Raw genomic sequence first — 72,089 nt, 5'->3', positions numbered from 1 at the left:
CCATAAGGCAAAGAATAGGAACCCATATGTAACATGAAAAGGCAGTTGTCACCAGCAGAAGGGCAGCATCTTTGGGGAAAAAAAAGCCTGGTGGTAAGAATAAGAAGCAAAAGCAGTTCTACCGTTGACAGGTATGTCATTATAGATAATATTATATTGCCATTAGGATACTTTAAAAGACATGAGAGCTTTGATACATTTGGGGTCAGAAGATTTTTGTAAAGTAACTTTTGAGACTTTTCAAGTGTGGAACGGTTTATGGATGTAATAGAATAAAGAAATAACATATCACCTTGAAATGATTTTGTTTTTCAGAACTTGGGCTTGCAGTTAAAAAAATGACTGTGCAATTCAAAACTTCAGGGAAAACTTAAACATTTTTCTCACAATATGTAATAAAGTACATGACACAGAAAAACTATATGATAACAGAAATGTACAGATGAGGGTTGGTATGTATGAGCTGTACTAGAAATATATGATAGAAAATTATAGTATATTTGAATAACAGAATAGTAAACAGAAGAAGAACAATGCTTAGGTACTGGGGTCAGCCGAAGTTGTGCTTTTATTGTAGGGATGAAATATATTTGGTTCAGAAATGTATAAACAGAAGATGTGGGCAATGTGGGGAGCAAGATCTTACTGTTAGAAACCATAGACCATTTTGTAGGAAACATAACAAATCTGACTATTGGTGGTGTGAATGTCATGTGCTGCAAAAAAAGCAGGTATATGAACAAGAAACTGAGAGGAAAGAAAGACAATATGTAAAAAAATAATATTCAAGAAGATGTACATGAGGAAGAAAGTGAAAAAATATAACTCAAGGTGAATAAAAGAACAAGTGGAACAACTAATGGTAAAAGAGATTCAGATAGAAACAGAAAATAAGTAGGGGGGGTTAGCAAGTGAATAAGAGGAAGACAGTGACTCTGAAACAGGGGAAGAACAAGCACAGAAAATGAACTATATTGGATGGAGGGTGAGGAGGAAAAAAAGAAAAAATAACAGGAGGAAAAATATGCAAAAAAGAGAAAGAGGTGATACAGGCACTTTGGGACTCAACATAAAATAAGAAATGAAGTGAGATGTTTAATGGCTGCTGAGTGATATAAAAAAGATGACTGTATTATGTTTGCTGCATACAAGACGTGTTAAACAAAAAAAGAAAAAAAAAACTAAAGCTGATTGGGTAAAAAAAAAGATTATGTGGTTAGTAGGATATAACATGTCTTCTGTCAGGGGTGTTAATAAGATAAGATGAAGTAAAAAAAAAATTAAACGTAAAAATTGTGATACCAGGAAGGTGATAAAATGTGAGTAGAAGAAAAATGGAAACTGTGTGAGGCTAATGGTAATATATGTGTATACAAACAATTCAGAATTAAAAAAATATATATGTGATAGTAAGCATGCCAATAGTAATGACTGAGGACTTTAACTGTAAAGTAAGAAAAGAGAAAGGAAGAAATACAACAAGATGTTAAGGTGATAAAAGAAGTGATGCGATATGAAAATGTTGAAATAGAAAAAAAGCAGAGCTCAGACATACAAAGGGGGAATTTTTAAAACAGAGATAGATAATGTTATATATTCAGCTGATGTGAAGGATGCACAGATGGACTAGTAGTAGATTTCTGAGATCATAGGGCAAAATATGGGACATGTTAGCTGGTAATGAAGAAATAAAAGAGGGAAAAGAAATAAAATGGTAAATGGGATATGAGCAAAAAGAAGCATATGAAGGGGAAGGTGATAGACTACTATGGAAAAAGACACTTGTCAGAGTATTTTATAGAGATGGACACAGTGGTGGGTAATAAATCCAACAGGCACTGGAAGCAAGAGGTTCATACCACAAAAAAATGTTTATTGCACAAACCCACAAACAAATTGTACAGATAACCACTTTTGCCACAAATACTTACAGTCTTCATCAGCTAAATACAGAAAATGAAGCTACTATTTAAAAACTTGCAAGAAGTCATGTGACTTAGTCCAGCAAAAATTTTAAAGAAACATTAACCATTTTATACAAAATTACTTACATCTAAACCTTAAAAACATAACCTTCATAAATGTTAAATAAATAAATACAAGCAACTAAAACATCTAAAACACATCACTTAAAATATGTTTAAGTCTTAACAAACAGGAGATGGAACTCATACCATTGATGCCAAGAGCACTACCTGCATTTAATTTTAGTTGCCAGGCAACTAGGCAAGCTCTTTTTTCTCCAATAATAAAACCCAGAGACCACCCCTACTACTTTCAGTATGCTATTCAACTATAAAAAATTTAAAAACATGGTCAGGGTAAATATTATTATGTTTAGCCAGAGCATTTTTTTCATTATGTTTTTTTTTTTTATATCATTCAGATGTTCATAAATTCTGGCTTTTAGAATCCTGTTTTTCCTACACAGAAGCTTGGGCAGCTCTGGCATAATGCAATATAAACAACCCCTTTTGTTAGGCAGTTGAATTTACCTGGCATACAAGCCCTTCTCACATTAATAATAAAGCTTTCATCAACAGCAACTAGTTGGCAAATTTCACAATTACAACATCCAAACATTCCCTTTGTTTGTATGGAGGTGGGCATTTTAATACTTCGCTCTAAAAAAGATTTTAACAAGATACCTTTTCTAAAGACTATACTTGGTCATTCTCCCAACTTTTTGTTACCCCCTGTATATTCATTCAATACAGCCCAGTTCTTATTAAGTGTAGCTCTTATCGCACTACTGTCATTAGAAAAAGAAGTAATGAAACTAGTGGCATATGTTAACTTCGCAGGTGTAACTGTGTCTATACTGGAATCATGGACCACCTTCTCACCCTGGTTACCCTCAGCAGAAATGGGACCAAAATGCAAGGTTCTTTTCTGTATCTTTTTTTGTAATATATTATCAACAAAGTTCCCCTAGTAACCTCTTTTCAAGAGCATATCCCTTGATATTGTTACAGTCAGTAATATTTCTTCAAACAAGGTAACCATTCTTCCATTTACAAATTGTCCCTTTGCCACTGCTTTCTTTTGGTGAAGAGGATGTGTGCTAGAGTAATGAATAAAGTTGTTTGAGTAAGTAGCCTTTCTATAAATGCCAGAGGTATACATACATTTTTCATAGTCTTTAACTAATGAAATGTCAAGATAGTGAACAGAATCTGGCCCTATTTCCTATGTAAATTGCAAAAAAAATATGTTGTGTTATTCAAATATTGAATAAATTCTGTTATCGTAGCCTGGTTTATCTATCAGACTAAACACAAATCATCAAGGTACCTTGTATATAAATGCCAGTAATCCTTATATTTATGATTAAGTACAAAGCATTTTTCCCATTTTAACATAATGACATTTGCATATACTGAACCAAAGGCCGACCCCATGGCCATTCCTTTTTTCTGCAAAAAATATTGCAGGTAAAAAAAAAAAAATTATTATGCAAAACAGTTGAAAAAAGCTCAACATAAAGGTTCACCATGTCTTGGGCCACATCTGTTTCACTGTGCAAAAACTCAGCAAACCATTCAAGACCAATGCTGTGAGTAATGCATGTATACAGGTCTCTCACATCTACTGTATTCTCATAAAAACAGCTTCTCATCAAATTTCAGTTCATTACATTTTTCAAGAAAATCCCGAGAGTCCATACTTAAATGAGAAAATTTTTTTTTTTTCAAAACATCTTTTAAGTGAAAGTGAAGAAATGTTTGCCAGTGTAGATGTCACAGAGGACCTCCCATCAACAATAGGCCTCACTGGGGGGTCGGCGAGATCCTTGTGTATTTTTGGCAAACCAAAAATAGTACGGACCATGGAGAAATTTATATTCATCTGTAGAAATTGGTCCTTGCATAAGCATTTACAAATTCTTGCCAAAATAACATGAGTTTTGGAAATATATAACAATGTTGCCACATCAAATGAATGAAGGGGTATTTCTGTTTTATATAGAATAGATAGTAGGTTTATAGTGAACATATATATATTATAAACAATTATTTAGTAGTCTATTAATTCATAGATATATAACAGACTAATGACCACCGGGGCCTTTATAAGCCTAGTCATGCAACCAAACCCAATTGTGTCCCGATGCATCATGGGCATTTATTTGGAGGGGGTATGTTAGAAAGTTTCTGAGGTTACATGCTGGGTATGTTAGTTTGGGCATTACCGCTTTCCTCTGTCTATCAGAGACATTGGGGCCATACCTGGGGTGAATTTCCGATTTCCCATCCATTGCTCAAGGTTATCCTTAAATAGGGTTAGTGATGGACTTCACATGGATGGAGAGCCTGTTCCAGAGCATGAGGATCCTCTGAGATACATACCTGCCTCACCAACATGTCTTATTTATGTCACAAGCAAAATTTAAATTCTTAGATCTAGTGGTTGTGATGCTGTTCATTTTGTGGATGTACAAAAGGTCCATCAGAGCTGGATCTGAGGATGCCTTGTATGCCAGCCATAGATTGCCTGTCAGTAACTTGTAGGAGACTAAGTACAGAGATAGAGCTTTAAGGCAATCTGTATAGGACAATGTGTTTATATCCTGGATTCTCCAGGTAAGGAACCTTTGTGAGCATTCCAACTGTTGGTTATGTTTGGTCAGGTACAGCAAGAAGGGGCATTATAATTAACTAACTGTTGCATGGCTTGCCTGGGGTTACAGAGGTGATTTTTATTTCAAAGGAGACAGCTTTGTGGTCCAATCTCACCAGTGAGGATGTGACACTGTGGCATTGGGGGGGGGGCAGCACTTTCCCACATTGGTGAGTACCAGGTCCAATATGTCTGAACCTCTGGTGGGTGTACGCACTATCTGGTCAGGGGTATTTGTGATAATAAGGTCTAGGAATCATTGTGCCTGTAAGTATGAGGCAGTGTGTGTTTCCTAGTCTGTAGAGGTATACCTAAAGTCTCCAATGAATAAGGTATTTGGTTTAATGGTGAGTGTCTCCAGTAGGTCTAGGTATGAGTTATGGAATTCTAGGGACATAGATAGTGACCTATAGCTTGATAAGATATGGTATGGGACTTTGTCTATGATGATTTGTACGTGGATAAATTCCAGGGCATCGTCCTGTTTAATCAAACTGGTTATGCTTGTTGCTAAAATAGACTGAGACGACTCCACCTTTTTTTCTGTCTGTGTAGCTGGTGGTCTAAATGTGTGCCTTGTACTGCCAGAGTACTTTCTGTGGTTTTAAATAATGTCTTGGTAACAGAACAGATGTCTGAGCTTACAGCATGTGAAGTTTTTTTGTTTAGGCTCCTAGCATTGAGCAGTAACACATTTAGGTTTCTTTAGATTTTATTTGCTATGTTAGTAGGTTTGACAATTTGGAATTGCCTAAAATGGCTCTAAAGATGGAGATAAAGTTTCAGCCAGTATTTGGAAGCTTAGCGGAGACAGGTGCAGACCTTCCTTTGCAAAGTACCATGGCCTGTTACCCATGTCCTCTCATGTTGACAAATATTGAATCCCCCTGGAAAGACACCAAAAATCTAGTCAATTATTGAAGTTAATCATCTTTTGTTCATATTGTGGAATCATCCTTGGTGATGGTAGAATGCTGTACAATGCAAGGCACATACCTGCCTGAGACATGTTTTCAGAGGGATCAACAATGTCTATCTTCATATAGTCCAGGGAAGTATGTCTCAGGGCATTAATGCCCACATGGACTATGATAGAGTCATACTGCTACCTGTGGTGTAGTGACTTGTGTGCATGCATAACTTGGTGGATCCTGGTTCCAGATAAGCGACTAACTGTTATTTTTTTCTTATTCAGTCTGGTGTCCCCTATGACAAGAGTCCTGGGTAATGTGTTTGCTTGCTGCATGGGCTTTGCTCTTGGGGCTCCATTGGGTGTAGGTGTATGTGTATTTGTTGCTTTTGGTGAGTGCTTTAGAGATTGCTGAGGATAAGAATTGCCATTTATATGCTTAGGAGGTCTTTGAGGTTTGGAAAGGTAGTATCTTTAGTGCCTCAGCATAAGTTTCTTGGTGTGTGGTGGGTATTATGTAAAAATAATTATATTATAATCTTATACAACAGCTGCAAATAGTACCATGGATTATGTCACAAAATGACTTCTAAATGTCTAATGTTTGCTTTTATTATTAACTGTTATTTTTTTCTTATTCAGTCTGGTGTCCCCTATGACAAGAGTCCTGGGTAATGTGTTTGCTTGCTGTATGGGCTTTGCTCTTGGAGCTCCATTGGGTGTAGGTGTATGTGTATTTGTTGCTTTTGGTGAGTGCTTTAGAGATTGCTGAGGATAAGAATTGCCATTTATATGCTTAGGAGGTCTTTGAGGTTTGGAAAGGTAGTATCTTTAGTGCCTCAGCATAAGTTTCTTGGTGTGTGGTGAGTATTATGTAAAAATAATTATATTATAATCTTATACAACAGCTGCAAATAGTACCATGGATTATGTCACAAAATGACTTCTAAATGTCTAATGTTTGCTTTTTTCTGACTTTTGATGTTACAAACAGTAAAAATATTCTGGCAAAAAAATTATGGGAGGAAAGAAAGCCAAAAAGAGGAAATATGAAACTTACAGGGAGAAAAGTCCAAAAAAGATGGAATAGGTAGTTAGCAAAATAAGTCATTCTAAGGGGATCCAGTATCTGTCTGCCTGGAATGGCATGATTAACAGACCTCGATGCTTTGCCAGAGATGTCCTGCATCTGTCACCCCTGGGCTTCCAGATACTGGCCAAGGCTCTTGCCACCCCTATAGTGCCTTTTTTAGGCGGTGTTCCAAAGAACAAATTACCACCATAACAGCTACAAACAAATGCAATCTGAGGGTCAGGTCATGCTGCTCAATGCTAGAAGTCTAAATCTGAAAATGCATTTGCTTGAAGCACTCCTTAAAATGGAGAATATTGACATTTGTGCTGTAACAGAGACTTGGTTCAAGGCAGCAGAAAGCACCCCTGCACTACCAGGCTATAACTCATTCCACATCTTTCGGCCCCATAACTTGGACCGAAGCTCCAAAGGCAGTGGTGTTTCCATATTCATAAAGGATGCGCACACCTCCAGACTGGTAGCCCAACATAACACATCAGAGATACTTCAGGTACAGCTAACATTGGGTAAGACAGCGATTCAGGTCGTAGCCTGCTATAGGTTCCCAACAATGTCCAAAGACTCACACTCCACATTCCTAAGCACATTGGAGATTATTAGGGTCCAACCTAACACTCATACTGGGTGACTTCATCTACCCCTCCATTAACTGGGAAAACTACTCATGTACCAATACACTTGCCCAATGTTTCCTGGAATTCATTAATTCAAATGCCCTGGACCAGCTCATTCTTACCCCCACTAGAGGTAGCAGCATTCTTGACCTGGTCATTACTAACATGGGTGACCATTGCTCTACACCAGTAGTTAACTCCTCTTTGGTAAGATCTGACCACAAACTAATCATCCTGGAAATCCAACCCCCCCCCATGAAAAACGTCTCCAAAGCTAACTAACTTTGGGCTTCTAAAAATAGAATTGGCTAACTTCATGGCACCCATGCAAATGGAGAATAGTTGCATGGCTGCTGAATCATATACCAATGCACTGTACAAACATGTACACAAATGCATGGATTTCGCCATACCCAATCGAACCAAGATGCTCTCCTCCAAAAAAGGAAGCCAATCTGGTGGTCCCCTGCCATAAACAAACTCTACAACAGAAGGAGGAAACTAATGCAGAATAAGGTGAAATCCCAAGAATGGAAAAACCCCCTTATCAGCATCAACAAAAAGTTGAGATCCCTCATCAAATCCCCTAAAGCTAGCTATGAAAACAGAACTGCAGCAGATAGTAAAGACAACCACAAGGCCTTCTATACTTATGTAAAGAATCTCCATGGCAATACCCAGATTTGCTCTGAGCTACTGCACAATGGTACCGCCTATACCGAGCCAACAGATATTGCCAATATACTGGCCGACAGATTCAGTGCCAACTTTACCCCTCCCCCTCCCAAAGAACCAGTCACAATACCAGTAGATTGCCAGGCACCCAGTATTACTGCTGCACAGGTTAAAACAGCACTGTCCAAGGCCAAGAATACAGCTTCTATGGGACCTGACAATATCCCTGACCATGTTCTACATGAACTACAGAATGAACTGGCACCTCACCTGTGTGCCCTGTTCAATCACAGCCTCACCTCAGGCTTTGTCCCTACCGAATAGTGCATTGCTGAAGTCATCCCTCTTCACAAAGAAGGAGTGATTACAGACCCAGGCCCCATTAGCCTGACAAGCCTGATATGCAAAGCTGTGGAATGCATCATCATGGACCTAACAAACAGGGATATAGGGAATCTGGATCCCACACAGTTTGGTTTTGTGAAGGGTAGATCATGTCTGCTCAACTTGGTCGACTTCTTTGAGTCAGTCCCCAGAGCTGTTGATGAAGGCAAGGTGGATCATACAGCCTACCTTGATCTGGCCAAGGCATTTGATACCATTTCCCATTCAGGAATCATAGAAAAACTCACTAAGCTAGGCATTAACCCCTATATCACTAGGTGGGTTGCAAACAGAGCACCTCACTGGCCCTCTTCAAGAGAAACCTTGATGAGTGGATGGGAAATAGAAAATTCACCCCGGGATCACTCCAGTGGCTCTACTCGACAGTGGCACTGGGAACTAAGGTTGGGAGTCATGATGCCAGGGTAATCCTATGGGCTAGGCTTGTAAGTGCTCCAGAGCCATTAGCCTAGTACACACCTATGAACCTATGTTAAAGTTTTGACAGAAATTTATGACGAAAAAAGGCTTTTAAATATTTCTATTCAGAGATTTAAGAAAATTATTAGACATACAGCAGAAAAAATGATCCAGAAAGAACACTAGAACCTTAAGATGACAGGGTAATTGTCCCTGCAAGACTTTCCCTGAAATGCTTATGAAGTTCTAACACTGCTAGTTGAAATTTAAAAAAGTCACAAGAGGAACATAACATTATGAAGAAAGGAAAAATGCAAATCTGATTCCTCTTCACATGGGTAGAAACAAGGCAATGTCTGGAAGTTATGGATTTGTCAGTTTGATCTCAGTCACAGCAAACTCCTGGAATCACCTCTGAAGGAAATTTTAGTACATTTGGAAGCCTGTGAGGGATGATTATACCACACAATTTAAGTCAGGCCTTTATGAAGCTAGAATACAAGATTCAAAAAGGTGCATTTGCATACTCTGCTTGATCCTCAAAAGGAATTTCACATGGAACCACAGAAAAGCTAGTGAGCCAGTGAGGAAAACTAAGTCAGTCATAGGGTTGGAACACTGGTGAAATATTAGCTAGGGAACAGTCTCTCAAAATAATTTGGATTTCAGTTTGGTGGAATGATAGAGACCACAGGGACACTGGAGGTCCAGTCCTTGTAGGAGGACTGACAGGAATGCATTTTCCTTTTCAGTGAGTGGTGTGATAGACTTGACACATTAGAATGAGTGCAAAAGGATAGGTTGGCAAGACTTAAATTCTGTGCAAACAATGCAAAATAATTCATAATTCATAAGTTAATCACATCTCCCCCACAAACAAAAAGAGAGAAAAAGGTTCAAAACTAGAATGGAAGTAATAAACAGCCCAAATTATATCAAATGTCAAAATATGCAGTTGGTTTATGAGTGCCATCTCTGTTCCCAGAGCATTCTGTATTTCTTTTCTATTCCTTATGCAATGCAGTCACTTATCTTTCTCTTGTAGGAATTCTTATCTGGACCATGTTAATGAGATCTTCTGCTCAGCACCATAAGAAAAGAAAAACATTCTGTGTCCTCATTTCCTGTAGCTTCACACTGATGGCACATAACAATTGTGTCTGTGAGACTTTTATTGTAGAACAGACAAATAATCATTACTGCAATCCCAGTTCTTTCCTACCCACGTTCATTATCCAGACTTTCACATTACAGATGCAAAAGAAATGTCTGCATTCAGTGAAAGATGAAAAACCTAATCTTTCCAACCCTAACATGCCCTGTGAGATCATTAAATACTGTAGCAAGATCATCTCCTGATGTGTCAGTTCTACTCTGAGTTTTCACGACATCCCTGCTATCAGTCGGAGTCCTGGACAACCTTCACAGTGGCTGCTTAAATGAATATTGAAAATACTCTCAAACCCAGAGTGACTCATCTCAGGTACTGATCATGGCCATCCCCACCCTATGTACAGTACTCCTTCCTGGCTAGAGAAAGGAGCATTTCTCCAAGGAAGCAGGTCAGCTAGGGATACCAAACAGAAAACAGGCAGGCACAAAATGCCACAAATCTATGCCAATGTACCTTAGACCTAGTTCTTCCTAGAGGATAATTTCTCATGGTAGCCACTGCAATCCTTCTAGCAATTTTAACAGCCAAACCATTTCCTGTGTTACCTGAGACATGTGAGATGCTGTGAAGAAGCTTCTTTTGCCAGGTAATCTATCAGTAGTAAATTCTAGTCTGAAATTATATTTGATACCAGCATACATCTGCTAAGAGGATCACTAATATTGTGAGAAATTCAGGCTGCTGTTCCTTGTAAGCATCGATTCCAGCTAGTACTGCAGGGGTAATTCCCTTCAAGGTGCCTTTCCTTCCACAATTAGTGGATTCACATTTGGTTCAAATCAAGAACTGTTTCTAAGACAGAAACCACGCAGATCATATTTTGGATTATCTGTCTTTACTGCCAAGTCATTGGTGGAACTGAGATTCCTTGGTCAGCATGCTGAAAGATGACACATCATAGGTATAACAACATCCCACAACCAATAGAGATAATATTTACTTGTTGCCATAGCATTGTACATTTTGAATGGTGGCTTCCGCATCTGGTTCAACTTTTAGTGATATTGCCTTCAAAGCATGTACTGATGTGACAGTTATGAAGCACCAGCTTTCAGTGTCTCCTGCTCTACCCCCTCTAGTAGTATGAAGTACTGATGTCACAGCAGACTTTCCAAAAAGCACAGTTATACTTTTTGGGTCAGAGTCTGGTATCCATACTAAAACTAAGGAACCTGAGGTCTTTCCTTTAAAGAAAATTATTCATTTGTGCCCCTTTGACTTTTTCCTGAAGACATCTTTTTGGGAAGGAAGCCTGTAGTACAATTAGGGCTTCTTTTGTGCATTGGTTTAATGGGCAATTATCCTTCAGAACTATCACTAATTCCTCCTTCTGGTACTGCAGGATACCAAAGGAAGAGTCAAAAGACAGGGTTTGCAGCCATGATCATGAAAAGGGCAATAGATATTGCTAGGAGATTATCAGTATTTTCACAACTCCTCCCCACTGGCTGGCAAGCACAATGGAATGCCTACCCACACCGAGCTCAGGAGAGGTGCATATTTCTATGTGATAGCAGGGTGCAAGCAGTCTTTGGCTGGAATGAAGTTTGAGCCCCAGCCTTTCTCCAAGTGTGCTTCTGCATTAGGAGAGAACTTCCTCCTCCACCCCACTGACCCCAGAGAATGGCGAAGCCAACATTATTCAAGTCACTCCAACCATCCTTCTGTAGATGGCTTCTGCAGCACACAGGCTGCTCAATAAAACCTAAGCTATGACACATTAAAAATCATTAATACTGTGCTCTGTGGAGCTAAATCATTAATACTATGCTCTTTGGAGCTAGCCAAATGATTAGTGGTTCTTTTGACTGGCCTTGTCATCTCATCTCTGCCATTATTTCAGCAGTATTTGATTCCTGTCGGTGAAAAGGTGGAAGTCCGAGTCACTATCTTCCCATTGGGAACATTGCTATGGGGTAAAATCTGTCCAGCCAAGAAGTGCACCAGCTCTACGCTCTCTGTTTATAATAGGCCATACAGGGCATCTTGCCTATTTAGACTGGAAAATACGTTTTGCAATTATGCGAAATGTAGACTCTTATTAATTCTACTACTTACTATCAAAAAGTGTGCAGTATCTGGCATTCCTTACTCCTGACTATAATTTAACATTTTCACTAGTAATGCAAACATTTTACTATTATGTCTCTTAGTTGCTACCATCCTGTGGCTTTGGTCCAAGCTTCCAAGGAATAGAAGTTTCTTGAAAAAATGTTTCGACCAGTTTGCATGAAAAAGCTGCATGTGAATTGCAAGTTTAGCAGCACCTACACTGCAGTTGTGACTGATTCTACTACTTTACTATGAACTCCACGAAGATCTCAGACAGAGTTGAAGACCATTTAGAAGGCAGGTCCTCTTTGGCTAAGGCCTTTAACCTTATTGATAAACTTTATCAGTAACATAATGTTTCGTTTATAACTGAGCTCCACACTCCAAATGAGACCCCCCCTGGTAACTGCAGACGTGTTGCTAGAAGTGGTGTCACTATCTCCAGTACAAAACTGTCAGGTACCAGGTTGCTCTGGACTTCCAAGTGCACATTAATTCAAACATATGATCTTATCCACCAACCAGCCCCTTCCCCCACACACACATACACACAATCATTACTGTGGCCTTTCTACAATAACTTAGGCAAAAGGCATGAAATAAGGTATCTGCTTTCATGAGAAAGTCACCATAACATTAAATCATAACAAATCCCCATCAGAAATTGCAAAAGCGGTAACTACTTCCTTGCCTGGAAAAAAAAAACAAAAAAACAATGCAGATCTCACATTGGAATCTACTGACATAGGTATGCCTGTGGCTCCATTTTATATCCAGTGCGAGTGGTGCCTGTTCTCTTGATTTTTCTTTGACATTGTGTATAGCACATCAATAAAGTCAACATAGGGGATTTATACTGTGCAGCACTTTTCTGGATTCAGGCATCAAGTTCTTATTTTACTGGTGTTTCCTCATTATGGACATTATTTTAGTGATGGCTAAATTCATACAAGTATGCTGCTGTGGTGTATAAATAGCACCAAAAGACTCGTTCATAATGCCTACTCTTTTTCCAGTCCTGGCCCATGACAAATGCTCTCTCAAATAGATGCACAAATGCTTAAAGTGCCAGAATCTGTGACAAAGATCCCTCTTTACATACAACATTCTAAGAATTATGGAATAATTCCAACTATCCTGTCAGACACCAGCTCCTAATCAATTGATTTGCTGTACAAATAGGATAAGGTGAGCCATTCTGTTTAATCTAAAATCTGATCACATCACTCAAGTAGTTCCAAACGATTTTTTTTTTTGGGGGGGGGGGTTGCAGCTGTTGACCATCAAATCACTTCTTTAACTCCTCTCACCTGTTTGTTAGAAATATGGGTGAAGAGCATATGACAGTAGATCTATCATCCTGGTAAATCTCATGGGTTTTCTTTTGGTGAATCCATTACCCTCCCTCACATGCATGCCACAGTTGTCCAAGAGACAACACTAAATAAAACCATTGCAAGAAGTGTCACAAGCTTTCCCTGGTGACAACACACTCGTGGCTGAATAAAAGTGGCACTTTTTTAAATCTGGACAAAAAGCTTTTTTTCCCTTTTTTCATACTAGTAGTATAAACTGCATAGAAACAATTGCATCAAGTGTTCCAATTATAAGAACCCAATAAGCCTCCTCGCTAATCTAATAAAGGTTAATACTTAATTTTTTCTAAATACCTTACAGTGCTTTATTACATTATGGGCATTTGACAAAGAATGTGATTATATAAAGTGAATGTGTAGTTTAAAGCAGGATTATTTTAGAACTTCTAAATTCAGTATTTTATTTCTGCAAATGGAAGGGTTAACCACTGTATTCTATTAATAGCAGATATTGTCGAACTTTAAGCGTGTAGGCCTCATGCCTTGATTTAGGTTGTAAATTACATTTCGGTGTTAGAAAAGACCACTGCTTTAATTTTGTATTATATTTCCTTCCTTTTTTCTCTTGTCTTTCATGCTTGAATATATTATTCTTACTGGACCCATGCAACTGCTTTTGAAAAACTGGAAACAATTATTACGAATTGTAGATTATATTTGCATTGCATTCATCTGACACATTTATTTCAGAACATTTTGGTTTAGCTTTTCATTTTAAGCAATTTTTGTTGACAGAATTCTAAACATTTGTCCTTATTGCCACAGAAGAAAAGTTAAGCAACTTTCTCTCTGTTTAATAGAAAAAAACATTAAAGCACATGTTTTATATATATTCATTGTGCAGTTGGACACCATAGGTATTAAGGCAGGACCTACGGAGGGCCTTTTATTTATTTGTATTTGTTTTCCAGGGTAAAGTACTAATCTCCATGGACCTTCTTTTCAGAGTCAGCACAGAAGTGAGATGCCTGGTTAAGTGACTTGCTCAGAGTGACACATTTAGGCAATGGAAGCTGTGGGAATCAAACCTTGCACCATTGAACCACAGGAAATAGCTAATTAACAGCCCCTTAATCCTCTAAGCCAACTGCAAAAGTTGCCTTTGAAGTTGCATACAAACTCCTGCAACAGGACCAGTATAATTTATAATTATGATGAGATATCTAAATTTAACAATGCCATCACTTCAGCTGATCCAAGCATAGCAGCTAACTTCACTAAGGAGTTTTATGCCCATATCAACAAATGCATAGATTTAACAGTCCCAACTAGAGCCAAATACAATGAGAAATGTAAATGCAATCTCCTTGTGGTGAACTGACAAACTTTAGAACAAAGTAAAAAAACTTCTTAAACTGTACAGCAAGGTTAAAATTTCTCAGAATGTGGATAGTATAACACAAACAACTGAAAAATACTTTAAGGACTGGTTAGTTGAGGAACTACAAATTCTTCTTTAGCTATGTTAAAAAACTAAATGACACTCAACATTGCTCTCAGATTGTCCTTCATGGGACACCTCCAAAACTGACTCCATGATATAGCAAACTTCACACGCAAAACCCTTATTCATACACCATTCATCCCAGATTCCTTTATAACACCCACCATCACTAAGGAACATATTCTTTTTAAAAAAGAAAAAAACTCTCCTCCATGAGTCCTGACAACACACCTAGGTCAAATCGGCTTTCAATGAACCTCTCCTTAAATTATTTAATCTAAGCCTAGCTGCATACTATGTTCCCGAATCAGGATGCACTTGCAGTGGTGATGCCCCTTCACAAGGGTGGCTCCTACCATGCACACTGAAAATTACAGACCAGTCAGTCTTAAGAGTGTGATCTGCAAAGTCATACAGTGTATTATAACCAATATCTAATATTTTATTAGAATTAACCCCAACAATATGGCTTCATCAAAAGAAGGTCATGCCTGTTAAACCTTATTTTCTTTGAGGGTCACAGTCATGCTGTTCATACAACTTATCTAGCCAAAACATTCGATACTGTTACCTCATTTCAGAACTGCAGGGAGACTATCATTCGATACTGTTACCTCATTTCAGAATTGCAGGCAGACGATCATTCAATACTGTACCTCATTTCAGAACTGCAGGGAGACTATCATCCTTATGTGGTGAAATGAATATCCAACCATCTGAAGGACACTCATCGCATAATTTGTGTAACAAGCGCCTCATCAAGTTGTTCAAATGCAACCAGTAAAGATCCCTTGTTGTCTGTACTGGGTCTTTTCTTGTTTTTCATCTACTTCTCTAAACTCAAAAATAACCAGGATATCTTGAGCAATTTATGTAATGTTGGAGTGAATGACAGCTGATGTAAATAAAGGAAAAAAATGTGTATATAATGTATTAAAACAATGTTAGCAAGATTTGTCTTCTTTTTCTATTAATTTATGTATGCCTATATCTAAAGGAGTCTATATCACAATGTCAAACTTACAAAAGTGCCATGGTGGTGCAGCGGTTAGCGTTGCCACCTCACAGCAAGAGGTCCTCCGGTTTGATCCTTGGCAGGGGTGCCTTCTGTGCGGAGTCGATATGTCCTCCCTGTGGTCACGTGGGTTTCCTCCGGGTGCTCCAGTTTCCTCCCACATCCCAAAGACATGCTGTAGGTGGATTGGACACTCTAAATTGGCCCTAGGTGTGTGTGCGTGCCTTCTATAGAAGGTTGGGCACTGGGCTGGCAACTTGACACTGTAAAACTCCACTGCCGATCATGAGCAGACAGGTGATCTGCTGTGGCGACCCCTAAGAAGAAGAATATTGAACCCTTATGTCCGAAACCCAACAAAACAGTGATTTTCTTTCCCCAGGGAAAACACATTGCTGTTCCGTGACAAAAAAAAAAAAATTTAACCTTAAGCTTAAACTGAAGTGGGGGGCTTCACCCCACCACACCCCCCTATTTAAATATACCAACTCCAAGATCACACCACAGTGGAGGAATTAGCAAAGCCCCAAAAATGGCCAACTGACTTTTTTCCCTGGGAAAAAAAAGTTGATGTGCCGTAGCTTTACAATTTTCCACTTTTGGACTTTAGGGTTCGATATTACAATGTTCAAACTTGTTTTAGTTTGATGTTGTAATATACACCCTATCTAAAGTGATAATATAATCAAGGTCTTTGAAAAAATTACAAGGATATCTGGTTAGTCACATTTATAGACTGCAAACTGGATATAATTTTTAAAACTACCCTCAGATACAAGAACGAGTTTACCATAGTTCTTACCTGGTGTATCAATAATGGGCTTAAATTAAGTGACAAAAATGCAGTGTTGTTTCTTTTGGAAAAGAGAGATCACCCACATTATTCAATATATAGATTCCACACTCTTACTAAATGAAAAGTCAGGAATCTGGGCATTTGGGTGGATAGTTCTCTCTTCCTTTGATCACATGGCGACTGCTGTCAAAAGTATTATGTATAGAGCAAATGTTATCTTTCTCCATATTCATCATTGCTCATATCCATTACACAGTACTGCTCCTGTTGGTATATGCTTCACCCATCAAACTCAAAGTCCAAGAAGTCTCTAACTAAAAAGATCACCGGTCTTAAAAACTTTAGTTACCAGGAGAGACTGGAAATCCTGTCCCTGTATTCTGTGTCATAGGCTCCTGAGGGGTGCTCTGTGAATCACTTACCATTAGATATCCAACTGTCCTTGATCTCCTATATTTTCCTGTAAATAACAATGTTTTTAGTTGTATATATTACAACTGACAAATGATGTCAAGTTTGATTTCTGAGCAAGTCTATGCCATTATATTCTCATATATACATTGAGAATTTTTATATAGCTATTATATTCTTATGATGGCAACACTAAAAATACAGCACTCTAATATAGAAACTTGTGTACAGCTGGTCACTCTTAACTCTTTGCTAAAGGCTTCTTTCCTAGTTTTTGTGGGTTATGCCTTAGGGGTTTCTGCCTGCTAGAAACAATCTTCTACATATCTGCCATTTCATAGTTAACATGGTATTGCAAAGCTTCTCTTAAGATGGCCTGCAGCCAGGAACTGTTGATATTCTCTGTATTTTACTGATGACATGATTTTGTCAATGGTTTCTCACATCTTGTCTCCATTAAGGTCTACAATGGATTTCATCTGAGGAAGCCTTCCAATGTTTTCCAGCCTTGCAAACTTTTCACCTAACTGGAAGTGGCATCTCCTTTGATTTTACATGCAAGATCTTCCAGACAATAAATTAATCACTCCTTTGAAAGCTATAGGACTCATTTGAGTCAATTCAAGAACCCAAGAGTCCCTTGAACCTTTTGGGCTTAGAAACACATATAAACTCTGTAGAGGTGAAAGTCACAGTTGTTGACTTCAGCAACATCAGGTCATATGGCATTTAAATAGATTGGTAGGTAGTTCCTAAGCGTGCAGTCAAGGAGACCACTGGAGAATTTTGGAAAACGGGGTAGGCTCCTTAGAGTACTGCATTTCTAGGTAACTTATGCAGTATCTTGCATTGGAAAAATGAATGCTGAGGGAATCGAACCCCTGGACTTCAGCTGGCAGCTCATTACCAGCACATAACTTTAATCCCCTGCACTACCTGCCAGACTGATTACAGCTTTTGCACCTTGTTCAGGAAATACATCAGAAGTGGAAGAAGGTGTCAGATATGCAATGCATGTGTCCATGTGGATAATCATATCTCTGAATTGAGAAAAATACAGCATTCATATAGCTGGCATCTTTATCACAACTTTAAGGATTTCCCCAGGCAGATGCTGGAGTCTTTCTCACACGAAACCCTTTAAAAATATGATTTGCTGTGCTACTACAATCACAAGAGCAGATGATGTGCATTTTTCTCTTTTGGTATTTCTTTGCATATACACCTTACCCTCACAGCTAGCATCCATGGGCCCCATATTGGGAATCAGTTAGCTTCCACAAGTCCATAGTGGGAACCAGGTTTGAATACCAGAATCATTTTTTTTGTGGCACTGTGGTGGCCTAGAATAACTCGGTGTTCTATATGTAGTTGTATCAATTTGAAGTCCCAGTTCAGCTATGCTTCCTTTTTCCCACTTTGAGGCAGAGAGAACTTGGAGATTGGCTCCTAAGTTACAAGCTTGCTGAAAGAATAAAACATCTACATGGTATTAAAACCAGTTCTTATCCTATTAATAATACAGACTCTACTCACTTTCCTTTGTGAGAGGAAAGGTACCTGAGCAGTCACCTTCAGTTTAGTACTGCTAGATTTACACCTGTGTCCAGTAAAGTTTACTATAAATGTCCGTCTTTCAGCATCATTGTCCTTTTGTAACCTGTTGGATGGTAAATTTTCCACGCACATGTTAACGACTTCCACCTAATACCCCTTTTATCAGTAATGCCCATTCTCTCTAGAGGCTTTAAATTTTATAACCAAGAAACTTCCTCCTTTTTGGCTAGAGCTCATCTCTAGCCATCATATTTGTAGTCTGAAAGGCCCTCCTCAGCCATTATGTCTGCCATTTGGAAACAGCCGTATTGTGTGCTGTACAGAACCTCAGTCTCCTTGCAGGCCATTTCTTAAGATTGTACCCCGAGCTTTCCTTAGGAAGCTCTACTTTTTGTATTTTTGGCTCCTTTAGATAAAGCAGCAACACTAGTTTTACGATAAAAGGATTAAAAATCTCCAGGATTTTCTCTGTAGGTTAGGAGTTGAAGCCAGTAAAAATAAATTGCATATAGTAAACTTTCAGCCATCAGGAGGGTTACTGACTCACACTACTACTATCATTTGGTGTTCAGCTAGTCAGTGCAGTCCCTAATGTAATTTTAAAGCAAGTATTCACCTAGAATATGCATGTCTAAGAATCTAGCTTTTAAAGCTAGACCCACTAATACAAGATAAGGACTCGTCAGCACCAGCAACCAGAGCTCAGGAATGGGCTCAGATCACTTGCAAGGTCATCTTGAGGAAGAGGATGAAACAATCAATGCCCAGTTCTCCTATACCCTGGAAGGGTTCAGGGAAACTGCTGCCTATGTGATCTCTTGTGGAGACCAGTATCCTTAAAAGGTGGTCTACTTGGGAGTGGCAGCAGCACAATCACTGAATATGCCCCTCCCTTAATTTAGGAACTTTGAGAATCTACCATATACATGAAGGTTCCTGCTGCAAATTCTGCAGCTACTCATGGGATCCCTCACACCACAAGAACTCAGGCATAGCTTGAGAAGGAGATTTGAGAGATCCAGAGATGTGGGGGTAGAGTAATCTAGAAAAGGGAAGATTAACTCTTGGATCTGCATTACAGTTAGAACCTACTTCATCATGGTCGTGTTACAGAACTACCATGTCAAGCATTCCCTTAAATCTGTTCTTTTGTCCTTTCATTAATTCAGGTAATGTGGGAATGGAACAGTCTCTCTCAGAATTGCTCTCAAATTAAGACACTACTACAATGCATATTTTGGACCATTTCAAAATACATTTCTTTACATCTTCCTCCATTCAGCAATTGTAGTGACATAGGTGAATAAAGACCTGACTATGGCCCAGGAGACCAAGATCCATCAGTGGCATGGTCATCTGAGGCACTGGCAAGGGAGATGTACGTATACAGGTACACCTCATGGCCAATATCTGGAGGTGGTCAAAAGCTAGCAGGGGAAATGGCCAAGTCACCACACATTTGGAAAAATACATCCAAGGCAACCTGGGGCATAAAATATTCTCACACAGCAGCAATATGGCACTGCCCCCAAGGGCCCTCTCAGTCTCCTCACCAGGCAGGACCAAGGGTCTGAGAAAGTCAAGGAAAGGCTTGTCTAGAGTCAGTAGATGTACACTGAAGGAGACACTCTTCAGACAACTATTGGTCAGCTTTGGGGGGATACAAAAACAATTAGTCCATCCATTAGTTCCTGAAACTATATTTCTGGTCTTGTCAATTACTTTTCACCAGGCCTTGAGCTACAGAAAAAAAAATCTCATTGTCTGAACCTTTTTCAGCAGTTGCTTTTGAAGAGCAATAAAGAGGAGCATCTGGGTTAAACTAGAACCTGAGAACAGCTTACATGGACCCTAGGTAAAGTCATATTCCTAAAATAACCAGTACCTTAAAGTTACTTTCAATAAGAATTCTGGGTCAGTCTTAAATTTTACATTAATCCTTTATCTCATACAAGGTCAATTTTCAATAACCTCCAGAAGTTACAGTACAGGCATTAGGACTGCTCAGCTGCCAATACCCCCAGCCATCCTTTCCCCATGATGCAACCCTTATGGAGATCCCTCACTCCAAGAATTCAGGTATAGCTTGAGGAGGAGATGCAGCACTGCTGCGCACCACTCGTTAGGGACAAAATTTTTAATGCCATATGTCAGCTTCTGTACAAAGAAACATCCCCAACCTGGATAAAATGGATGATGTATTCTTGGGGTAAATTTTGAAACCCAAGTTAAGCTTGTTGACTTTGGCATATAGTTTTTAAAAAGCTTCCCTCTTCTTAAAAGGAAGCTATTCCTTTTCTTGTTTCCTGTATGGTAGGTCCTACGCCCACCATCCTAGCTCACTTTCATTTGCCAAGTGTACCATCCTGATCAATTTATAGATTCATAGATTTTATGGCCATTGTTTCTGAGCATTCTTGCCTTGCCAATACTGTCCCTTAAGCCATGCGTCCTTTCTCCAGGAGGGTCATACCACTCACAATCCTGGATTTAGTCTGTGGATACCCATCCAGTCATCTAGTTTATTTTTAAAGACACTCCACGCTGCTTAACATACAGAAGTCTATTCCAGAGGGTTTGTGAGAAACTAGGTTATGCACCTACCCCTCCACCATGTTTTATCTATGTTGGAGATTTACGTCCTTGGTTCTAGTATTGGTGGAGACATTGGACTTGCAGAGAAACAGGAGGTTCAGGACAATCAGGCCTTTAAGAGCCAGATTGCCTCTCAAAGTCTACTAGACTTTGAATAAAGGGAGAGTTTTCAGCATGTTTTGTTAGCTATGGGATTTCAGACCTATAATCCTTTTGGTTAGGAAAGAGAGGATCTAATTGTTTGACTTGTTTAGAGAACATACCTCTTAACTGTCCAGATTTTTGCCTCATATTTTTAGTCTGCTCCTCAAAAATTTTCTGGAAAATCACTGAGGACTGAAGTCATTAAATAATGACATACATTTGTTTCAGACTTCATATCCTACAGAAAATGCATGCTAACAACTCCTGTTATTTTAGCAACTTGCCAAGTTTAAAATAGCAATATTTAAAATCTGTCCCTATTTTTTGGACCTTTGTCCCTCTATTATATTAGGCTTTGTCAAAGTTTCTTGCTCTGAGGTTGAATGTTATATGAGTCGTCATTGTACTCAATTGGCCTGATCAGTGCGTATAGAGGAGTGATCACCTCCTTTAGAACTTGATGATAATCCATTAACAATTAGCTGGATTAAATAAAAAAGGATTTCCTGACAATCATTACACAATGATCAAGAACTCCTTTAGAACTTGATAATCCATTAACAATTAGCTGGATTAAATAAAAAAGGATTTCCTGACAATCATTACACAATGATCAAGAAACAGCTATCAACCCAGGTACTAACTCCAGTTTAGGTTTGTAGGGGCCTATTGTCTAGACAGTATAATGAGGGGAGAGATTGCTTACCATAAGTAATGACACTAACATTTATATCAAGCCCATCTTTAATACACCATGAGTTTACTAGGGAAACTCATTATGGAGGGTTCAGGTGTTATGGGATGATCCATCCACCCACCCCCCATTTGCAGTCAAATGCAAACTTTGTAAGTTAGAGGTCATGGCTATCTACTTGAAGATCTGAGAAGTAAATACCAAAAAGAGGGGTCCCAGCACAAATCCTGAGGGACACTGCTAGCCATGTTCATACTTTTGATTAGGCACATGCAACTTGCATAATATTGATTCTGTCTTTCATTTAGTTTTCTATCCATCTTACTACATATGGCCTTTTTTCAAAGCATTTAGCTTTCCAGGACGCTAGCATGGGAAATGGTGTCCATGGCCTTGGCAAGATCAAGATACGCTGCCTGCATTTCATGACCACCATCTACACCCTCGGTGACATTTTCAGACATATTTCTGAGTCTAAATAGACAGAACCTACTCTTCACAAAGCCAAATGGCTTGGGGTTAAGTTTTACAAGATTCTTGACAGCTTGAGGTCAGTTAAAATGTTCCATGGTTTGCAGATGAGGCTTGTAAGGGGATGGGTCTGTAGTTGTAGAAATCAGTTGTAAGATCACCCTTATGGAGAGGTGCCAACACTGCTGTGCACCACTCATCTAGGACAAAACCATGTGCACCACTCATCTAGGACAAAACCAGGAGCTATCTGTTAACCTCTTAGAGTAAGAGATTTGGATAAGGCCATACATACTGGAGAGACAAAGGGACACTTTTTAAATATTTTTCTAATCCACTTTCCAAGTTTGAGTCAGGTTTTGCATTACCATGAATTTTATAAAGGATATGAAGTCTAAAACTCAAATGTGGCATTATTTTCGACTTTAGTCCTCAATGATTTGTCAGGAAACCATTTTTAGAGAAACAGACCAAAACTATGAAACAAAGATCTGTACATTCTTTGAAAATCTGGACAGTTGAGAGATATGTCGCAGCCAGGTGTGGTGTCTGGACCTACAGAGGAAGTATTTTTGGTCTTTGTTGGAACTTTCAGTAAATGATTTTCAAAGATGTTTGGTAGAATAAGATATTTCAGGGACGAAGGTGGAACTAAATGTTTGCAAGGATATGGCAAGGTCATTTGGGGCAGTATAGGAAGCTCCAGTATGAATAAGCAGAGTAATTCCAACAGTTTTAGTTTATCATAGCTAAGTGTATTATTTTGGCTTCAGTAGCCAGCACATTCATGGCTCCTTTAAAAGATTGGTTTGAACTTGCTGAGTGCATCTATACAGCTCAGACCACGAAGATGGTTTTCAGATTTCCCCCATCATACTTTGTTCTGGAAGGTACTGTCAGCTCTATGCGTTTTTTCTGAATGGGTGTGGAATTCACAAAAATCAACCTCAAACCAAGAAAACACCAAAAATTCAAATTGTTTATATTTTAGGTCATGATTGTGCCAGGCCCCTATGGTATGTGGGACAAACTATTAGGAAGGTTAAAATTCACATTCTTGCACATCTAGGGGATATTAGAAGGGGTAATATGGACAGTCCTGTAGCTTCTCATTTTGTTAAAATGCATAGTGGCAATATTGATGGGTTTATTTTTAATGTTTTGGCTAGACCACATTTTTATGTAGGTAATTTCAAAACCAAATTAAGCAGAATGAAATATAGAATGATTTATAGCTATCATACATTACACCCAAGGGGAATGAACTTGGATAGTGGAATTATAGTCAGTGTTTTGCTCAATTTGTATTTAACAAATCATATTTATTGACATTTATATGAATGTTTTTATTAAATTTGTATTTTGTATCAATTATATTTAACTAGTATAGTTCTATTAGAGTATTTTGCATTATAAAATTGCATTCAATGGCACTTTGTATTTCTAATGGCCAATATCATTGGCTAATGATTTAATTGTTTTAGATATATAAAAAAGATGTTTTTGCATGATTAATTGTTCCACTGAAGGTGAATTGCCGAGGTACCAGGATGTGCTAATAAATGGCAAAAAAATTTCATCTTTTTGCTTGAATTTCCTTTGATTTGAATTTTTGGTGTTTTCTTGGGTGTGGAATTCCCTAGTAAAACATGTTGACTTTTGATAGCAGGTTTGTAGTCCTTAATTCAACTGGGTTTGCTGTAGGAGCCTTGAGAAGTTTAAAGGTCACAAATCTGAAGTCGACTGCAGTGGGGATAGAGGATTTGTAAAAATCAGCTCAAGAATGTCATGCTCTCTAGTAGGTTTACTTACCAACTTAAGGGAATTTTATAAAGTCTAAGAATTTTTGGAAATATCCTACATTTAAGGTATAGGTGTCAGTTTACAGAAGGGTAGTTAGACAAAAATAAGGGAGTGCCAATATGTAGATAGATTAAATCACTGAACTCTTGCATGTCATCAGGGACCAAACAGCAGTATTCTGGAACAAGCTGTTAGCTGTCAGGAGATTCAAACATTACCACCTGGCAAACATGAAGAAAGAAGAATTCATAAGTACTTTTCACTTTCAGGAGCAGTGTTTTCTTACATCGCTTGACAGAATCAGTCTTACTCCGCCCTCACAAAATGAGATTGAGGATGTAACCATTCAGTATGTACAAACTGTTTAGATCTCCTCTAGGATGATTTGTCCAAAGTGATTTAATGGATTCTGATAAGTGGGAGCTTTGTTAAAATTGCATCAGTATTACTGGAATCATCCATCCCTTGCTTCTTCTTTGGCCTCAGTTCTTCAGATTTGACTTCTCACTATAAGGAGAGCCATACAATCCCAGCCATAATTTGGCTGGAGACTAAATTCAGTTTGCTACCCACCATCTCAGGTGTTCACCCCATTCTCAAGTCAGCTTACTAGATCTTTCCGGGAAAATCTACTCTTCAACCAGTAGGCAGTCAGGCTTGGCTAGGTTTATTTATTGACATTTGTTAACCGGGTTAGTCCAACCGGGAGTGGGACCCATTTTCAGTGGAGACCCAAGGAAAAGAGCTCCAGGAAATGCAGCAGTTTACAATAGAGGTTATACAATCACTAAGTAGGTCTTTTACAAGCAGCGTTTACACAAATAGATAAGAGAAAAAAGTAATACAAGGTTGAATATGAACAAATTGGTTTCACAATATACATGTTAGACAAACCAAAGAAGATTAAAGGCAGTATTCCTGTATTATATTACAGGGTAGCAGTGTAGTTTCATATTTACATATATACATTAATGGTTTGTTTTGTCAGTGCAGGTATCAGAGATTTGGAGAGAAAAAAGGCTTGGTTTGGTCAAAAACAGTTTAAGAAAAAAGGGGAAATGACATAGGTTATGGGGAAAGTTATCAAGTTAGAGCTTGGCAAGACAGATTTAATATGAATACCGGTGTCATCCAGCAACATCTACAGTTATTGTTTCAGTCCTGGGGTCTGAATTATTGCTCCACAAACTACACAACTCACCGCAGATATGGATCTGGTGTTCAATGATGGCATTTTAATCAGACATGTCTTAGCCTCACTTTCAGTGGCTCTACACTCTCAACATCTGTATTCCCAGTGGCACCCTGCCTCTCCACCATCTTACATCACACAAGGTCTTGCCTTTGCAAGTCCACAGGTTCTCTGCTTTCAGACCAGAGACTATAGAACAAGTTGCAGGACTGCCACCTTCCTCCATTGTCTTAAGTTCGCAGACTGAATTATCCCCACATTTTACTCCTCTTACTCAGTTTTGAGAGGCATCCTTCAGCTCTTACAGGCTCTGTACATCACATATACTTCCCTGTGCAACATGAAGGGCATAAAGATGACATATGGATGCAAACACAGAACCAAAAGCCCCAAGAGGGATAGAATACCCTCACAGACGAGGAACATGTGCAGCCAGAAGGAAAAATAAAGGAAAATTGAAGGGCCCCTCAACCAGGAGGGAAACACATGGCAAAAAGTCAGGATAGAGGGGGAAGGAGGCAGTGAATACTGCAACAGTAAAAGAGAAGAACATCTACTATTATGGTAAGATTTTACACAACTGTACTATCACTGTTGCAGTATTCTTCACCTAAGGGAGAGTACAAGAGCTCAAGAGAGCCTGGGAGGAGTAAAGCACAGAGGAACATTCCACAAATCCATGCAGAACAGCCATGGAAATATTGGTTTAGTAAAAGTATGAACAGAGAAGCAAGTAGTGACCTCTTGGCTAGAACTGGTATCCAGACCCTTGAGAAAAGCACCATAGGAAACTACTGCTTTAGTAGTGTGCGCCTTTACAGATGAGGACAGACATTGGCCATGAAAGAAACAGAAAGAAATGGCCTTAGAAATCCAGAATATGGTTCACTTAGAAGCCAAATTCCTGGGATGAAAAGAAAAAGCTGCTCAGATTTGTGAAGAACTTTAGCTTTGTCGAATATCTGAGCTATCCAAGAACAAAGGTGCGAAGAACCTTCTCATTGGAAAACTGCGGGGAAGAAAGATGAATAGGTTGATTATGGCACAACTCAATGACCACCCTGGGCATGAAAGGAGGACGAGAATAAAGCGACAGTCTCTATGAAAAACTAAAAAAGGAGGAATAGCCATGGCAGCGTGAAGTTCAGACACACTCTTGGCTGAAGCAGGAGCCAAAAAGAGCAATGTTGTAAGGAAGCTGAACAGGCAGAGGAGGAGCCAGGGTCAAATTTAAGTGCAAAACCGAGGTCTCAAGAAGGCTGAATAGGCTTTCTGGGAGGCCTGATACAAAGGACACCATTAAGGAATTGTTTGACCTGAAAACACTGAGGGCAGGAGGCGGCAGACAAGCAGAAGTTACTAACAGGTGAGCTTTAGCAGAATATGCCAACCAGCATGGAGATGATCACACAAACGAGAGAAACAAAGGAACCTCCACTGATAGGGGGAGCCTGATGGCGAGAGGGGTACCAGACAATTTCCATCTGGACATTTAAGGAGTTTCCTGGACTCCTCCAGAACCAAAAAGCCCATCCTCAGAAAAGGTGCCTAAAAGGGAAAATCCTATTACCGACAGGGTCATTTGAAGAGTGGATAAGTGAGGATGTACGAGACCCATTACCTTACATAAGATCCACCCTTTGAGGTAACTTGTGGTGATTGTTTCTTGCCAAGTAAAACAGGTGGGACCAATGCTATCTGGGCCAAAATGGAGTCAAGGTTTTAGAAGAGTCCTGCCTGATCTTGTGCAGAACTCATGGCAACATAAGGAGGGGGGGTGTATAGAAGTATTCCCTTCCAGGGGAAGGGTAGGGTGCCCACTTAACCAAGTCAGGACTTGGGACTCAAACAGAATACAAATTGCCTAAACAAGGGGGACAAAGATATGCCTGAGGAACATCTCAGATGGACAATGGCCAGAACAAATCTCTGAAGCATTCATGAACTTATGTTTTGGACAAGTGGCATAAGATTGTGCTTGGAGGGAATGTAACCCACCTGAAGTCACTTGATACTGTATTATCTAGACCCCAGACCTGAAGACAGGATCTTATGCCCCCCTGCTTGTTGACATACATTATTGTGGTAGTGTGTGAACTTTGAGGGGCCCGAGATGCATTTAATTATATATTTATTTTTGTGCATATGCAAGTATTTTCCATGCCTCACTGCCCAACTCATCTGGTTTAGGCATACAGACTGGGTGCCACTGCTTCTTATAAAGCATTATTCCTATCCTTCAGGAAGGCAGGCTTTCCTTCAGCTCCTTTCAAGTCAAATGGAAAACCTTACATCAGGTTCCTAAGACAGATAAGGCATTGGTATTGAACCATTCAGATCTGAAGTGTTAGATGAAGGATGCAGGAGCCAAAAACTGGCATCAGTTCAGGCACTTTACCTGCCATGTGAATTACAGAAGTGTATACAAATGTTAAATTGATTAGATTAGGCTTGAACATAGCCATCACTTCAGGTCAGGTTAGAGGGTTTTCTTGTAGATAAAAAAAAAAAAAAAAAAAAAAAAAAATCACACATTATTTTTGCCCCCTCCTGACTATGGTAACACTAAACATTTTATCTGTGAGAAAAGGCCTTGTTTTTTCCTTTACTAGTTATTGGATGTGTACAAACTAGAATAAGCTTGCTAACCAGCCTGCAAGCTATACACTATCCATTTTTGTCCACAGGCTTCAGTTCTAAAACTGATATCCCCTCTCACTTTGGATTCAATATTTCATTTCCAAGCTGATAAAGAACCTGGTTTAAACAAAGCAGCATCTTTAAAGCCTTCTTATATACCCCATCCCTTTAAACACCAGTCTTTTTTTTTTGTCTTAATTGCTGGTTATTTTAAATGTGTATTTTGCCTTTTGTAACTGTGGTGAATAGGGCTTGTGCCTTGAAAGCGCTTGCCAGCGGTTTTATTTTATTAGTTTTATTTTTGCCTACTTGGGACTTTGAACTTCAAGGTCACCAAAGCAATAGATGAGGGGAAAATGGTCAACACTGCCTACCATGACCTGGGTAAAGCATATGAATACATGGAATCCTGCAAAAAGAGGAGTGAGGCATTTGAGTACCCTTGGGGCATTAGAAAGGTACAACAAAGCTGAGAATTGAAACTGCAAAGAAATGTAAACATTTCCTGGACAGGATTAATGGGGATGTGGAGATATGCATCCTTAATCTAGAAACAAGAAAGCCCTAAGTAGAAGATGAAATAATGCCTGAAGGGATACCATCCAAAAGGAAGTGTTGAGCAGTGAATGTATTCCTTTCAGGGGACCAAAAACATGCTAGAGTAAAATCCTTCCCACCTGGGTGGGAGGCATAGCCTGAAGTGTCCTGCTACAAAGAGATTGAAGAACCCCTAGGAAAGGCATTTCCCAAGGAGGTTGAGGAATGCCTAAAAGGGAGGAAGAGGCTTCCAAACAATGAAATATCCCTGAGTGATAATGGGTAGAATCTGAAGTGATCAGAAGCCAGTTTAGGAGAGACAGGGAGATGGACAGAAAGGGACCCCGCTGTGAGAGGAAAGCATATCAAATAGAACCAGGCTTAAACTGAAAAGGTTTCTGGGAGGAAGGAACCAGAGTGACTTAGGAACATACCCAATACCCTTATTACCCTTAAGAGGGAAGCAAGATTGCCTAGAAATAAAGGTGGACTTGGATAGTTAATCTGAAACTTGGGAATGGGGAAACAAAGGTATATTTCAGCTCCTTCAAATGCTTTGCCCTTACCCTGGAGGGACACGAGGTCAGCAGCAGCTCCAGAAAGACCTATCCAAATGTTTGGAGTGGACATCAAAGCCTGAAAACAGTAGTGTCTCATGACTAAGCCAAAGGCAGCAGCCCTGAAGAGGCATCAGCTGCATCTGAGTGAATAGCAAGCAACTTGGGAAGTGGAGTCCAACAGGGAAGGGGCAGAAGACTTCCACTCAGAATCAGGGAGGTCACAAACTACCTCAGAAACCTGGGAGAAGGCCATAATATTTCTGATCCTATGGAACTCGGTCAATGGCCCCAAGAGTGGCAGCAGTATAACCCTTCTTGCTCAACCTTTCTAGCCCTATCCTTAGCAGAAGGTAGCAGCTTGGTGGAGGGCAACAACTTTGATAGCTTGTCAGAAGATAGACTACAGAAGGGCATTTAAAGAAATCTGCAATCCTCTGGCACCTTGCAGAACTTGTCTGGCTTTATGCAGGAGGAGAGTCAGGGACACAGAAGCTGCAGAAAAGGTAGCAGCCAGAACATGAGGAACAGTAGATGGTTTGAGAGATTACATGTGTAGGAGGTCATAGTATCTTTTTATCAGACTTGGGAACAGTACCACTTTAAATAGTACATTATATGGGCATTTGTATCTCCCAAAGGACAGCTCTTCCAGAGGGGAATCTGTACTTAAGGAATCCTCTTCTGAACCATAGTCCAAGGTGGAAGGAATTTGGGAAAAGCCCAGGATCCCCCCAGTCCAGATGACCTTCTGAGGAACCAAAATCTAAAAGCCCCTTGACAAAAGTGGAAGACTGTCTTGGCCACCAAAGTGTGTTCCTACTCTCAAAGCATTAAATAAACCTAGACTGCAATCCTGTCATTCAGACTGGGGAACCTCCATAACAGTGGAAAAGCTTTGTCTTGTATTTTTTCTGCAGGATGTCCACTTGAAGCACCATTAGTCAAACCCCTAACAACCAATGGTGGTAGGAGTTTCCTCCTACACTAAAATCTGAAGAATCCCCCTCTGTCCCTCTGATATCAGAGCAGGTTACTCCTCAATGTAGAGTACAGACTTTGAAAAGCCTCAAAGGACCTGTGAAAATCTGGATCCATGCCAGCCTCATTCACAGCACAGGAATCCTAAGCAGGCACTATATGGTCCTTCAGGGCTTTCAGCTGCTGAAAGATGTCCTGAGGAGGCTGAACAGTTGGCTTGGGCCTATTTTGGCCTTCTTGATAGATGTCTGGCCCTTGGGATGGGAGGAGAGGACTACATAGGGTGAAGGCATAAACTGTTCTAATAGGAAGCACAAAAAAAAGATTGAACATGGGCCATGGTCTTTCCCAGACTGAAGTTCCCCCTTTCTGTATGACATGAATACCACACAAAGGAAAAGACCCAGTGGGACACACAGCACAGAAGGAATTCAGACAGGATGAAAATGGGGTCCAGAGTGGTGGCAAAGTGGTGTGCTTTCATCCATTCATCACCTTTATGCCCTACATCTTTGTGCAGGAGCATGCATAGGATTTAAGAGGTTTACTATTGTTTATTCGAACGGAAAAACATTTTCCATTCAAATAAATGGGAATAAAAGAAAAATAACTACCGTTCACAATGTCTAACCAAATGCTCAACACATTAGACACCAAGAAACTGTTGCAGAAAAGAGGAAAATCCCAGGATGCAAAAATCTCCCTCACCAGCCTCAGTAAGAAGCGGAGATCCCTCAAAATCCTCAAAAGCTAGTTCCGAAAATAAAATTGCCAAAGATTCCAAAGACAACCACAAGGCATTCTATAGTTCTGTCAAGAATCTAAAGGGCAAAGTGCAGATCTGCACTGAGCTACAACAGAATGGCATTAAATATACAGATACCAAGGATATTGTCAATATCCTGGCAAATCTATTTAGTGCCAACTTCACCCCCCCCTCACCCCCTAAAGGGCCCATCTCAATACCAAAAGACTGCCAAATTCCAATAATCATGGCCACACAGGTAGAAACCGCACGCTCCAAAGCCAAGAATACAGCATCCTTGGGACCAGATGACATCCCAGACTGTGTACTACATGAACTACAAAATGAACTGGCACCTCACTCGTGTCATGTTTAATCATAGCCTCACCTCAGGCGTCATGCCCACCGAGTGGCACAGCTACAGTTATCCTGCTCCACAAGGGAGTATCTGCCTTGGATCCTGGGAACTAGTGTCCCATCAGTCTGACAAGCCTGATCTGCAAGGGCATGGAACTCATTATCATGGAACTTATAAACAAAGACATTGACAACCTTCAAACACTGGACCCCACCCAGTTTGGGTTTGTGAAGGGCCAATCTAGTCTAGTCTCCAGACCTGTGAACGAGGGTAAGGCTGTCCATACAGCCTATCTGGACCTAACCAAGGCCTTAAGACACCATCCTTCACACTGGAATCTTAGTGAAACTTGATAGGCTGGGCATAAATCCCTATGTCACTTGATGGGTTGCTTACTGACAGAACCCAGACTATAAAAGTAGCAGACTCCCAAATCCAGCTCCAGATAAGTGAGCATCTCAGGCTTCAGTCCTGGGACCACTCTTGTTTGGCATCTACTTCTGACGTACAGGCCAACACCAAGGGACTCTGGCTAACAGTTTGCAGATGACTGCAAACTGGGAGCCATTATTGAATCCCCAAATGGAGTGTCTACAAAATGGCCTTACAGAAACAGATGCCTGGTGCCAGAGCCAAGGGCTCAAGCTTAATGCCAAGAAATGTATAGTTATCCCCTTTGGAAAAAAAAAAATGCACCCATGAATTACCACATAGGTGGCAGGACACTAAACATTGAAAGTGTGATGAGACTTGGGACACAGGTGGACAGTTCTCACTTGATAACCACTCAGGAAATCCTATGTGGCACACAAAGGGCTTTTCTTCATCCAGAAAAAAAGGTTGTCGCACTGTACTCATCCCTCATTAACATTAGAGGGTAATGCCCCATTTGGTATGTACCTCACAAGACATCTGTAACAGCTGGAAAGGCCACAAATACTTCACTAAAAGAATCCCAGGCCTAAAGCAGATGCCATATGCTGACAGTCTAAAACTCCTCCAGCTATACTGTGGCATAGTCTACTCTGAGGCCATCTCTGCTTAACATACAAGGTCATGTCAAACCCAGATCTGTTGGACATGCTCCACTTAAAGAAATCCCAATCCCTCAGAGACACACGCTCCACGGATCCAAACCTTGTCACAATGAACAAAACATGCTGGAGGGATAGGTTCTTGACCCAGAGACTCCCCATACTCTGAAATAAACTGCCCATACATGTCAAGCAGAGCACCTCATTGGCCCTCGTCAAAAGGAACCTTGATTGGATGGGAAATTCACCCCAGGAATCATGTCAGTCACCCTGCTAGACAGGGGTCCAGAGAAGTAAATAGTGGGAAGAAATATCCAGGGAATTATGGCTAGGCTTGCATAGGCCCTAGGGCCAATAGCCTAGTACCAGCCTATAAACATGGTTGTCAAAACCACCCCTTGATAGCCATACAAGAGCCAATGTAAATCAAACTCCTATACAGCTATGTTTTTGCAGGGGAAGCTCCCCCACACATATATTCTAACTCCAAGATTGAACTACAGTGGGGATGGATGAATTTCCACTCCCCACTGTACAGTGATCTCTGTGCAGATAGATTTCCAGTTATGCCAATGCAGTTGTGCATTTGCATAAGTGGAGTAGACTATCTGGTGCAAAACTGCGTGTGCGTTCAACATTGTTTTTAGTCACATTGCAGCCAATAGAATGTTGTTCACACAAATAGTAAACAGATGTACGAGGCCTATAAAAGCTGAAGGTTTTGGTATACTGACGAGACATTACTTACCCTTGTCAGGAGATCCTCTTAGGCAAATAGTGATATGGAAGAACATTGCTTGTTAAGGGATTTGGCCAAGAATTAGGTAAAGGAATGAAACCCTGTACCTTCGACTACAGAAGCAACTCTGATTACTCCTCTGCACTAACTGCAATCTAAACATCAGTGTCTACTTTCATTAGAATATGCCAACTTAGGCTAGTGTCAAAGCCCTTTGCCAGCTGTGCTGTATGGACTGAATGAATATCTGCATTTGTCAAGGGGATATGCAGATTAAGGTCAAACGGTCATATGAGATTAGTCAAGTTCCATAGAACTATTAGTCCAATTAAGGGTCTATGGTAGGGCCTTGAGGGGGCATTGCATCAGAAATGTTAAAATGCAGGAGGGCTCAAAGAGGGAATGTTTTAGTGCCATTAGTCATCCTGATACATTTATGGGCTAGTTTGGTTAACTGTCATTTGCATTTCCCAAAATTAAGGATTTTTATTCATTGGCCTTCCAGTTTTAATGTGTAGTTTTGACCTTTGTGTTGTCTAGTTTTTGGAATAGTTCAGACTGACAGCTTTGGCATCAAGATTAAGTTTAATTTTATGCTAATGGGAGACCAAACCACTTTGCATTATATTTGCAGTTAGTGCTGTGCACATCGTTGTACAACTGAAGCTGCACTATGGTGAATATGGTCAATGAACTGACTTTACAGGGAGCCTGCAGTTTAAGCTATAATTTATAGGCTTTGAGCACTAGCTAGGTTTGAAAGTAATAGGTCCAGAAGCATTATGGTCTACTTTATTGTAGGGAATCTGAATCTTTGCATCCATAGCTTTTGTGGTGTAGATATAAATTGAAGATCCAAACAAAGATGTGTTAGGAGTAAAGTACCCTTGTGCTCTGATAACATGTTCTATAGCAGGCTAAAATCAGTTTGGAGATGTGGTTCGGGGGGGGGATAACTCCACAATTACTCTCCGGCCTAAATACATGGCAATATGCCAAATTCCATTATGGAGCAGGAGCAAGTGCTAGCTTTGCAGTGAAACAAGATGTTAAACAGTGTAGTTTGTTTTGACTGATCAGTCCAGTTGCCTTAGAAGTGAGAAAGTACATGAAGTCTGACCAGGTTACCAGGACCTTTACTTTCAGGGGGATGAAAATGTACATTGCGCCTTTAACATTTCATGGAGGACAGCACCTCCCATTGTTCTGCACAGTTAGTAGTGCAGAATGAATCAAAGCACCAGGTGCAAGAACTGAACACAGTTTTCAGATCTAGCACCAGAGGCAGTCTCACAAGTTAAGTAATTAAAGACTTCCTTGAAAACAACCTTGATAGTCAGCCATGTTGGATGTCTTGTAGCCAGACTTTGCTTGAAGGCACTCTGAGGGGGACAGTAAGGGCTTTGGCCAGTAAGCAGTAGCCAAGCATGTGCAAGCCATCCTTGCATGAAGGAAGTCTTCCATCTCACCCCAGGAAAACATTGCCCACCCCCAACCAAAAGTGACAGACTACTTGCATATTTACCCTACTCTTGCACTTGTATTTACAAAGCTGGGCAAAGGATTCCACTTGAGACTCCCTTACATTAACACATGCATGCCCCTCTGGGAGAACAGCCATGAAATATTCACACCCATGTCCCTAACAAATATGGACTAACTGCTCTTATAACATTCTGGATTCTGGCACCAAAAATAACCAAGATCACCCTTCCCTTGTCCATTCCTGTCAAGTATTATGGGTACCAGCAATTGAGTTGTCAATTGCTAGGCTATAGCCAATAAGGGAAGTGAAGCAATATGGTGCTAGTTTTCATGCTGAAAAGCAACTTTAAGAGGCTTGAAGGTGATACTGTTTAACAAGTTCATGGAGAAGGTAGTACATTTAAGATGGCATTGTAAGGAGACACTTCCTCATAGTAGGTTACTAGGCCAATAGCCAGAGGGCTCTTACAAGCCTAGCTAAGTTCAGCCCATGTTGAAGAATGTCTGGTTCAAGCAGACCTCAAAATCAGTACCTATTACCACTGTCCAAGAGGAATACAGGTGAAACCCCAGGGTGAATTTCTGGTGACCCACCCAATCCAATAGTCCAAATTAATTCTTAAAATAGGGCCAATGAGGGGCTTAACATTAATAGGAAGCTTGTTCCAAAGGTGGGGCAACCTCAGAGACAATTCAAGTTCTATTTATAGGACCTTTAACCTGGTATCTGACAGTGTCCTGTGTGCCATCTGACTTGTAAATGTGGAGCATTTCAATTAAATATAGGTCAGAGATTGCTCTATATGCAAGCACAGGTGGCCTCTAAGCAGTCAGTACAACTGAGTAAAGTGACAATGATTTCAGTCTATCCACACGTGCTCTTGAAGACCAATTTTCTTTGCAAGGAACCTTTGTAGTCTCTCCAATTGCTGCAGGTGTTTGGTAAGGAACATACCAAAAAGGGAGCATTGTACTCTACCAGCCTACTGAGGCAAGAGTATGGGGGGTAGGTTAACACCACTTTCTAGAGACAATGCCCTTATGAGATTAGAAATATAAAAATACACTTACCACTGTGGAGGCATGGTAATTGAAGTTAAGGTTGCTGTCAACCTGTGTGCCCAGATTGCTCACCAGTGTGCTTAGAATATTGCTATACCTGCAGTCAGCAAGTAGGCAATTAGTCTGACATAGGATATGTGCCCTCAAAGCTGTAGCCCATGTTCAGAGTGGCTTGTGTCTAGTGTAGAGTTCACTATTCCATGCAGATGTGAAATACATTACTCTAAAATTCCAGAAAAAATTTGAAACCACCAAGGGAAGCAAATAAGCCAACCAGCATGAAAAGTACCACAGCACTGCCCCAGGACCATCCTTCCCCACCCAGGCCATACACACTGTTACTGGAGCAGTAAAGTCAACACCTTTGCCGATTAGTGGTAGACCCCAGTCACTTCCCTGCTGACTGATCAGTTTAGTCTAGTCCCATAAATGCAACCAACTATAAACCTGGTCATTGCCTTAAGCCTGCATCTTTTGCTGTGACATTCATTCCCAATGTGTGGCCATATTGGAACCGAAGGCCATCAGATTGTAACATCCTCCATGTCTTACTTTTGCTTTCAGATTTTATCCTTCTCACTGAATGTTATAAGATGGCTGTGGGATGCAGAATAGGTGTCTGACTTCTTGGAAGAGTTCTGCCAAGTGATAAATACCTGTGCCCCTAGCTCCATAGGATAAGGGGCTTACTTTAACCACTTGTGAGCCCTGTATTGCTTAATAGCTTCGGGATGCATTGTTTCTCCACTTTCCTTCACAAGGCAGTGGGACGCCACATTAGTGTTATGCTCTGCATCTGTGACCATAGTTATCCAGTGCCATTCCTTTACTATCCTTTTGTCAGTTCATGCAAAGTATTATTTGGCAAGAATTTTAAAATTCCCCTGCAAGCTGTTACATTCTGCATTATACTTTTCCATTCCAAATGCCTTTTCCTCAGCTTAAGCAGAGGATCATGCATTTTTCAATAATAAGTCCACCTTTAGGTTTTCCTACATTCCAAAGTATCTGTCAGAGTTCAATGTTTGATCAAATGAAATTAAGCAGCAAGTATTTTTGCTAAACATTTATTTATTATTGGAAACATTTCAGTGCTAAAGTTTTGCATTCTGTAGTTACTTCAGTGCTTCGCGTTTCATGTAGACCACCAAGGCAGCAAAGAAAGTTACTATCCCAAGTGCAAGGATGGCGAAAGACATTGCTTCGAGAGCAGAACCTAGAAGGAAATAAAAAATGTTGAACTCAGTTTGATGTCTGCATACTCAGATTTAATGGTGACAAACCCCAGATTACTCAACACAATTGTATACACAAGCATGCCAAGTTAAGTGCTGAGGTACAGCAATGCCTTCTGCATTTCACCAGGAAAGCCAACTATGTGCAAGAGTTCCTTTGTTTAGGTGGTAGCAGTGATATTAGGATCACAGCCAGAAAATGTAGTAGATAAACCCATTAAACGTTTTCCACTTGCAAGTTTCACAGCAAAGGTAAATGCCTCTCTTGTAAAGACCATAAAAATAAGGGCTCCACTTCTTGTAAGGAAACTTGCACTTGGATGTATGTGCAGCTGTCTGCTGTTCATAACCTACTTGTCAAATGGGTCTCGATTCTAGTATTGAATCGAGAAAAAAGTAATTTGGTGTGGAGCTCTTGCACATTTCTTGTAGAGTCCCAAGATAAGTGAATGCTATTGCCATCCTGCAAAAACTCGCTATCCCTTGGAGAAAATGAAATTTCCTGAGATCTTATCTGAGGATGGGTCCTGAGCTTTTTATACTCTTGCCTGAAGAATTGTTACCATAAGTGCATCACTGCACCTTCAGCCCATGTGTTGGAATCATGGGGCAACACCTGGCCTTCCTACATACATCATACTTTCCAAGGTACAAGCACACATTCAGCTTTCAGCTGAAATTTAAAACCCAATCAGATAAGTGGTATTACATCTATCCCCCTAGAAGGGGAGCCACTGGGTTACTAAGTGTAGATCTTGCAAGTCACAAGTGCAATTTTATGCCACCACATCCAAATAGCACTACCACTAGTATGGTGCCATATGCCACTCATTTCAGTGGTTTAGTCACACCAGCAGCATTACTGCAGATAAATGTCACCATTCTGGACAAAACCCTTATTGCCAAATTCATGCAGTTTTAGCATGTTTACCAACCCCCTTTAAATAAATTTAGGCATGCTTGTGGTATTACAAGTTCTAGAATAAAGATACTTTCCTAGCCATCCACACACACTTAAATCCACTTTTGAAGGACAACATCTTGGTCTACCTAATCTACCCACTGTCCTAGGACATCATGGCAATTCAACTGCTATTCATATCCCCATGAATCTCCAAATTGCCTCCAACATTCACACCAGTAATCCATTTATCTTTTGGTCAAAGGTAGAATGGTTCTGCTAGTTACTCATGAACACAGTACCACTTCCCAAAGGCATTCTACATTTGGTGTAGATGTACTCCCTTGGTGAAACTCAGTCCCTTTAACAGTAGTCACTCAGTGATAATGTCCCAATACTAATTTGTTGCCTTGTCCAATCCAAACCCCCCCCCCCCCCCAACTACAGTTTTACAGAAGATGTTACTTTGTCAAGTGCCTTTATGGCAACACCAGCAGTTTAATGCAGCTACAATGTTTCTGGTTCACTGCTTAAAACTTGTATAGGAAAATCGTGCAACCCCTGTAGACAAACTCAAGGGTTAAACTGACATATTTGGAGTTAGGCTTTTTGGGGGCAAAATTCAGTAGGATCGTTTTACAATAAAGTTCAACCTTATCCTCAGGCGGAAATGAAAATGAAAAGGAGAAAATGCCCCCCCCCCAACATTTTCCTAGTCATTTCTAGGACACCATATTATCCAGACATCTCCCTCCTGTTAACAGCATTCTGTTATTTTTCCTTTTTCTTACAGCAGGCTCTCTTGCACAGCAATCTTTTTTATTGCTTGGCTCTGTTTGAATTTGACAAAACTGCAATATGAAGACAAACTGGGAGCCTATTTTTTGACCCTTAACACTGCAAGAGAAGATTTGTTAATCACTTCAGGGGAAATTAGAGGGCAACAGTTGAAGACTTTCATACATACTCCAGACACCAGTACTTGTGCTACCCAACTGCTAGGGAGATTTACAGAAAAATACCTACCATAAGACTTCTGCAGAATGGGGTGGCCTTCTTTGAAAGTAGATTTTCCTTCAGCAAGTGGGTTTTTAATCACAACTGGACCAAGATGAACATCTGCCTGAGATGCTGAAAGAAAACATAAGTCATCTACTGGACATTTTAGAGAAAAAACACATTTCCTTAACATTAAAAGCAGAGTGGCTTCTCCTCATTTCCTCTATATGAGACCCATTAAGGAAAGAAACCTCTCATCATATCTGGTGCCATTTCCATTTGTAGCAGCAGGCTGGAGCTCAAGTCAGTCCCCTCTAATTGGCAGGGTGCAGAATACATGAATCAAAGTTAAATCTGAGAAAAGCTGGCAGATTCATGCACCTCTGCTGAAGCCCATTTACAATTGGAGTAAATATAATGCACTTTAAATTTCTAGCAACCCTCTCCATATTGCCAGATTATTCCTACAGAAATGAGTCAGATATAACAACCCTTACTACTTCATCTCAGAACAGTTAATTCAGAACTACATGCAGCTCTCCAAGCAAACCATGGAGCACTAATCCATCCTCAAAGCCAAGGTGGTTTGCTCTTGTACCAAGACTCCAAATGCTCAGTTCCATACACCAATTGTTCCTTCCCCTTGCTGCTAGTGATTGCCCCCTTGTTTTGGACTTGTGTCCAAAGGCATGTCACTACCCAGAGTACTGGTTACATAAGGGAGGTTGTCAAATTTTTCACCAAGTAACTAGATTGTAGTTAATCCACTTACCCTTCAAAGCATCTCTCTTGTGTAGTCGTCTAAAAGGTAGATTTCCACAATTTCCAGTCTCGCAACATCTGCAAATACTACTGAAACCTTCTACTGCAGACCATCTGAAAGTTTAGGGAATCCCATTAAATTTCAAAAATCTTTCACTGCTAAAGTTTGTGAAAATTAAAAAGTGCAACTGTACAAACTTACACGTTTTTAGTGAAGGAACAAGCCTTATTTGTAGAATCTAGTATCTGAGAAGTACTCACAGCTTTAAGGTGGCAGGTTATGTAGATCTGAAATTAGATCAAAACAGTCGTTACTCACCTGGCAAACAATGCCCTTTACTTCTAGGATACAATAGAGATAGGATTCATACTTTCTTGGTATAGGTTCCATTTTACTGCTAATTATATAGTCCAAGTCCTTCTCTGCATTTGTATAGGGTCCCTAAAGCTTCAGTATCATTTACAGCTAAATCTTGTATAGAGGGATAACTCATTTCAGCTGGTGCACTATTCCCAGATGTAGTCTAGATGCATTGCTGATTTCCTACATTTTTCAGAGCTAGTTCATACTGACCATGAAAACTGGTTACAACACACCCCCAGCCTGCACCTTTAGGAGCATACAATGGGGAATAAGCAGAAACACACAAAGTAACTATATAATACAAGCAAGTCAGTTTTTCCACACATTCTTCATAACCTTACATCTACCCCCCCCCCCCACCCATTTTTGTAGTCCAGTGTTAAGGACTGCCACTCAGAGTTAACCCCAGCCTGCATCATTATGCAAAGTCTAATTCTGTTAAGGAATTTACTGACATTTATAGCTAGGTGTTAAATCACTGCAGTCGCCTTCACTAAATTTATTATATGCTGCATAGGATAAAACATCCAGCTTTCTAAAGATAAGGCACTGCCCATGCACCTAAAATATTGACAACTTAGAGCTGGGTAAATTCTGGGTGCCAAGTCCTTCAGAGCTTTATATAATATAAACAGCATATAAATTTAAAAAAAGCACACATCTGTGGGCTTAGTCCACTTGCTAGCAAGAATTCTCTTCAGGAAAACATTCCACAATTTGAAATAAACTCTATAGTAAATTCTAGCAAGCAAATGTTTGGATGGCCATGTGACCATCATTGGGGGCTGGCAAGTAAGTGCTGTGCTAGTCATGTTCAGTGTCAGTGTCACAACAGGTAACACTTGGTTCCATCCCTACACTATGGGGATGGATTGCAGGCATTGCACTAGTGTTATCCTTTAGTGACATTAAAGGAGGGGCCAACTACTGGAGTGGATGGTAGCAGCTTGGTTAGATTTAAAGTATCCCATGGCACCTATTAACAGGGTAAGGTGAAGTCTGATGCCTGGCCAAGATTTCCTAAACATTACTTTGGGTCTCCCTTGAAGAGAGCCTACTAGCTTGACTACCTTGCAGCTATGGTACCATTTATGGACTGCTGCCATCATTTTTACCTGGGTTTCAGGCCTCTTTCCCCATGAACTTACTGGTTCCTCTTCCCTCTGGAAAAAGGACATTTCCAGACAGCCTTTACCCCCTCAGTAGTCTTTGCAGTGATTATCTGTAGCTGAGGCAGAGTCCCCCCCCCCACCTATTTCTGGTTCCTTTATTATTGTAATCCATTAAACCAGAGGGTACAAACCCACTGCAGTTATTGGAGCTGCCTTTTTTGGCCATGGGAAACTAGTCCCAGGAAAGATTTTGCCTACACAGTCCAAATAACTTGTGGTAAAAGGTCCAGTCACTCCTATTAAGTATTCTTGTCTAAAAGGAGAACTATTTTGCTTAGCTCAGTCTCAACTCTAGATTTACTGTAGCAATAACTGACATCTGGGTGTGGGTAATACTGGATTTACCCACAGCTGGTGTTGGTCACAAGGGCAAAGCCTGAGTGGCTAAACAGGCTAAATCCAGCATTACCCACACCCAGGCGTGTGTTATTATACAATGACATTTAAGAAAAATGTTTTCTTAAACAATGGCATTGTATAATGCCTCCTTTCTGCCCTTCCGCAGCTGTCTGGTATTGTGGCAGTTCTGATATACTGAACATGTGTATGCTTACGCAGTACATCAGAGCTGTGGGTGGAAGCAACAGAGAATGCAAGATCTGAGTTAAAAAAAAAAAAAAAGCTGTCTCGCTATGTTAAAAGGAGTTTAACATAGTGAGACTGCCTTAAAAAAAGCAGAGATCTTGTGTTCCGAGACTTACTAATGGAGTCTGGGCGACAGGACCTTTCCATTAGTACAAGTCTGGTCAGCGTGCATGTTGCAAATCAGTGTGCATGTTTTGGAATATTAATGGGGGGGATCATTGTATAATTAAGATCAGGTTAAGGGAAATACATTCCAGTATTCTTTGTCAGACTGATTATTCTCCATTTTGTCAATTACCAGAACATTTGAGATATGCTTATGACTTAGCTGGTGTTATCTTCCAGAACATCTACAGGCCCCTTTAGATTTGCATGGTTACATTAGTTTACCAGAAAGGTTTGTATTTGAAACCTCTGCAGTACCCTCAACTCAATATCCACTGTCCAGGACCATGGACAGTCAACTGACTACTAGTTGGAATTCTACATTCCTACCATTGCAATAAGGATCCCACAAACTGGCTTTCCAAAGATTCAGCGGTACTCAAGTTTGCTGACTCGAGGGGTAGAAAGCCTATTCTTTCCCTGATGGCAGAATCTTAAGTGCTTCATGAATTTGGATACCCATCCAAGATCATTCTGTTCTCAAGTGCTGCCCCCCCACACACACACAACCCATTACCTCTCATCCCCCCTCAGTTTTTTGGGGGCTCAAACTGAGCTGCACTGAAACACTTGAAAAGGGGCAGAGTCCAAAAACTGAAAAACAAGAAAATTGCCACACAATGAAGCCCGAAGGAAGCTCACTTTAATGCATTACCTTTTGTAAATACTCTTGCAACAGTGGATAATTCAAGTATACAGCTACAGTGATGGCCTTGTGCAGGATGAAAGGTATTCTTGGACTGGCAATCTTTGAGAGTCAGGAATCTCTTTATGATCTCCTTTGCAGACTGGACTTCTAGAACATCTAAAATTTGTTTTGACCCCCCCTTCCCTCCAACAGGCTTGTAATTGAGGGGGATCTCTTCAGGGGGTGCTAATATTTTAGCTCTTCCTGACATTTTCCCCACACTCATGAAGACTCCAGGATCTCAGTATACCAAGATTCATGACATCTAGGATTCCTCTAGCCATACACCCCATAAAATTCAGTGGCACTTGTTTCACTCAGTTTTGTATTCTTTAAGAACTGCTTTGGAGAAGACACCAGGTCAGACATTGCTTTGAGAGCAGTCTACTGCAGTATGTTTGGAGGACAAGGGCCACAAAACAGGTTGGCATCTGTAAATTTAGTTCTCTGTACAGCTCTACAGGATATATACCACATTAGGTTATCTACTATAATAGTATTTTCAGATCTTCCCTTCTGTGCAAATTATGGTAGCAGAGATGTAGCAATTCAGCACACTTAGACATCTTCTTTTCCCCCAAAAGCAAAACATTGCAACATACAAGCCAAGTAGGACCGGGACAGGCCCTCACAAAATGGAAATTGAATCAGGTGATATTCAAATATTGATCTAACTGTAGGGAGCACCTCAAATCCGCCTCCCTTCACAAACTGTCAAAGTTATGCTCCAGGACTCTTCAGATATAAAGGGTCATTCTGAAGATTCAGAATGGATCACTGGGACAACTACTGGGTTCTACATGCTCTCAGACAACCTTCTTACAAGATAGGGGTTGACATACCCCAACTTAAACAAGTTCAGCTGGCCGAGATGAGGAGTTTACTCTGAAAATGAAGGATTTGCACAGCAAGTAAAGGAGACAGACCTAGGAAGTCATTAGCAAGTCAGCGAAAAATTCTGTGCCCCATTTACCAAGACCCTTTAAGGTTCTCTTGTTCTACAAAGAATTATCCTCAAAGGTTAATCCAAACCTGTCCTGGAGACATCCACCCCCCTTTTATACATCACATGTTAAGACTGACATTTTTATCAGGTATACCCATCCACTAAGAAAACAGAAGACCCCTTGAGAACTTCATGGTTTACCTCCAAATTTTCCAAAACAAGAGACAGTCACTGATTACATCAGTCTGAAAGTCTAACAGTGGGTCAACCTCACTTTCCAGCAAGTTCCTTTGAAAAATATACTTTGTGCCTAAAATGGCAGACTTGCTTTAAGCCACGCTCCCAGTTCTTTCTAGAAAAGAGAAAGCATTAGTTATCTGGAGATTCAGAATCCTGAATTAGCTAAACCCAAACCTTCAGACTTAACGAGAGCAAAATTGTGAAGGTGTTCACTTTCCAAATAGTCTCATGCTATTTGCATTTCCACAAGTCTAGATAGGGTCAAGGCACACTGCTAGGGCCTTAGCTTCAGTGGCTTTTTGGAAAGGGGTGGCCACAATTTGAGGCAGCAACCAGGTCCTCTGTACAGATTTAGAACTACAAATTGAATCTTTTCCAAAATTAGAGCAGGCTTTGCTAGGACCACTTCAGGGGCTTAGACCCTCACCCTGCCCCCTCAAGCTTTGTATACAAGCCAAGGTTTAGCCATATTTTACAGCAGCAGCATTGATCTGTTCACCTTATGGCAATGACTGTACTTTTGCATCTATTTCAACAAGGGCTTGAAGGACCACCCCTCAAGGTAGATTTAGGACTGCCCATCCATTTGTCCAGGGTACACTAGCTGTCAGTTGGCTACTTTTCTTTAAGCAAAAGAAAAAAATTCATACAAGACAGATCTTAAATTGCTTCTGTGGAAGAAAACTAGGACATTCATTTTGCAGATGGGGGAGAAGTTGCATAGGACTGGATCCTTCCAACACTGTAGGCTAGGCAGAATTTAAAAGCACCATTTCCTACAGACTCTTGGTGCATCTAGAAGCCTCTGGTCTCAAGTTGGGTCAGACAAGCACCAAAAGGGACCATTATACTCTGGGCTTAGATGAAATCTGCTGCAGGCAAGTCGTCCAGTCGTAATTGGGGTGGCAACAAGGCTTTACATACCTGGTCAGACAAATACCAAGCTCTGTAGATTACAAGCATAACCAATAATATAGTCAGAGTGACACCCTGTACCTTTACTTCAGATAACATTTGGCTAAGGCATGTCTGAAATAAGGGCCAAATTGTAATTGCTTCTACACTGACTTTGGAAGCCACAGAATTGTAACTCTGGTGCTCTTTATTCATTTTGGTATTGTAGTAGAGACCCTCTTAACATTTTCACCACTTTAGTACTCATTTCACCAGGCACCATCAAAGTCAGTTTAGCTCACCAGCCTCAGAGGAACATTGAGGCAATGCAAGAACAGTCTTATGAACAGCTTTTTATAGGAAAAGATACATCTAACCACTTAAGACATACTTTGACAAGACAAAATTGAAAGATTACAAAAAGGGCCAAAAAATGGTTCATTAGCATACATTTTCAGAGGATCTTTAGTCAAACTCATCTGCAATCCCTTGGTGATAGGGAGGAAAAGGAACACATCCTAGACATTCTGCAAAAATGCAACTCCACTGGTAGGCCAAAGCCCTTAAGGCAGCAATGCCCAAGCAGTACATCTGCAGTGTCCAGTCATTTGGAAGACTGGCTATAGACAAGTAAACCCAACACTAGCAAACTGGGTTCCCCTTGTAAGCCCCATTTGTCATTTAAGGTGTTCATATAGATCTTAGTCCAAGCTGAACCACGCTTTAAGCAGAACCATTTCTACATCCAATACCTAGAGTCCCCCCACTTGCCAGCCTTCAACAATTTTACTCTATTCTCTAAACACCTTATCCATTCGGCATTTGTTCAATACAGAGTTTTCACTGTTGTGTAAGCTAAACTTAAGTGGAAAAATGTGAGTTTTAGGAGTTGGAAATGGTGCAACAAACCCAGCTTTGAACCAATGGCTGCAGTTATAGGTTCATAGGATACTAGGCTATTAGCCCAGAGGCCCTTATAAGCCTAGCCAAGAATTTAACCATATTCCCACAATGTCAGCACCCATTTCCCCTGTCCAGCAGGGACACAGGTGAGATCCCAGGGGTGTATTTATCTATTTCCCATACAGTCATTCATGTTCCTGTCTAGAGAGAAGTACTTTGCTTAACATGGAGAGGAAGTCTATTCCACAGATGGGGGGGGGGTAGTCTCTGGGATACAAATCTATCCCACCAAGTTCCATTAATGTCAGACCAGATTTAGGTCTTTCATGCGGGTTGCAAGAGTGCATTCACTTATGGATATGCACCAAGTCCATAAAGGCTGGGTCTAATATGGCCTTGTATACCAGACAAGTCACCTCTGAGAAGTCTTGAGACAGTAGAGGGACAGGGCTTTTAGCTCATCTATACAAGAGACATGAGACCCCAAATTTTCCTGGTCAAGAACCTCTACGGTTTCTCCAGTTATGTGCTTAGCAAGGTAACTGCAAAAGGGGCATTGTACTCTAATGGGAGGAGTGCCATGACTGTTCCTGGATGCAATGCCCTTAGGAAGTAGGCCATGTAGAAAGCCTTCTATACAGAAGCAACATGGTCAAACGTCAGGCTACCATCAACTTTAGTGCCAACTGCTTGCGTGCATAGTTAGTACTGTGATATTAGTGGGGATGTCCTTTTCCCCAAAGGGGATAATGCATTTGGCATTCAATTTGAGGCCATGCTCCTGGCACCAATCATTAGCTTGGGTATGGCCCAGTTTTAGAATGTTCACATCACTAGGGGAAAGTGAGCGCTCAGCTTTAAGTAATCTGCAAACTTGGTCAGCCACAGACCACTGGTTTTGGCTTGCACCTCAGAAAAGTATTTGACAGTAGAGGCCCCAAGACCAATTGTTGGGATACACTGTTCATTACAGGTCTAATGGAGGTGGCTTCCCCTGCTCATTACAGGTCTACTAGAGGTGGCTTCCCCTATTTTGACTGAGGGGGTTCTGTGAGCCAGCTACCCACCCATCTAACATACAGGTGGATACCTAGCTGGAAGGAATTATGCCGAGTTGGGAATAGTGTCAAAGGCTTTGGCTAGGTAAAGCTAGGCAGTGTACCATCTTCCCCTAATCCATGGTTTTGGAGATGGTTTTCAAAGTTGACCACATTTAATAAGCATGCTCTCCCTTTGACAAAACCAAACTGGCAACTTCCAAATGCTTGACCCCACACAATGTGTTCATAAGGCCCATAATGGGTTCCATGGCCTTGCCAATGGGCCTATAATTGCCTAGGTCAGTGGACACTCCACCTTTGTGTAAAGGGTGGAAAAAGTGACAGTCCTCCATTCAGCTGGGATAAAGCAAGTGCTCAGGCTTTGAATAGGGTGCCTAAATCGAGCTGACAACTCATGTAGGATGCAGCCAGGCATGTTGGGTCCCATGGAGACTTGAGATGCAGGTGCTGGGGAATGGATGTCCTGGTTTACCAATTGTGGTTCAGTAAAAACTTCCCCGTCTGCCAGCAGGGTTGGCTATACCTATGGCATTTGTATATGTGGTGTTATTGACCACCAGTTCTGAGCAGATTTGGTGCTCCCTTAGAGATTGCAGACATGTGAAGGCCTTGCGATTGTCCTTGGCGGATGTGACCAATTTGGACTCAAGTTAGCCTTAAAGATTTTACCAGGGACCTCGTTTGCTTGTTTTAAGAGATGGCTTCCAATGCAGCACCTGCTCCTTTGGTCCTGGACCACAATTATATACAGTTTATTGCTGCCAAGGCTCCCCAAGTCCATTATATGCATGGGAAGAGAGGCTTCAAAATACATTTAAAATGGTCTATTGGCAAAGATTCTTCCAAGAACTCTTATAGTAAGCTTATTCACAATTAGAACCCAGAAAGTTACAACTGGGGAAGTTCTACTTCTTCCAAGAGGCCCATAACCAGTGCTGTACAAAAAGCAAGTGCCATAGGTTGGCCAGTGAAGTGAAGCAAATGTTAAGGGTTTATGGCGGACCAAGTTGGGTTGTTTAGATGGCACCAAGTCCTCAAACAGGCTCTTCTTGCCGTATCTTTCACCATGTTAACGGTCCTTTGACCACATTCACTACTGTAAAAGATTAATGTATGGCTTGTATCCAGAGGTATGGTATGCCCAGTTCCACAGATACAATTCTATAGTCCTTCAGAATCTTAGTGCCCCATTTGCATGTACCCATCCATACAGGGTTCAGCTGGAGAGAACACGGGCTACCAAGAGGCAGCCTTCGTATTAAAGCCTCAAACCCCACCCTGCAAGATCCATTACACATTCACAAATACAGTACACCTGCTCAAAAGGTTACATCTTTGAGGACATGAAGGGATAAGCATCAGAATATCATGGGGAGGGGCAAGTAATATCCAACATTGTTAGTTCACAAACTAAAGGCTAAAAAGCTACCATGGGAATTTTTCCAGCTGCAATTTTCTGAAAGTGCAGACCTGTGAAGATTCTATTGCCACTTCAGCATGTACTTTATGAACCCTTGTACTAGAGCACTGCTTTGTTTTACCTCTGGATTATTCTACTTATGCATGACACCAATCTAATTTATGGCAATGGTTACCTGCCTTCTCATATCAAACTGTGCATATTTTTCCCCATCATTGGAATTTTAGACTAAGATAGTAAAGTTTGGTCATGCTGATTCATGACTGCACTTTCAGTGCAGCCTTTGTGAATGCCTGCACTTGATCAATTCTACTAGTCCAGTGGCATACCTCAGCCTAATCACTGCACCATAGCCTTTTATATGGTCCTAGTTTATTCCACTCATTCAAACAAACCTCTCCAGTTTTAACTTTCCACCTTTGAGGACTTCATCTGGATAAAATATTTTCAGAAGACATTTCTATGCAAAAAGGTAATTATGAAACTGTTTACATCCTGCTATAGCTACAAATGTCAGTTTTGCAGAGTGAAAAAGGCATTTTCAGAATCATATGAAGCAGTTGTTAGGAAAACATTGTAGACAAAAGCAAGGTAATACCAGTACATTAAAATATTTTGAGGGATAAGTTTACTAGATGTGATAACCATTAGATAAGCCTACAATAATATGCAACAGTCATTTAACTTTTACTAGAGAATACTCGAGTAACCAGAGGAAATGTGAACTGCTGATGAACATGATCCTATCCATTGATCTATTAAGATTCACTTGTGTTCTCAAAGATGCTACTACCCTGGCTATAAGACTGCTCCTAACCTGGCTATAAGACTGCTTTGCTACAACATGAATGTCTCCAGAAGATGTATAAAATGGAGGGTCATGGATTGAAAGAAAGACTATATGCCTGGATGCAAATGACACCATGGAGTTTAGTAATGGGGGAAGGTCTGAAGTCTGAACAGAAAATCTTCCTAGAATGCACCTGCCAATCCAAAAGCAGGAGGGCAATTTGATCAGCTAAACTTGCTTATGACTTTTCTAATAGTCATATGCCCTAGAACCAGTAAAAAGCAGAGCAGACATACTTCTAATGAATGTTACCTCAGAGGTAACCTGAGCTTGATATGCTGTTCAACTTTGGAAAGCAATAATGGCTGCACAGTTTAGTTTGCCAAATGTATGGCGATTTGTAGCAGTCCACAATTTGGGGATTACAAGTTACCCACACTTAGTTCTACAGCCAGAACCTCACCAAGCACTAACAATATGTCAAACTGTCAAGGGCAGGGAAATACCCAGTCAGAATTTTGCAGCACACAACCAGCAGGGGAGAAACATCCATTAGCATATGCTTAGTCTTATAGTAATACTTGCAAATGTTTAGCAAATCTGCTGTTGGGTGACTGCACAGTGGAAACTGCATCATGTAGAGGTGGACTGAACTGTGGAAACTACAAGTATCTCATGAATATGCAAAAACAGACAGTGGACTTTGAATAGAGATGAGAATTTCCTTTCCTCAGAATCAATTTTAAATTTCTTGGAAACAAGATTACTGTGCATGTGATCCGTTTGTAGTAGAGTAAGATTTCCCCAGTTTACTTACAGAAGTCTCCACACTTGGTGGGAGGGTGGCCTAATGGTTAAGGCGTTTGCCTAACAAATACAGAATGCAGGGTTTGAGTCTCAAGGGATAACTGGCTAGGCTTAAAATGGCTCGCAAGGGCAGTTAGCTTAGTACTAATCTATGAACTTGTCAGTTTAATAAGCATGGAACAAATGCACTGCCCGAGTTAATATGCAAACATTTATAGCCACCTCATAAGTGCATGCTTAGCTTTACATCAGAAAGACCTTCAAATCTGAAATGCAGCATCTGAACATTCAGGTGTTTTCCTCGAATGTGTGGGTGTGTGTGTGTGTGTGTGTGTGTGTGTGTGTGTGTGTGTGTGTGGGGTTATGAGACTTAAAGCAATGTATTCTTACTCTCCATGATGGGGAGAGATTCATTAGAATCAAAAAAGATGTAGCTGGCATTTAGAGGGCAGGGCTGAGACATTACAGGATTTAGGATATTCTTAAGTACTAGCCCTGTCCTTTCCACTGCATTTATTATCCAAACAGCATTTTGGAATTTATTGCTTGGACACCAAAAACATAGCATTCAGAGTTAATGTAAGGTGTAGTGGGCTACATGTCTATAGAGATGTTAAGTGGCACATTAAAACTAGAATACATAGAGCATCCAATATACATATATAAAAAAGTTGCATAAATTATTGTAGCTGGCTTTAGTCTAGTGTGGCTGCAAAAGTACTGTTGGTTCTGCTGAGGGGGCAGCTATGAATTCCCAAATTCAGAGTCCTTATAGAAACCATTAAAAATAATAAAAAAAAATAAATCAGTCCCCCCATTGCATGTAGATTTGATGAATCTTACAGGAAGGACAGGTTCTTCATGGTAACAGGTACAATCTATTTTTCAATACTCTTTCACAGTGTAGATGGGCAGAGATGTACATTGTCTCCCGAATCATGCAGAGCAACAAAAGCTTTGCCAACTTAAAGATGGGAAAAAGACTCTTAAACTTTTGCTCTGCATCAACAATAACCCTAGAGGTGCCACTTTCAGGTTCTGGCCAAAGACAAAACAGTGAATGGGAGAGGAGGATATTACTACCCCTCTGAAACATGCAATTATCTATCCATCTCATTCTCACTCAATATCAATGATACTGCTCATTTCTTACCTAAATCTACTATACTTTTCGGTACCCCCTGCTCCCACCACCCCTACTCTGCCTTTTGCCCTTCATGCTTATTCTTAAGAACTTGTCCTGAACTAGTTGACCTTTGTCCCACGAACATTTCTATGTAAAACTGAAGATAGTGTATGCTGTATGTTTATACACTTCTGGACCTTTCCCTGTGCCTGCACTGAAAATGGGCTTGTTTTGGCCCAGTGGACTATCACAGTAAAATGCCAATAAATGTATCCAGATTACACAATGGATTCTTACAAGAAAAAGATTTTCCAAAAATTACAGAACACAGAAACAACTTTTATATTCAGATATTCCCTGTGCAAGTGATTAGCAATTCTCAAATCTTTGGGGAAAGGGACTTTAATCTTAATCCAGTTACAGGACAGAGCAAAACCAGAGAACTAAAGTGAAAGTTACAAGACCAGGAGAAATGAGGCAAGTTGTAAATTGGTAGTTGTGAGCTCAGAGGTTGCATCCTACACACAAGCATTGTACACACACCACGACATCTGCGACACACACGCACGACCCCCTCCTCAAACCATGAAACATACTTAACAAAACCAGTGTGCCATGTAATCAATCACAGCCCTCAAGGCAAAATAACATACCCAACATACTAGTAATAGGTGACTTAGTCAGGCACGCTGACGTCCCACTCACTAAGCTGAAGATTACAGTTAACTGTCTGTTGGGTGCCAGGATCACCCACATAACAAGCACTCAGGTCACTACAGAACAAGTACAAATATGACAGTTGTTGTCCATGTTGGTGTGAATGACCAGAGCTGTACCTCTCTGGACTACATGAAAAGAAACAAGCTCTCTGATCATGTAGCCCAGGCTGGTATGACCCTGACCTTGAGTAGCATCCTGCCCTCACCAAGAAAGATATCATGGTATAAAGAAAAAAATTCAATTTAAATTGGCTAAGTTTCTGGTGTCAAAGGGGATCCAGTGTCTGCCTAGGATGACATGCTCAACAAGCCACGCTGCTTTGCTAGAGACTGCTTGCACCCATCACCCTTAGGCTTTCGAATACTGGCCAAGGCTCTTGCCACCCCCATAGTGCCTTTAGGCAAGGCTCAAGACAAACCCACTGCAGTAAATAACACAAGTAACAAAAAACCGAGGGTAATGCTACTCAATGCCAGAAGTCTGAACCTCAAAATGCATGCACTCGAGGCACTCCTCAGTATGGAGAAAATATATGTGCAGTAACAGAAACCTGGTTCAAGGCTCGAGAGCACCCCAGCACTACCAGGCTACAACTTGTACCATACATTTCAGCCACAGAACCAAAACCAAAATACAAAAGGCAGGGGCATATCCTTATAAGGATACCCACACCTCCAGGTTAGTGGCACAGCATGATGCTTCAGAGATAATCCACATGCAACAATGGAAAAACTGCAATTCAAATTGCAGCTTGCTACAGATCAACCACCATGTCCCAGGACCCCCATTCACATTTCTGGAAACACTGGGAAACAAAGGTCCTACCAAACACCCTAATATTGGGTGATTTCAATTACCCAAACATTAACTGGGAGAACTACTCAAGTACTAACTCCCTTGCCCAACATTTCCTAGAATTTATAAACTCAAATGCCCTGGTTCAACTGGTCAACACACCCACCAGATGTTACAACATATTGGACCTGGTCATCACCAACATGGGTGACTGGTGTTCCACACCAGAGTTCAACCCTTTGCTGGTTAGATCTGACCATAAATCACTTTGGATATTCACATTCCACCCCCATCCCCAGACAAAAAAAAAAAGTGAAAAAATTTTCCAAAAACAAGCTTCACGTTAAAGACAGAGGTGGAAAGTTTTAAAGCCCCCATGCTGAAGGATAACTGTCCAAGCTGCAAAATCCTTCACCAATGCATTCTACGGGCACCTACAAGAATGCATGATCATGCCATCCCAAGCAAAATGAAAACTCACTCCAAGAAAAGGAAACCAGTCTGGTGGACTCCTGCCATAAACAAGCTACACAATAAAAAGGAGGAAACTAGTACAAGAGTAAAATCCCAAGAAGGGAAGACATCCCTGATCAGCGTGCTTTTGTGTGGAGTTGCCCATAGAGCACCATCAGGCAGCACCGCTTAAACTGTTTCTGGCTCCGTAAAGTCTGCTCTTCAATTTTTCCCTTAGAACTTCTCTACTTGCAATCTAAACAGTCTATTCTCTATCTCAAAAGCTCAGCACTTGCTCCTAAAGCATTTTTATATAGGTATAGTACTTGTATACTAAACAAAGTACTACATTGGCCTAGAATCCCCTTGAGTACCCATTTCCCTATAGGTCCCTTCTGACTCAGTTACACAGCAAACTTTCACTTTTTCTAGCATGTCGAAGGGTCAGTTGCTAGTGTCCTCTCCTGTTCAGCTGGTGAATCTGGGCATCTTGAGGCAATGTTACAATTGCCTCATGTACACAGACAACCCACTCCTTCTCCCACAAAACACAAATACATGTGAGAGATGCAACTATATAGCCAAACTGGAGGCTGAGCTCTCAACTCAGGACTGGCAAGGCCAGACAGGAGGAAACCACGCACACCACAAACCCAGTTTCACATAGAACTATCAGAACTGCAAAACAGACACACTCAGAGGCACTGATCAAAAATCTACCAAAACTACAGAGGCCTCCAAAGCAGACACCCAAGCAACTGCCACCTCAAGACATAAGACATGCAACACATAGTTCTCAAAGTCAGTGTGCTAAACAGTCACAGCCCTTAAGGCCAAACAATGCCAGACACACTTGTTATAGGTGACTCTATAGTCAGACACACCAACGTCCCACTCACCAGACTGAACAAGGAAAAGATCACAGTAAGCTGCCCGTCAGGCACTAGAATCCACCACATAACACAAGCACTCAGGTCACTCCACAGCAAGTACAAGTATGACTCAGTCATTGTCCATACCAGGGTGAACAACCTGAGACATACCTCCCTGGACTACATGGAGACATAGAGGAGCTCTCAGATTATGTAGCCCAGGCCTGTATGACCCTGACCAGTATCCTACCCTCACCAAGAATGAGGCCACAATACAGAGACAAAATGATCAGCTTTAATAATTGGCTTAATTACTGGTGTCATTCTAAGGGGATCCAATGTCTGTCTGGGATGACATGCTTGACAAGCCATGCTGCTTCGCAAGGGACGGCTTGCACCCGTCACCCCTGGGCTTCCAGATATTGGCAAAGGCTCTTGCCACCCCCATAGTGCCTTTTTTAGTCAAGGCTCAAATGATAAACCTACTGCCCTAGAAAACAAATAGAGAAAAACTAAGGGTAATACTGCTCAATGCCAGAAGATGCACGCCCTCGAAGCCCTCCTCAGTATGGAGAACATAGATGTCTGTGCTGTGACTGAAACCTGGTTCAAGGCTCCTGAGAGCACCCCAGCATTATCAGGTTATACCTCATATCATGCGTTCCAGCCCCAAAAATCGACCGAACCACAAAAGGAGGGGGATTATCCATATTCATAAAGGATACCCACACCTCCAGGTTAGTGGCAACGCACGAAGCATTGGAGACCATCCAGGTGCAATTAACAAATAAAACTGCCCTACAGTTTGTAACATGCTACAGACCACCTTCTCAAAACTCAGGAAACCCACACAGCCTTCCTGAAGACACTGGAGAGTATGAATGTCTCTCCAAACATCATCATATTGGGTGACTTCAACTACCCAAACAGACTGGGAACATTACTCAAGCCCCAACACCCTAGCCCAAAGGTTCCTGGAGTTCATAAACTCAAATGCTATGGAACTAGTCACCATTCCCACAAGAGGAGAAAATATACTAGACCTGATAATCACAAACATGGGGACAAAATGCTCCACACCAGAAGTATATCCCTCATTGGTGAGATCAGACCATAAATTAATCTCACTGGAGATCCACATCCTGCCCCCACCCCCAGCAAGAGAGACCAGTGAAGAACTTCTCAAAAGCAAACATCACACTTAAGACTGGAGTGGTATCCTTCAAGGCCCCCCAAGCCAGTGGAAACCACAACCCACGCTGCTGAAACCCTTACAAATGCCTTCTATGAGCACCTCCAGGAATGTAGGTATCAAGCAATCCCCAATAAAATAGACCCTTTCCACCAAAGGCAGGCACCCTGTCTGGTGGACCCCAGCCATAAACAAACTCTACAAGAGGAGAAAGCTACTACATGACACAGCAAAATCCCTAAAAGGGAAGGCATCTCTGATCAATACTAGCAAAAAACTATGATCACTCAAAGTCATCCAAGGCCAACTTTGAGAAAAAAAATCGCTAATGACACAAGACAGTCATAAGGCCTTCTTTAGCTATGTTAGAAACCTGGGTGGAAACTCCCAGATATGCTCAGAATTAGTCCAAAATGAAAAAAAAAAATATATAAAATCACTGAACCCACAGACATTGCCAACATACTGGCAGACAGGTTCAGTGCAAATTTCTCCCCTCCCTCCCAAAAGTAGAAATATCTATCCCACCAGAGTCTAGCCTCCCAAACATCTCAGATGCCCAGGTGAGAGCTGCTCTCTCTCAAGCAAAACACAGCATCAATGGGACCGGTGTCCCTGGCTGTGTGCTACACGAACTCAATGAGGAACTAAACCCACACATAAGGCTGCTGTTTAATCTTAGCCTTACTACAGGATACGTGCCCAAAGAATGGCGTATAGCAACTGTGGTCCCACTCCACAAAGGCGGTGCTTCTACAGACCCTGGAAATTACCGCCCCATAAGCTTGACGAGCCTTGTCTGCAAAGCTATGGAGAGAATCATAATGGAACTCAAGACATTGGGGACCTACAGACACTGGATCCTACCCAATTTGGCTTTGTCAAGGGTAGATCCTGCCTCTTGAACTTGGTCGACTTTTTTGAAACAGTCACTAAGGCCATTGATGAGGGTAAGGCAGTTCACACAGCCTACCTAGACCTAGCAAAAGCGTTCGACACAATACCCCACTCTGGCATCATAGAAAAGCTCACCAGCTTAGATGTAAACCCATATGTCACAAGATGGGTTGCAAACTGGCTCAAGGACAGAACACTCAGGGTTAGAGTTGCTGGTGCCATGTCAGACTCTAAGCCAGGACAGAACACTCAGGGTTAGAGTTGCTGGTGCTATGTCAGACTCTAAGCCGGTCACCAGCGGTGTCCCACAGGGCTCAGTCCTGGGCCCCCTCTTGTTCGGCATTTACTGAAGTGCAGGCAAACATAGGGGGATTGTGGCTGACAAAATTTGCAGATGACTGCAAACTGGGCACCATAATTGACACTCCCATCAGACAGACATCCTCCAGAGAGGTCTCATAGAAATGGATAACTGGTGCCAGAGCCATGGCCTTAAGCTAAATGCCAAAAAATGTAGTCATACCCTTTGGGAAAAAACACGGTAACCCCCAATTACCACATAGGTGGTAATCCATTAAACATGGAAGTTATCAGGGACCTGGGGACCCAAGTTGACAGTAACCTCTTTTGACACTCACATTGCCAAAGTGGTTAGGAAGACCTTCTACATTGCCCACCTGATCATGAAGGGATTCACATCCAGATCAGGAGAGGTCATTGTACCCCTGTACTCTTCACTTAGACCAATGATTGAGTAAAACGCCCCATTCGGAATGTACCTTACCCGACACCTGCAACAGTTGGAAAGACCCCAAAAGTTCCTCACCAAAAGGATAAAGGGGCTCAAACATATGTCATACAATGCCTGACTGAAGAAACTCCAGCTCTATTCAGTCGCATACCATCTGCTCAGAGGTGATCTGTGCCTGACATACAAGGCCATGTCCAACCCGGAATGGACATGCTCTCGTGGCTCTGGTGGATTTGGATTTTTTTTTGAGGTGGAGCAAGAGACTTAAACCTCACAGATATAAATAGGATAGGACGTGCTGGAGGGACAGATTCATCACCCAGAGACTCCCTACACTATGGAACAGAATCCCAGTCCATGTGTGAGGCAGAGCCCCTCACTGACTCTGTTCAAGAGAAATCTTGACGAGTGGATGGGAGATTGTAGGTTTACCCCGGGAATCATCTGTCACTGCTGGACAGAGGCACAGCAAACTAATGGGTATAGTATTCTCATCCTAATGGGTGGTGAAAGCCACACACTCTGGCTAGGCTTATAAATGCCCTAGGGCAGATGGCCTAGTATGAACCTATGAACCTATAAACTTAGATCCCTCAAAATCATCCAAGGAGAGCTTTGAAAGAAAAATTGCCAAGTACTCCAAAGATAACCACAAGGCATTATGTCAAGAATCCAAGTCTCAATGCTCAGATCTGCTTGGAGTTAGTGCAGAATGGCATAAAATACACTGAACTGACATAACCAATATCTTGGCAGACAAGTTCAGCACAAACATCACCCCCCCTCTCACCACCAAGATGGCCCATAACCACCCCTCTCACCACCAAGAGGGCCCATAACCATACCAGAAGAATGTAGAGTCCCTGAAATCAGACACTCAGGTTAAAACAGTCATCTCCAAAGCCAAACACACAGCATCAATGGGGCTGGACAGTGTCCTAGGCTGCATCCTACATGAGCTCAAATATGAACTAACCCCTCACCTAGACGCACTGTTCAAACTCAGCCTCTCCACAGGTTATGCACCCATAGAGTGGTGCACAGCAGCAGTGATTCTGCTTCACAAAGGTGGAGCCACAACAGACCCCAGGACTATTGCCCTACAAGGCAAACTAGCTTGGTCTGCAAGGTTATGTAGCACATCATTGTGGAACTCACTAGAGACATTGGGAACCTCTAAACACTGGACCCTACCCAGTTCAGCTTTAAGGGCAGATCATGCCTCCTAAACCTGATGGACTTTGAGACGGTTACCAAGGCTATAGATGAGGGAAAAGTGGTATACAGCCTACCTAGGCTTCGCAAAGGCCTTAAACACCATTCCCCATTCTGGTATTCTAGACAAGCTCACCAGCCTGAACATAAATCCCTATGTCACAAGATGGCTCATGGACAGAGCCCACATGGTGAGAGTTGCGGGAGCTAGGTCTGACCAAAATCAGTTACAGGTGGAGTTCGCCAGGGCTCAGTCCTAGGACCACTCCTGTTCAGCATATACTTCTCAGAGGTACAGGCAAGCACAGAAGGACTATGGCTGACCAAGTTTGCAGACTACTGCAAACTAGGGGCTATGACTCCAGCTGACAGACATCCTCCAAAAGGGTCTCATGGAGACTGATGCCTGGTGTCAAATTCATGGCCTCAAGTTAAATGCCAAGTGCATAGTCATCCCCTTTGGAAAAAACAAAATACCCAAACTACTACATAGGTGTTAGTCCCCCTAAATACAGAAGGCATAAGGGATCCAAGTAGACAGTAATCTCACCTTTGATCACCACATTGCCAAAGTGGTTAGAAAATCCTTCTATGTGGCCCACCTAATCACAAAAGGGTTCACATCCAGATCAAGAGGTCATTGTGCCCCTCTACTCAGACCCATCATAGAGTAACACACCCCATTTGTATGTACCTTACAAGACACCTGCAATAGCTGGAAAGACCTCAGAAGTACCTCACCAAGAGGATCACTGGCCTCAAACAGATGCTCTATGCAGCTCGACTGAAGAAATTACAGCTGTACTCTGTTGCATACCACCTACTCAGAGGTGATCTCTGCCTGACATACAAGGCTGTGTCAAACCCAGAATTAATGGACATGCTCCACCTAAAGATTATCCCCACAAGCCACACGCTCTAGGGATCTCAACCTCACCACAGTAAATAGATGTGCTGGAGGGATAGATTCCTGTCCCAGAGACTTCCCATGCTTTGGAACAAGATTCCAATCTACATTAGAGTACCTCGCCAATACTCTTCAAAAGAAATATTGACAAGTGGATGGGAAACTGAAAGTTTCTTGGGGATCAGTTCAGTGGCCCTGCTGGACAGAGGCACAGGGAACTAATCAAAAGGGGTGGTGAAAGCAAACACATTCTGGCTAGGCTTATAAATACTTTCAGGCAGATACTAGTCTACCTATGATCCTACTCCATTCCGCCAACTAAGACCATAAAGTACACCCACCCTTCACCACTGGCTTACCTCAGCTGTACAGATTTTCAGAATGTTTGAATTTTGCATCATGTTTGGTGCCCTTCTCCTAAAATCTGCACCTTTAGGCAAATAGCTGAGGATTGAAGTAATTAGATAATGACAGTGTTTTAAGACTACACATACTTCAGAATCATGCTAATGCAAAACCTATTTTATCAACTTTAATTTTGTAAGTGCAATATTTAAAATATGTCCTTATTTGCCTCCCATCACACCATTTTAGGCTTTGTCCAGATGCAGTAGAGTCCACTGGCCATAGTTGGCCTTGCCAGCACTTGTTTTTATGCACTTATCTGAACCAGATTATCCATCCTTCACTCCATATGAGCCAGCTTATCCTGCAAACCTTCAAAACCATACAGGTTAAGGTTTGAAAAACTTACTGTTTCCTAGATTGATACTAGCAATCATCCTATTTAAGCAGAGTGAAAAGGCAATAGTCGAAAGCAGAGCAGTTGGAGAGGAGGTTGTAGGATGCACATGGTGGGACAAATTGACATAAGAGCAGAAGTCAGAGTAGCTCTAGTTGCAGAAAAGGTCAGAAACATGTTAGTTGCTTGGGCACGTGCAGTAAAGCAGTAGACAATGGTGAAGATTTGAGACAGACAATATAAGGAGAGATGAAATAAGGTAATCTAGGAAAGAGGTGGATTGTGAGAAGACCTGTGACAGGCAGGCATGAGTGTCACTGAAGGGTGAGATTGTGACAGTAGACTATACCCAATACCCCCATTTAGATGGTGGGAAAAAGTGGACTGACAGACTTTTGTCCGAAGGTCCATATGCTCTGGGACAGGCTCTTTTCCATATAAAGCCTAGTCCCAACCCTATTTAAATGCAACCTTGTCCAATGGATGTGATATTTAAATTCACCCCATCTGCTTCCCCCCACACCATGTCTGATTGAGACCATGCTCACTTACCATCCCACCACTGGCTTACCTCTCAGCTGTACAGACTTTCAGAATGTTTGAATTTTGCCTCATGTTTGGTGCCCTTCTCCTAAACTCTGCACCTTTTGGCAAATAGCTGAGGATTGAAATAATTAGATAACACCCATGACAAAACTGGATTGGATTGCATGACTAAAATCCCAATACTACTACCTATGAGCAGGTTTACTAGCAAAAGCACAAAACCACTTTCACGAACAGTGATTTCCATGACAAATAATGCCGACTTATACATAGTAAGTAGGCTGTATGGTAGACAGCAGTGTCAAATTCTGTCGACCATAGTTTAAGTTCCCCATTCACAGCAATGCTGTGAATCCCTGCCCTGTGTACATCCTTCTGAACGGTTGTACACATGAACGTAGACATTGACTGTCGCTCCTATGGTGAAGGAGGTGGTTGCCAGACAGGTCAACATTTTCCTTTTGACTGTAAACCCTACAAGCCTATGATTCTCCACCCTACAAGTGACCCAACCAACAGATTTAGGGCATTGGGTGGGTCTCCTCCCTAGATTCTCCGGCAGAAGGAAATGGAGGCTACCAGCTTCTAGGAAGTTATCACTCAACTGTAGAGACGAGTGATTGAAGCTTTAGAATAATCTACTGAAATCTTAATCCAGGCATGATTCAAGGTAAATTTTATGCTGAGAATTTTAGGACTGAAGAGTACAGCCAGTCATCCTGTGTATTCACCAATGATTCACATTACCAAGTTCCTGGAGTCCTTGAAGAACCTGAAGGCCAACAAGTCAAAGCGGAGTTTATCATCTTTAATCCTTGGAGCTATGAAAGTGGAAGATTCAGAAGATCTGCCATCTGTGAAGCAACTAGGAGAGAAGACAAGATGTTAGGAATACTACATGGAATTTGAACAAGTCACACTGCCTTCCACTGGAGAAGAATTCCCATGGAAAAAAGCCCCAACAAAATACAGAACCATAATATACCCAAGAGAGGTTAGAACTGCTCTGTATTATGATAGTACGCCCACCACTGGGGAAGAGGGCATTCTGTTTTTATATGCAACAGTCTAGCCAGAATTTACAGACCGAGGGGTGGGGCAATCCATTTCCATAGAATGGACTGCTATTACACCAGCCACTGTCCCACTCCCCCACAGTCAAATCAGTCTGACTTGCTCCACAGCTGCTGACCATCTGATAAGACACTGCACTTCAATGTACTGTTACTAGCCTATGCTACAAGACAACAGCAATGTTACACCAATAACGGACATCCCATATTAAACAGTAATGGGAGCATCAGATAAATGAAGATTCCTGCACGAGCATGTGAGTCTACAAATTATGTCCAGGTTCTGTAGGACACATGGCAGTACTGCTTTGCTGCTCAATCTTCACAATTAAGACAGTTCATGAGAACAGTTAACCAAAGTTCATTTTGCTCATTCACTAGCATAAGCTGCAGCATTCCTCATTTCTTGCTACTCACCCATAATTATCAATGATGGGATATTTGGGAGTAGAAGTCTCATCTTCCTGCAGGGTTGCCACACAGCTGTCAATAAAGAGTCGCAGAGGTACATGGTTTTCTGTAGAGACAGAAGCTTCGATGTGAAGCACATCACCCAAATAGAATTCTGTGGAATCCCTCTGAGCACTCCAGTCATCTGGAAAGGAGACAAATTGTAGTTAAGATTTAATTGTTCATACACACTGGGATTCAGACAATGCAGAGCTCAATTGTATAATGAGGTAGAGACAACTGCTCTTAATTAACAATGTCACAAATGTGCCCACAAAGCTAGTGCTGCCCCTTTATTCTATTTTTAATCTGGACAAGGATATAGTGCCAGGGCATTTTATAATCTGGTATAGATCAGGGTTCAAAAGACGGCTCCAAGTAGCCATACACCAATTGCCTTAATGGGGGGGGGGGGGGTTGTTTCAGGCCTGCAGTGTTAAGGTACACAAGTTTTGGAAAGTAACAGCAAAACCTAGTGACCATATGCCCCTCATGGGAGTAGCATTTTGCAGAGTAGTGACCACATTCAATACAATAAGCTCTGTAAACCATCAGTTATACATCTTTGGTTAATGGTGAACCACTGCTTGGTTAGACCTAGAGAACAGCCCCAAACTGTTCAACCTCTTCATGGATTTCTGATGCAAGTCTAATTCAGCTAGCAGATAATCCAAGGAGGGTCAAATGCCATTTTCACTCACATTGGCAACACTGCTGTTATTCTAGCTTCAATACTTCATTTGCAACTAGCTAGATCAAAAATTCAATGCAAGTACCACATTTGAGGTACCTAGCTTACTAACATTTTCCCAACTCATCATTGCTCACAAAATCTTTTATCAACCTAAAAATACTCCTATTCTTGCTAACCTTATCACCCCATATACGAATCTAACTTCACTACACTCCTCTACTAGATTACTTGTTTGTACTAGTAAGTCTAATAACTTGTCAGGTGATTAAGAAAATCCTAACACTGTTGGCAAACGCTGGAACCTTCTACCAACAGACCTAACTCTAATACCATCCCTTTCCAACTAAGACTCAAACTTCACCTAAAAATCACACCGGTTGTGCCCCTGCACAAACCCTGACTAATTGCTTCCTCTTTCACTTCTATCTTCCTACTCCCTAGGGTCCACTTACCCCGCTTATGTACATTACTGATCTCCTTTTTTTATTGCTCTCTGACTTTTCCTTTCTTCAACCTACTTACTCTTCAACCTTCCTATAATTCTCCTGTATACAAAGGTTTGCATATAATTACAATGTTTACAAGTATATTATACTTTTTTTTTTTTTAACAAACTACCCTTAAACAATTTTCCTTATGCCACACTAAGAATAGTTCATCCTCAATTCCCCCCCCCCCCCCAATTTATTTTCCCTCTATTCTTATTTGGTTTCAATGTTTATAATTGTTAATGTAATTCCACTATTAATCTTTAATGTTTATAATGTTTGTCTGGAGCTTTTCTCCCTGGGCCTCTACTGAAAATGGACATGTATCCAGTTAGACTAGCCCGATCAACAAATGTAAAATAAATAAAATGTTAAAGCAAAGCTTGGGAATATCTGTAGTCTCACCTAGTCTGCAATCAGACACACTAACCACTCCTATCACAAATGCTGACAATTCATTAAATGGGGCTGTAAGCTCCTCCCTTGACAAGACGATTCAAAGCCTTTAGTCTCTACAAATGCATCTGCCTCAGGGTGGTGGCACTTTATAGGGAAATGCTGCTCAAGGACAGACCTCACCAAGAATCCTAGCAGTGTGGTAGTTACCTGCTGTGCTTTCTCCCTTCAGAAATTTTAGAGCCATCTTCTGGAGCCTTTTTGGCATGTTGTCTGAAGGCCAACTATGTAGGGGGCGTACCCACTTTTCCCTTGTACATTGTGTACCCACTTTTCCCCTTGTACATGGAATTTAAGAACTTTATAATATTACAAGCTTTTGTTAGCAGTAATTAGCAAGACTAAAGATCTACTTATCTCACAAAGTGTACCAGAGAGCATCCAGTAGGGTATTCAGGCATAGGGAGCCTCCAGTAGGGTATTCAGGCATAGGGGGTCATCACCCTCAAAAAGGCCCAGAGATGTCCATTTTTATAATACGAGTAAGACTCCAAGTAGTACCCTTGTTGCTCTAGTATACCCTTGGTTGGCCTGCCTCTGGCATAGATTTAAAAATAAGCATCAATGAGAATGCAAGGCTAGGCTTCTTAAGATCCTCAGACCAAAATCCTAGCAAGTACATACGAATCTACAACTGTTAACACATCACCAAGAAATGCAGTTCTTTCTGAAGTGTACATCTAGATAAATTGAGCCCCCCCCCCAAAAAAAAAAGTGAAGGCAGTATCTGGGCCTTAACTATACTCAGTTGCTCCATAAAAAAAAAGGTACACTTGGCAGTCATTCAATCTTGTGCAGGCCAAGACTAGTGACCACAAAGGAGAAATCCTTCCTCAGGGATGGCTGTGCCTCCTTGGGAGGTTGTAATGCACCCCAAGATCAATGCTTTGTAATGCACCCCAAGATCAATGCTTTGTAAAAATCTAGACTATTTGTGGTAGTAATTGCATCAACCATCTGTTAAGGGCAGTGCTCAGAATGCCAAACTTAAACCAGTCAATGTAATGGAGTACTATCTACAGCTACCAGCTAGAAAGTAAAAAGTCCTCAGCAGGATTGTAGGGTTCTGCAGTTTCAGATCCACTAAAAGGTATAGCTAATGGAATTGTAGGTAGATCTTGCATACTGAGGAACATAATCTACTCATGTTACCAATCCCATTAGATGAATACAGCCTTTATAATTTGTTAGCAGCTATTGTGGCAACATCCACTTTTGACAAACGCTACACATTGGCCACCAAGTCTACGGTAAGATCTGTTTTGGGGTCTATGGCCATATGGATATTAGCTAATCACAGGCCATATGGATATTAGTTAGCTGATCACACCCAGGTATGTTTGTTGGATGTAGGACTGTCCCCATCATGCCAGTAACTGAAGTGAAGATTTCTATTGTACTTACCAGAATGCTGCAAGTGCCAGTCTTTAGCACCCCCCTTAATACTACCATATAGTTGGGACAGAAAGTTCCCTTCACCTACCTTCCATTTCTAGGCATCACCCAACAATTACCAAGACAGTAAGTCTTACACACAGGAACAAGCCAGCAAGAGTTTCAGGCTTTCATTTGCAACAAAGAATATTCCATATGCACTAGGACCAAACATTAACACTTCTTGCAGATCTGTTATAAAGTTGATTACTTTGACATTTCCCCCACAAGTTACAGAAAGCCATCTGAAGCAGATCTTTTCCCTAATCCTATTAAAGCATAACCTGGACAGAGGACAGGAAATTAAAAATCCACCCCAGGTATGGCACCCGTTTCTGGACAAAAATCATGCCCCAGCTAACATACTTTCTTCAGAACAAGGCACAGTAGCTAAATACATCTCGAGTTGTATGGCTAGGCTTATAAAGGTCCAAGTTGTATTTAGCCCAATTATCACCCATGAACCCAAGCCAAATTTGGCACTCATGCACCTCTTACCATTCATAAGTCTCAAGGAGAAGTTCATTCTTTGCTCTGAAGACACGGTTGATCTGAATGGGACCCACGTGGGCTGAATTGCATTACTACTTACATTTTCCTTCCTACAGGAAACAAAAGGCAAGATTACACTTCCTTCCAATAAACTATTCACAGACAACTGTGTAAATACACTGACCCTCACTTCAACTGCTTACCTTGGATAATAACAGTGAATTGGAACCACAGCATCATTTGTTCTTATGATGACTAGGCTAGTTGTTGGAGTGTAGTATAGGCTTGTGCTATACACAAAGGAATCCAAAGTCATCTGTAAACAAAGACATAATTATACAAGGTTAAGATACCTTAGTCCATCTATCATGGTACCTGGTAGTATAAGCCACATCATTGGCAGCACTCTAACATTAGAAAGTAGCATGCATAATTAGCTACAGAAAAGAAGGCACATCATACCTCCAGAAAGATGTATTCCAAGTCAGTTGCCTCAGTTATGATAGCCAATTTGAGAACAGTGTAAGAGACTAATACCACAATTCCAGAGTGGCTAGAAAGTCATTTGAGCCACTACAAGCATGACAGTCACCTCCCAAAAGTCCAGGCAGAACATTACAACAGATGCCAAACCAGAGCCCATAAACTGCAGACTGCCAATCCTCCACATATTAAACATGACCAGAGGCTGAACTGAAGACACTATCTTAAATTAAATAAGGCCTGATCAAGCATATTAAGATGAGACAAGCTGCCCTTGTACAGTACAATTGCCCTGCAATCTTGTAGTATATATTAAAACTACACACAGCAAAGTATGTGTGGGGTGTTACGGCAGCATTCTTTAACATTGTAATAAAGTTACAGTGCAAAATTAAAGGCCATATGAGGTATATCAGGCAAGACATGCCCACGGTCTTACAATCAATACTAGCTAGGAATTCACAACCTCTCAATTTCCCTTGCTGCCCAGGTCTTATCACCTACAAAAAAGGTCACCACAAGCCAGCAGCACCATTACAAAGCCTAGACTTATGTAAAATTCTAGATAATGGATAATTAGCCAGATGGAAAATGAGCCATTCTTCCAAAGAATGGGTTGCACAGAAGCTCTCCCCAACCCATTTAGAAGAGCCTAAAGATGCAGTAATTTTAGGTTTGTTGCAGCTCTGCAGAATAGGGGAATATGATGCCTACCAGGAACAGAGACAGCTCAGACTGCTGTACAACTGACAGGAGTAATAGTAAAGGCTTTGGTGGATTAGTCTCCACCAAAGCAGTGCACCTAGCTCTATACAGAAGCCATTTCTGCACAATTTTCACAAGTTTACCCACCACATTGTGAGAAGAAACCCTCCTGATCATACCCAATATGGACCAGTCTGGTGCTCAAACCCTATTAGGCATAAGGGGACTCAGACAGAGCAACATATGGGGAGAGCCCTCCCCCATGCCAAAGCCATTCTCAGTATATCCATTAGTGCTTGCCACCTCCTGAAACTGAAGTGATAGGAGAGAAAGCCAGGAATCAGAGCAAGAACTCATCCAGGAGGCAAAGATATTTCATGATCTTAAATGGAGAAAGAAAGGAAGCATGCCATGGTGTCTTAACTACCAAAGTACTGCAAGACCCCCACACTGCAAAAATCAGCTATCCACTGCTGTACTCCCTAGTTACAATCATTCACCTGTAGGCACACAAATGTAGTGTGGAGACATGCTACATTTCCTGTTCCCAGGCTGTAGCCAGCAAACTCACCCAGTCTTGTACAAGAGGATTCGGTCTCCGCTCTCTACCATGGTAGAATTTTTAGTGCTGCATTTGTACAGGACACTTCCTCCTTATACCTCTAGGTTGAGAGAATGAAGGCCACAGGAATAACTTAAAATGATGCAGTATTATAATACAGGAGGTGCTATTAACAGCCCTCATTGCAAGCATACCAATACAGCAAGTGTGTTTTAGTGCCAGGATGTCCTTATTACTAAAAGGCATTCTTAGTATACTAAAGTATATTCTTAGACTCCCGTTTATTGGGGAGGCAGAGAATAGTCTCACACCCATTATTAACATTTATATCATTTAGTGGGCAGGCCAGACCTTTAGGGTTTTATTTATAAGGGCAAGAATTATCACAGCCTGCTTCTGGGGAAGAGAAATGAGAACGCATACCTTTTGGTAGTGGGGGGGGGAAGAAAATTAATCAAACCTGAATGTGGTAGTTCCATTACTTGCTATGCAATTCACAGAAGTATGCAGGTAGTGTTTTTTTTGGGGGGGGATGAATGGAAAACCTGCATCTAGCAGTTCTATTACTTTTAATGTAATTCATGAGAGTGCAGGCCACTCAAGATCAATTTCTCACACTGGATAGTTTGCTCAAGCAATAAAAAGCTTATTAGGCAAGGCAAATATATTCTGCTCTTATATCCAAGATACATTTACTATAGCAGAAAAAAAAAAAAAGTTTAAACACCAAGCTAGTTGCACACATACATAAAACCAGCCTGATTTGCCAAATAATTTTTTTTGTGACTTATTTGGAGATTTTATGGCCCAAATTATATAACTAAATGGTCTAATGAGCACACACCTTGTTGAAATCAAACAAAGCAAGAGCCTAGTACCTATGGAGAAACACAGGCACTTTAAGGTTTCATTATATGATTAATCTTAGCAACCCTATAGATTGTCATTAATAGCCTTATTAAAATAAAAATAACTTACTTTTAAAGAGCTTCCACACTCATGGAGTTCATACCGGAATACTATAGTCATGTCACTCACTGAGGTAGGGGTACAGCCCACAGATCCCAGACTAAGGTCAGCCTCCTTTACCAGATGTCCAGTCCCAAAAAGATCTTTGTTTACAGTCACTTCCAGATCAGCTTCATTGCACAATACTGTAACAGAAGTTGGTGAAGATACAGCCCGGAACTCAACAACAGGAGTACCATGACCCAAGCGCAGTCCAGAACCTGGCTTAGAATGCAAACCACGAACAGAACTACTTCCTCTTCCAAAAGGATGCGACTCCAACAGCTTTTTCCTGGTACAAAACCCTCCCGCAATCAAAACAAAGCAAAAACAAACTTGAAAGAAAAACCTAAACCCCATTTTCTCAAGACAAAACCTCACATCTCTTAGTGTAGGGCAGCAACAGGTTTAAATACTAGACACAATCTCTACTAATTCAAAATTGCTTTCAGGTGTGCTCACTATTTTTTTTTCTAAGCAACTAGGTAATTAGAGTTTTCATTGGTGTTTGCTTGTTATGAGCTCAGTGTCTTTGCTGTGCCTGGGTTTACTTTGCAACTAAGGCAAACTCGCTCTTTTAGCAAAACTGGCTGAGGCAGAGTAAAAAAAAAAAGTTAACTTTTATGGCAGAGCATTATTTATTGTGATAGATTTACTCCCGTCTTGTGTTTGACAGAATTGCAGTATTGACACAGTTAACAGCCAAATACATTGTTTTTCTGACACTGATTTTAGTTTCTGATGCAGTTTTGTTTGCATTATAGAGGCAATGATGTATGAAAATATTTGTTAATATGCACTCTGTAGCTCAATAGGTAGCACTCTCCCCTTTGTGTTAGAAGCTTAGAAAGCTGTAGGTTCTATTCCCCCAATGAGTGACTAGATTTATTTTTTCATCACTGATACTTCAATGCAGCAACAGGGGGCAAATTATGGGGGAGAAATGGTTCCTGAGGATACACATAGAAGTGTGGAGAGAAAGGTGTATCCCAGATGACTATTTTTGTGCCAGTGTACAAGAACAAAGGGGAGATTCACAACTGTTGGTGGTATAGAGGTATCAAACTACTGCCAGAGTACAAGAAAGGGCTAGAGAGGGTGATTAAATTAATGAATTTGCAAAGTAGTAGAAAGTAAGATGGAAGAACAACAATTCAGATCCAGATCAGGATGCAGCACATCTGGCCCAATGTTTGCAGTGAGACAGACAGTGGAGAAGAAGATAGATGACGAAGTTGTCCGACTAGGCATTCCTAGACTTGGAGAAAACAAGGCAAGGTCCCAAGAAAACTAATTTGGGGCAATCCTGTGATGGCTTGAAGTCCCAGAAACACTGGTATAATTAATGCTGGTTATGACCCAATGGCACAAGTATGGACGGTTTTCGGACTCAGTGGGGTTCCTCATGGAAGTGAGTGTACATCAGTGTTCAGCTCTGATTCACCGCTGTTCATAATGGTGATGGGCTACATTAACAAACAGATTGGAGGGGGCAGACCAACAAAGCTACTGCATAAAAATGAAATGGCATTACAGCCAGATTTTGAATTGGAACTTCAGCAAGTATAAGGAAATAGTATGCAAAACTGAAGACACATAGAATAAAACGGAGTACAGACAAGGCAGTTGTCATGGGAGCAAAACAGAGGAATCAGAAAGCTGAAATCATCATCATCAGCAGCAGCAGCATCATCCCCCTTTTACCCATTTTTCTACACAGGGTTGGGGCATCGTGTCAACTGTTGCCATTTCTTTCTCTATTCAGTGCCACTCTCCTGTCTTCTTCAACACTCATGCTCGACTGTCGCAGGTCTTCTCTCACACAATCCAGCCACCTATTTGCTGGATGCCCTTGTCTCCTCTTGCCTGCTTCCTGTTTGTCCCAAATCTTCTTTACCAGATTGCTTTCTGTTTTTCTGCACATGTACCGAAACTACAGTAATCTGTCCTCTTCAACCTGTTCTGCAATTGAAGCTACTTTGGCTTCTGTTCTTATGTCCTCATTTCTTCACCTGTCCCACAGTATGTACCTGACTACCTGTCTCAGGCACTTCATTTCCATCATCTCTACCTCTGTCAACTACTCTGCCTTTACTGCCCGAGTTTCCATACCATACACTAGCACTGGTTACACCACTGTTTTGTATACCTTACTTTTTAGCTTCTTTGGCATTTCTCTTTCATACTCTACCCCTAACATTCTGTGCCAAGTGGCTGCAGCCCCTCTGATTCTAGCTTTGACCTCCTCATTCAGACTTCCCTTCTCTTCAACTACCGCTCCCAGATACTTGAAGCTGTTAAGCTGTTGCACTATTTTCCCTTTTATCTCAATTCTCAGCTTCTTCTGAACTCCACTATTTGTTGCCATTACAACTGTCTTATCTGTACTCACTTTCATCCCATGTGCCTTCAGTTTTGCATTCCATTCCACTATCTTTTGCTGAAGTTCTTTGTCAGAGACTGCCTATAACGCTGCATTATCTGCATACAGCAGCTTTGTTGATCTGTCCCTTCTGACCTGTTTGCTCATGTAGTCCATCACCAATATGAACAGCAGTGACCTTAGAGCTGTACACGGTGCACACCCACTCCCAATGGGAACCCCTCTGTGAGACCAAACAGTGTTCATACTTGAGTCACTGAGTCCTTGTACATAGCTTGCACTAATTCTCCCAATATTTCTGGGACTTTGAAACAGCACAAGACTGCCCAAATCAGCTTTCTTGGGACCTTTAAATATGCTTTCTCCAAGTATAGGAATGCCCAGTTGGACTCTTTCTTCATCTCTAGCTTCTTCTCAACTCTCTGTCTCACTGGAAACATTGGTCAGTTGTGCTGCATCCTGATGTGAATCCAAACTGCTCATCTCCCATCTTACTTTCTGCTGCTCTGCGTAATTCATTTATCAATCACCATGTCTAGAACGTTCATGCACTGTGACATGAGTTTGATACCTCTGTAAAGTCCACAGCTGTGGCTGTCCCCTTTGTTCTTGAACACTGGCGCTAGCATTCTTATTCTCCAGTCATCTGGGATATGCCTTTCTCTCCACATTTCTATGACTACCCTCAGGAGCCATTTCTCCCCTATCTCACCCAGCATCTTTATCATATCTTCTGTGACCTCATCTGAGCCTGCTGCTTTCCCTGACTTCATTTTCCTAGGTGACATTCTTACTTCTATCATGGGCTCCTTCTCTTTTCTCATCATAGGCCATGTCTAGGGCAGTACAGCTTTTGTGGGGTTTTCGTCATTCAGTAGCTGCTGGAAGTACTCCTTCCATATTCCTTTGACGTCCTGTGGACTGGTGAGTAGGTTGTTGCTGGCATCCCTTATGAAAGGTATCTAAATATCTTCTTTATCTTTTTGTCTTTGCCTTCTAACCTGATATAGTTTCTTTGTGCCTTCTGCTGACTTACTTTCCAGAAGCTGGTAGAGTGGCTCTGATGCCTTGTTCTTTGCTATCGAAATTCTTTCTTAGCTTCTATGTAAGCCAACTATTATCCCATCCTAGGCTGGTCTGTCTTTTCTATCGCACACTTTTTCCTGCACTCCTTCTTTCTTTTGATGACTTCCTAAACTTCTGCATTCCACCACCAGCTTTCCTTCTCTACCTTATTTCCGTACCTGGCTCAGCCACATATCTGTTCTGTAATTCTCACGCATGCTGTTTTAAGGTGCTGACATTCTTCAACTCCACCTATTTGCTCTTCTTCTTCTTAACATGCTAGAGCCCTGAATAATTCCTTGAACAGTTGTGCTTTCTCTCCAATAAACTTCCACATCATCAGTCTGGTCTCTGTTGACCTTACAGCCTTCTCTGATCACTGTTTGCAGCTTTTTGTGGCAACCAGTGGCTTATGCTGTGGGACAACTGTTTCACTGGTGATGACTTTGCAATTGTTGATTTTTACCCCAGTGCCCTTTCATTAATAGTGGGAAGTCTACCTGAGTTGCATGTTGGCCACTCTTGTATGTGATCTTGTAACTGTCTCTCTTTCTGAGCCTTGTGTTGGCTACTATCAAGCCATTTACCAGACAGAAGTCTAGAATGGCCTGTCCTTCTTTAATCCTGTTGCCCCATCCATGTGAGCCCAGGAAGTCCTCATATCCTGTTCTGTCTGTTCCAGTATGTGCATTCAGATCACCCATTATCAACACCAAATCCTGTTGTCCTGCTTTATCTAGTAGGCCATGCAACTGCTGCCTGAATGCACTCTTTTTCTCACTATCACAACCTTGCTGTGGGGCATAGACTGAGATTATGAATACAGCCCTGTCATTACACTGGAATCTGATTGCCATAAGTCTGTCACTAATTCTAATGACATCCTCACTGTCTTCTGAAGCCTCTTCCTCACAACAATTTCCACACCATTTCTAGCCTGTCCTCCTCCTAAGTAGTAGCTTTTGGATCACAATCCAAGTGTCTTTGCTGTACTGCCCTTCCATCTTATCTCCTGAATACAAACGATTTCTAGCCTCCTCCTTACCATCATGTCATCCACTTCCAAG

At 41.2% G+C, this 72,089-nt stretch overlaps 1 protein-coding gene across 1 annotated transcript; it reads right to left on the bottom strand.

Moving 5' to 3' along the window:
* Nucleotides 1-36,632: 36,632 nt before the first annotated feature.
* Nucleotides 36,633-67,967, bottom strand: LOC122813964 (zona pellucida sperm-binding protein 3-like). Its single transcript, XM_044086521.1, has 9 exons — nucleotides 67,545-67,967; nucleotides 65,020-65,132; nucleotides 64,823-64,926; nucleotides 61,220-61,397; nucleotides 60,477-60,594; nucleotides 39,681-39,766; nucleotides 39,489-39,592; nucleotides 38,744-38,848; nucleotides 36,633-36,797 (listed from the first exon to the last, which is right to left on the bottom strand). The coding sequence occupies exons 1-9, from the start codon at nucleotides 67,932-67,934 to the stop codon at nucleotides 36,697-36,699; spliced, it is 1,299 nt and encodes a 432-aa protein (XP_043942456.1). The 5' UTR covers nucleotides 67,935-67,967; the 3' UTR covers nucleotides 36,633-36,696.
* Nucleotides 67,968-72,089: the final 4,122 nt, after the last annotated feature.

The sequence above is a fragment of the Protopterus annectens genome, chromosome 1.part1 (genome assembly GCF_019279795.1).
Source record: "Protopterus annectens isolate FY-2018-M chromosome 1.part1, PAN1.0, whole genome shotgun sequence".
Taxonomy (NCBI): Eukaryota; Metazoa; Chordata; order Ceratodontiformes; family Protopteridae; genus Protopterus; species Protopterus annectens.
This window is presented reverse-complemented; position numbering and strand designations above follow the sequence as displayed.

What these genes read in the sequence shown, in the direction of transcription:
- LOC122813964 (XM_044086521.1), bottom strand. Translation starts at nt 67,934, where the DNA reads ATGGGGTTTAGGTTTTTCTTTCAAGTTTGTTTTTGCTTTGTTTTGATT. An exon ending in ATTCACTGTTATTATCCAAG is followed by an intron (nt 64,927 to 65,019) that starts GTAAGCAGTTGA and finishes TGTTTCCTGTAG; the next exon opens with GAAGGAAAATGTAAGTAGTA. An exon ending in CCCATCATTGATAATTATGG is followed by an intron (nt 60,595 to 61,219) that starts GTGAGTAGCAAG and finishes CTTCTCTCCTAG; the next exon opens with TTGCTTCACAGATGGCAGAT.